Source organism: Ceratotherium simum, chromosome 20, assembly GCF_057802395.1.
Source record: "Ceratotherium simum simum isolate JZ-2026a chromosome 20, ASM5780239v1, whole genome shotgun sequence".
Taxonomy (NCBI): Eukaryota; Metazoa; Chordata; class Mammalia; order Perissodactyla; family Rhinocerotidae; genus Ceratotherium; species Ceratotherium simum.
Genome location: NC_141919.1, coordinates 22,749,561 through 22,821,649, shown reverse-complemented (window position 1 = coordinate 22,821,649; position 72,089 = coordinate 22,749,561). Strand labels below are relative to the sequence as shown.

The following is a 72,089-nucleotide window of genomic DNA, read 5'->3' as shown; positions in this document are numbered from 1 at the left end:
GTGCAGAGAAGGGGGATGGAGAAGTGGAGTCAAGTCCTCAGCGGCCTCGCCCTGCACATCCCGGACTCTGCAAAGTTCTGATCGGTCCTCGGCGGTCCCGGGCGCTTCACCTAGCTGAGGCTGCTTTCGGCTTCGTCTGACCCAACCTGGGCGGGAAAGATCGCCGCGGCCTGACTCAGAGCTCAGCGTCCCGGGGCCGGCGGGTGCACAGCTGCGTGTGGCGCAGCGCCCCTCTCCGCAGTCGCCAGCCTCGGCTCCCTTTCCTAGTATTATCCGCTCGGGCTCCCGAGCTCCGCGCCCGCTGATTGGCCAGTTGTCAGGCGGTGTGCACGCTGATTGGCCGAGGCGCGCCGGCCCGGCGCTCTCCGCCTCCTCCGTCCCGCGGGGCACCTCCCCACCGCGCTCCGCCAGAACCCTCCCGCGCGGCCTTCGGTGCAGCCGGGTCCCCTGTCCCGACGCTAAAACCGAGGTGTAACGGGGCCTGCGGAGGTGAAGTCGCCATTTATCTCGTGGACTAGGAAACAAGCAGAGACACTCTTACGAATCGCGTTGTCCACAAGAGAAGGTAATGCACGACAAGGCAGAGATCAGAAAGGCTAGTATTGGTCTCTATGTTATCAGCATCACCAGTATTTCTGCGACTCAATCATTAACCCAGACGTGGGCGCGGAATGAGGCCTCTCTAATCCGATGCGCGGCAGCGTCCTACTTTCTCCTGCAAGACTAAATAAATAGTTACCATGCACCCAGCGGACAAATGACCTGTAGATAAATTCGTGGCTAGCGCCGCTCATCCTCGAAGTGCAGAGTAGTTCTTCGTTAACCTTCACCATGCCCCGTGAGGCTGGCAGGCCGCCAAATCACCTATGTCCTTACATTTTTCTGCTATGTCAATTACTATTACAATTGATTTGAGGGAGAACGGAAATACATACCATTAAGAGATTTAGGTACCATATATTCACTCTAAGCATGTTTTTAAACGAAGCTCTTTTTTAAAAAAGATGACTTTTTTTACTGTGCATAAAGTATAAAGAAAAAAAGACTTTCTACTGTCTCCCTCAAAAATCCTTACATAAATGTTTATAAAGACTTAAATTTCCAACATATTGAAAGAAGGAATTAGTCCCCTAATTCAATGCTGCATTCTATTTCTTGAACTAAATTTAAAATCACTTAGATGCTTTTCTAATTACACCTTTAAATAATCAATGCCTCTCAGGATCGGTTTAGGAGACATTAAGAAACTGAGTGCCACTGCACTGAACACATAGTAGGTCCGCAGTAAATATTTGTTAAAGGAAGTAAATTCTAACGTTGCTTTTCTCGGAGCCCGTCAGAAAGAAGTTAATCAAGCTCAGAGGTGGGAAAAGGCAGTTTAGGAATTACTGTGTGACTAACGCGATCGGCTGGATGCGCAGATATTCTCGAACTTTTGGCGATGTTTGAAGTTCTTCTCTGCTGACCAGGCACTGAGATTTCTCCTTTGGGCGGGTGCTTCTCCCCAGAGCCTCTGGCGATGCCCAGTGAAGGAAGTAGAGAAAAATCCTTATTCCTGCAGGCTGCTCAGTCGCTCTGGATCTCGGAGGGTGACAGGGGATCTGTGTGCGCTCAGACATGGGACAAAGAGTGCTGCACAAACGCAGAACGTTTGTGCCTCTCGCTTAGCACCACCTAATAACACCAGTGAGTTTTACCTTTTGCATATTTTCTTATACTCATCAAAGCGCATTTTTTCTCCTACGTTAGAGCGTTTGGCTTCTCGACCGCAGCAGAAATGCGTTCTTTTCCCTCATTTTTCCAATGACGGAACCGAGGGGAGGGCAATGGACTGGTGAGCACCTTGGTCCTAGGTCGGTCTCTGCTCTGAAGTCGCAGAAACAGTGGAGCCCTTCCCTCCCAGCCAGAAAGACTCATACTGGGTTCGCGTTTTTTATTTTATTCCCCCTCACCCCTTCTAATTTTAGTACCTGGCGTTACCAAGCAGCCCTCCTGTAACAGGACACGGCAGGTTTTTATCAACTCATTCTGGGTTTTTCTTCGTCTCCCCCTGCTAGCTACCTTTCTGCCTTTGCAAACAGTCTCCGCGACGTGCAAGCAATCTACAAACCCTCACCACCGTAACCTGTGTGCACGCGGTTGGCAGGCTGGGCTATTTTATTTTATTTATTGCTTTTGGAGGGGGTGGGGGGGTGGGGGAGGACATGAAATCAGTAGTCCTTCACCAGTTATTTTGAATATTAAGAAACAAAATCAAGAAAGTAGGTTTGCTAATTTGGGGTAGCCAGATTGGGAGGAAGGGAGACCGGAAGGGAACAGGAGGGAAAAGAGAAGTGAGCAGCTGTTTCCTAAACAGAAAATAATCCAGATGGGCAGCCCTGGAACTTGTTCGAGTTGTAAAAGCTGCTGTATAAAGAGGAAACAAGTGAGATTTGTGTACAGTAAGCCCTGCAGGCTGAAGCCAGGTCGGAAGAGAGGGGTGGGGTGGGAGGGAGCACACGAGGACGGTGGGGCCGGCTCCCGGCAGCAGGGCCCTCAGAACGGGGGTCAGAGCCCGGTGGGCCTTCTCCGATGCAGCATTTGGCACAGTGTGGAGAAAGCAGCGTCCGAGGGCTGCCGGGAGGGACTGGGCCCTCGGTTCCGGGTGGGTGGGCTGGGAACCGTTCCCTCCCCGGCATTCTCCCCCCACTCCTAGCAAACACCTACACAACAGCCCCACTGCTTCCTCCAGACTTCCCTGCCCATCTTCACGTGCTCCTCCTTCCCGCCTGTCCTACCCTCCCTGCACCCCATCTGCCGCACTTGGAGGCTGCAGCTGTAATCGTGATCCAGTTGAATTACACTCCATTCCCCGGCCCTGAACGCCCCCAGAGAAGCACGATCCCACCAACTGCTGCGAGGTGAGGTGGTGTGGGAAGGGGGTGGGGGAAGGAAGGTTTTTATCACAAGATGAGCTTCAGGAAGTCTGAGGAACTCCGATATTAAATGCGAAATTATCTGCATTTTTCTGGGAAAATAAAAAAGGAATCTAAGGTTGCACAAACTGGTCAGTAAATTAAGTATTCTGAGGCAACAGGAGTCAGAGAGCCTGGGCTCGAGGCTGGTTGTTGCCCTGACTCCCTGACCTTGGTCAATTATTTTTCTGCGCCTCAGTTGCCTCATCTGTAAAATGGGAAGGGTGGCCTTCCTTGGCCCGGTCCTTGTGAAGACTCAGTGATAATGCGGATAGAGAGTCTTCACACCGTAGGAGCTCAATGAACGTTCGTTAATTCCGGAGGCGGCAGCGCGCGCAGTTCCGGGAAGGCCCGGCGGCCGCGTGCCTCACCAGCTGGACTGAAAGGCGAGGGCGCAGAGAATCCGGCTCCTTTCTCCTGTCCCTCTCCTAGAAGGGGTCAGGCCGTGACTGAGGGCCTATTAGGTGAGGCTTGTAAACCGACGCCAAATTACAAAGTGCAATTCCGAGTCCCTCTTGTAAATTACAAAGCAGCGGGGCCGCCGCGGACTCTGCGGGTCCCGTGGTGGGGGCGGCCCGCGGGGTATGCTTGTCTCCCAGCTGGTCCGCGCTGGGCCTCCCAGAGGCCCCCTTCTCCCTCTGCTTCCCTCTCGCTTTCCCAAAGTCTCTCTCCCGCACCCCTTCTGGTCGCCGCGCGGCTCCGACTCGCCCAGTGCGAAGCCCCCCTTTAGCGAATCAAGCAAGGGAACCTGAACAAAAAAAAAAAAAAACAGAGAAGGGCGGGGAGTTGTTTTTTTTCTTTTATTTTTCTTGATGAGGGTTACTTTCTTTTTTTCTCCAAAAAAAAAAAGGTGGGGGGAGAGTGTCTCAAATTGGCTCGCGCTCACGCATCCACTTCCTTGCTGCGAATCCCAGCGGGTCCGCGGGCGCTGCTCCCTTCCGCGCGGACCACGCCGTCGGGGGTTCGGTGGGAGGGCGCTCGGCTTCTGCAGGCTGGCCGGCCGCCGCTCGCCGCGTTCACTGAGGCCCCGGCCGCTGGAGTTGAGCGGCGCCTGGGCCGCTTTCCAGGCCCCGCTCCACGCGGGCAATCCGGCTTGCGGCCGAGCGCCCGGGTTTCGGCGCTGACAGAGGAGGTTAACGCGTCGGATCTGCGGCTCCTTGGTTGGGGGAGAGCGAGGAGGGTCCTTAACCTCCCGCTGCACCTCACTTTTCTCAGTTGCAAAGTGGAGTTAACCTTAAGAGAGATGACGCCTGTAGACCCCCTGGCACGGTGACCCTCCCATACTGAACAATCAATATTTGGGAGTTGTTATTTGCATTAGTGTTGTTATCATTTTAACTCAGCGAACTGGTCTGCAGAGAGCCTGAGGCCGGGGGAAATTCGAGGCCCGAGTTCCTCCCGACCCCGCCCGACTTTCCAGCTTGAGACGAGTCTGGGGCCGCTCGAACTCCCCTCTCCACCACCAGCCTGAGCCGCGCGGCTAAATCAACCTGCCGAGAGCGCCTGGGGTGGCGAATGATGTTTGGGAACGCCTGGGCATGGCAGTAGGAGTGCTTCGCTGCGGCCGGTTATGGCTCTGGCTTCTCCAGAGATGACCTCGAATCCACTTCCTCTCGCGGAAGGCCGCTCAACATTGTATCGTCTCACAACTTTGACCGGCTGTGGACGCGGCGAAATAAATAATCCCAGATGGGACCGCGGAGATACGATTTCCCAATTTGCTTTGCGCAATCACATATACGACCCGTCACAGGCAACGGTGGGGTGCGGGCCGCTCGTGGGAGACGGCTGTTCCCCGCCAGGCTGTTAGAATTCGCCCCTTCCCTGCGCTGCTTGTCCAAAAATTTGCGGAATCAAAAGGACAATGCGTGTGCAACTACGCCATACAACTATCTACTGGGGCTGTGGGGGGAAAGGAGGAGGACTGGCAATAGATGTTAGCTCAGAGCCGCTCTTCCTCAGCAAAGAGAGGATTAGCATGGATGTTAGCTCAGGGCTGATCTTCCTCACAAAAACAAAAAAAGGGCAATGCGATCTGGGCTCTCATCCCTCCTCCGTGGGAAGCAGGGTTTAAATCACAGGCATTTGAAGACGGAAACGGACGCGCTTAGTCCACGCCCTTCGTGTTACGAATAGAGATGAAAATTGAGGCTTAGAGAAGTTCAAGGGACTTGCTAGGGAGACTCACAGCTACAGAGTGGCTGCGTGGGACCAAAGGGACCACAGTAACTCCCCCTCCAACTCGATTCCTTCATACAATTAAAAAAAAAAGAAATGTGCCGTTTGCAGCGGGATATGGAGTCAGACGCCCGACGGTGAAGCAATCGTGCTGCGCGAGTTTATCGAAGGATCTGCCAGCCCGCCCGCCCCACCCCTAGGCAGCTTCCATCCTCCACGCTGGGAAACGGGGCTGAATTCACTTGGGGGTCATGTAGAGGGGAGATGAGGCAACTACAGACCTCTTGACTTTTCAGTACCCATTCCAACTGGTCGGCAGGGGAGGTAGACACTCAGGGTATAGTGGGGTCTGGGTTCCGCCCCAGAGCGGTGTCCTTGCTACGGAAGGCAGCCATCAGAGGGCATGTGGCTTGTTGCCACATCAGGAGGCTGGGCACACACACTGGGCTCCTGCTTTGGGCCTCCCTGCAGCCCCAGGGGGCCTCATGACTAACTGAAACAGTAAACCTTAACCCTGAGACCTGTCCACCCTACTCCCATCCCACATTGGGATTTAACATTTCTAGGGGGCAGATTTTATCCACACTCAAATCACTCTCCATATTTTCCCAACAGTCCAACTACCAGGTAGGGAGGACTCAAGAGAGGGAGAGGAGAAGCCAAATGTTGGTGAGGCAGGCACGATGGTGAAAATTTAATTCATGCATGTGTAGGAGCCATCGGGCAAATCTGTTCACCTTTCTGGGCCTCAGGTTCCTGGACTATAAAGTGAGGAGTAAAATTCTGTGATTTCCAGGTTCTATCTCCAACATGAAAAGCTATAACAAAATTGAACTCCTGTTTGATGGACTCATGGCTCAGGTAACAAGATCAAGAGCATGAAGACATTCCAAGAATAACAAGAGGAGGTGGGGAGAGGGAAAAGAATTAGAAACAAATTTTGGTGTTGATTTTGACATCTTGGTGACATTTTCTCCTCCTCCATACTTCTGTGATTGATCCTGTCTAGTCAAAATCCTAGTCAATAATGTGAAAACAAAATCAAAAACTCTGTCAGCTAGTGAAAGATGGGGACACGGCATAATTTCACCAAAGATGCAGTTCCCTAGAGCCCAGACGCAGAGAGGATTCACTCAGGTAGCAAAGAGGGTTCTCCCAAGTCACAAAGGTTCCATGATCCTGTGGCTTCTAGATTAGGCCCATCCTGGCAAGATTTTAAGCCAAAAATTACCAGGCCACTTAAATAGGCCTCCCTAGTCCTGTCCTGTGTGATACGCTCCCTCTGGGGTCTGAGTTTTGGCTTGGAGAGGGCCAAATATTTCCTTTGCTGTCAGCCCCAGGAAGTCTCTCTGAAAAGTGTCCTTACTGGCAGGAAGGATTCCTCCCAATTTCTACCAGAAGCATCCCTATGCTCGGGCTTTACCCCAACCTGGGGGAAGACTGCAAGGAGTGACTTGCACAGCACAGATGCTCCATAGCCGCTGTCCTGATGGACTGGGGGTGGGGAGGGAGTGGATAGGAAGAGAGGATCAAACTCTACTGGCTGTGTCTTTGCTTCCATATGGATAGCAAACTACTGTCCATATATCCAGGCGACTGAAGTGTGAGCTGGTGTGTCTGGCAGCCAATTGGCAAAAACACAGACACCTCTACAAAGCACTTGACCTGCCTAAGACTGAGTTCTGGGCTTCTTTCCGTCTACGGAATAAGTAGTGAAAAAAAGGAATAAGAGTCTCTAGGAGGTCTCCTGTTCCATTCCTGGTTTTGCCAACTAAAGTAACCCTTCACCTTGGGCCACTTTACTCCATCACTCCTTTAGGCTTGGATTGGCTACTCCGCAAAATGAAAGAGTTGAAGTCGAATCAAATCACCTCTAAAGTCCTTTCCCATATTTTTTTAATACTTCTAGGTGGGGTGAGAAAATGGGAAAGGCTTGCGTGAAGGTTTCTCCACGGAGGTGTGTGGGGAGGAGAGAGGACAGGGAGACACGAAAGCCCAGAGTGAGGGCCCGCCCCTTATAACAAAGTGCTCAGAAACTTAAGAGCCAGGAGGAAATATTCTCTTTGAAAACGCTGACCCCAGGGAGCTGGCGGGTGTTCTAAAGGAGGAGGATGAGCAGTTCGAAGGGGGCAGGCAAGGGGGAGATGTCACGTGCTTCACACTGATTTAACGTGGCGGGAGCGCACGTGCAAGAAACTCCTGTCCCCTCCTCTGGGCCACCAGGCCCCCCTTAGCCCTCCACCCCTGCCCCTTCTTTCGCAGAAAATTTATTGGCGAGGTGAGTCCGGGCTAACAAAACTGCAACCCTGACAGCTTCGGGGCCCACAAGAATGCTTTGATCCTCCTCCAGAGTCTAGCGGTCCCCAGCCAATAGCATTGCCGAATGCCAGGGACCCCCGGGCGGGATCGCTGCTGGAGGACCCAGTTTCCCCGAAGCCAGTAGCGGGTGCGTCCTCCTTGCTGCAAGAGGCCGCGCGGGGGCGCTGTGGGGCGGGCGCGCCGACCGCGTTCAGCCAGGCCTGAGACCCCGTGGACTCAGAATGCGAGCAACACCCGCGCACCCGCCGCGTTAAATCCGCGCCCCCTCCCCCCCTCTTTTCCAGGAGGGGTCGGCGGTGGGTAGCGAACATGGATCGATTTGGAAGTTTGGCAGGTCATCGGGGGCGGAAGGAGCGATTGTGGAGGTCATTTGCTTCTCTGGGGGGCTGTGATTCCAGCTCCTTCTAGCCTTTAAGCGTCTATGCGGAAGAATGGAGAAAGGCCCTTCTTGGGTTGATTCTTGGAATGATTTTGCCAGAAAGGAAAGAAGGAATCACAGTTATTGATACTGACTCTTCACAGGTCTTCATTTTACAGTTAAAGAAGTAGGTTCCGCGAGGCTGTCCTGTTCAGGGTACAGGGCTAGGACAACAGAACCCAGATCTGAATTTGAAGCCATCCCATTCCAGCACGCTTCCCACCAGAAGTTAGGTAGAGCAGCCCTGACGAAAAGCAGTTCCTGCTTCGGCAGGTTTTTCTTCCAGAAGAAGCCAGCCTGATCTCCCTGAATACAAATTCAGCAGAACTGCCCCATCCCATCCCATCTGTTTGTTCTCACTCCTTTTCCTCACCCATACTCTCCACTCCTGCCGCAACTTTGCAAATCTCTCCAGGTAGAAATTGCCCTGAGGAGCAGAGGGCATTTTCAGTGAGGAACAAATTTTCAGAATTTCACTCTGTTGCCAGTGAGGAAGACTAAAGTTTGGTGGTAGGGAATGACCCAGAGACAAATGCACACAATGCAAAGATCACAAGGAGCTGTGTAGACCAGCCTGGGCTCTGAAAGCATATGGAAGATTCCAAATCATTTCTGGGGCCTCTGAGAAGCCTCAGCCGCTCTTTTGTAAAATGGGGATAATAAATATTTTTCCTTACCTATATCAAGGGTTTCCTAAGTTCAAAATGAAAAAAAGAAAAATTGGAATTCTTTGAAAATCATAAAGCATTTTGAGCATGAGTTATTAATAAGGTCCACCTTATCTTACTTGATTCACTTTCAAATAAGAAACATCACACCTTGGGTAGTAAGTTGATAAGATCCAAATAAGATGATGTCTGTGAAAGGCCACAGAGGGAAATGCAGGTGCTGTGTTATTAATGATTATTCAAGCAATGCCCTCCTCTCAAATGAAGCTGCCATTATGTTCCTTCTTCAGCCAAATAAGAAGTCCAGTGCCTTATCTCCCTTCTGGGCAACAGGGAACAAAACTTTGGAATGTCTATCTAGATTTCTTTATCCCTGAGAAAGCTTTGAGAAGGAAATATTATTCTCACTTTGAAAAGCAGGAGGGATGCTGAAAGGTAATAAAAACCTTTCTAAATAAATAGGTTGATCCAAATGCTTTTCATTTCTCTGCCAAAGCAACTGTGTTATTGTGTGGGAAAGAATGGGTTCATCTTGAATTCTCTTGTCTCAGTCTGCCAAGATCAGTTTCCAGCTGGAACTAAAAGCTGAGCTGTTTTCTTTCCCTTTCTTTTACTTATACTTTTAATAATGGAAATGTTTAACAATATACAAAAGTAGGCCGAATAGTATAATATCCATTATTATAATCCAATAGTATAATATCCATGCTATCCATATATCCATGTGGATATATAATATCTATATATCCATTAGCCAGATTCAACAGTTGTCATGGGCCATTCTTTCTGCCCCTCTCTGCTCAGAAGGATGCTTCAGAAAGTCCACTGCTTTTCTATCAATCAAAGCTGCAGCCCCATTGACTGAGTTGGTAAGATTTAATTATACCAACTGGATGGAATTTCTTTGGCCTCATATCTGATACTTTCTAGAATTCACAATCTTGCGACAAATCATTTCAGCAAAATATTCATTATTTGAGCACCTGGCTTGATGCCAGTGGACTGGGGAACAGAGACACAGGTGGCAGAAGGGAATCATGGCTCTGGATTCTAGAGTCTAGAAACTGAATTCCATGTTGCTTGCTTTTCTAACCAACTTGGAAGACTTCCTTTAAAACATACCAGTAATTAATGACTCCAGGGTTGTTACACTGTAAGGGCCTGGAATTGGTTCCTTTAGCAGAGAGCTGACCTCAGCCCTGGTTTAGAACTATAAACCTGTTGGACTCTGCCCCACTCAGAGAATTCTACTCCTTGTCCAGGAGTGAAAAGACGTCTTGAGCCCAGCCTAAGACCTCTTCCTCTGCCTCACATTTATACTAACAGACAACCTCCCAGGAGCTCAAAGAACAGGGTTTTTGTTGATGTTTTGTTTTGTTTTTACAGTTTGTCTTCATCCCAGTTTGCACAGTGCATGCAGACATCTGTACACTTAACTTTCATCTACTTAAGAGTTACAGAGTCAGTAGACTTGGCTTATCTTTTCCAAAAGAACTAGATCTGGCCTCAGTACACAGTCCAATATATGAAAGCACATAATGGAGTTCCAGTTTTAGCCTTCTCCATAGTATTCCCAGATGCCCCGCATCATTTGGCAAATCTATAATGTAATAAATATTGATGGTTTCCTTACATGTGGTGTTAAGATCTGCTTGGCCAAATTTTTTTTTTTGGTACTCTCCTTTAAAAATATGTCACTAGAGTTGTTGTCCCGAAATTTGTTTGTACTCTGGCAGCTTTATTTAAATGTTAACCAGATGCAGAGTTTCGTCGTAATGTTTTCTTTTTTTTTTTTAATTTGTCCCTGTGGATTGTTGGTGTTTTAAAACATTGTTTTAAAAAGTCTTTCTAAGATGTCTGTTCCTGACTGAAGATAAAACATTTCAAAAACCAATGAACTTCCTCACTTAAAACAAGTTTCAATTTTCCTTTCTGGCTATAGGACCATGATTCCTGAAATTCAAACTTTTTTAAGACACAAGTAAAAGTAGCTGCCTAATTGAGCGTAGCTTTAATGTTACTGTAATGGTGACTTTTGCACCACAGAAGGGGTCTGTCAATAACAGCCTTTTCACCCTCCACTTACAGTTACACACACACTTCCATTCAAAGCCCTGTTTTCACTCCTTTCCAAAAATATTATCCTTCTGGGGTGAAATTTTTCACGCATAAACTCAGCTCCACCAGCAACGTTTTTTTAAAGAAGGTTTGAGAAAAATCAATTCTGAGTTATTTGAGGAAGGTAACATATACAGTGGTTTTTTTAAACCCAGATTTGAGCATGTTTAAAAGTAAAAATTGAAACAGGAGAAGAATCCAAGCATTTAGCCTGCGATGAGAAAGACTCCAATCTTTTGGAAGTTACCAAATACTTAGCAGTGAAAGCAAAAGTGGTTTAAAAATCATGTTAGATTAAAACCTCTACAACATCAGCAAATATTCAGGATGGCAGGATTATTTCCATTTTATAAAGGTCCATAATTATAAGCATTCCTTGCTACAGGGGTATACATATTTGGTAGGGTCAGATAAATAACTGCAATTTTGTTACCTGCTACAGGAAAAGTTTTTTTGGTTCTTTTTTCCTAACAACTCCTCTATTAAAAAAAAAACCAGAGGGAAATAAAAGAAACTGATTATTCTGTATTGCACAGAGATAAACAAAATAAGAATCAGGAAATTTTAGAAGAGTCACTTAAAAATTCACATTGTGCATAAACGATACTTTCTGGGAAGATATTAATTCTTACACATGGATTTTATCTAGACATTTTGATAAATTTACATCATTTGCTTTTGTCTATATGTTCGTAAAGCATTCAAGTTTTATTAAGCAAATTTCTCATACATGATACAAATCAGAAATAGAATTTAAAAGCTTTTTACTTTTTTTGTTTGTTTGTTTGAGGAAGATTTTCCCTGAGCTATCTGTTGCCAATCTTCCTCTTTTTTTCCTTTTTTCTCCCCAAAGCCCCAGTAGATAGCTGTATGTCGTAGTTGCACATCCGTCTAGTTGCTGTCTGTGGGACGCCCCCTCAGCACGGCTTGATGAGCAGTGGGTGTGTCTGCGCCCAGGATCCGAACCGGTGAACCCCGGGCCGCCAAAGTGGAGAGGGCGAAACCAATCGCTATGCCACCAGGCCAGCCCCTAAAAACTTTTTAAAAGTACAATTCGCTTTTGCTTTGTTGTAAAAATTAGTTTCCCCAAAAAGTATAATGCTAATTAAGTTGCCATGAAAAATACTAAGTCTGTGGTGCCTGGTTTGGGGAGGGAGACTTATCTCAGTGGTGCCGACCATTTTGTTTCGATTTCTTATTAATTGCTTGCAAAATTTTAAATGAAAACAGCCAAAACGGGCTACTTTTAAATTAGTCAATATTTAGAATATTCTAACAAAAGAACTTGGGAGTGCAATTTATCACGTGCACTGGAGTTACTCAGGAGTGACGGGCAAGGGATTTTTTCATGCAGTTCCGCTTGCTTTGTGCTACTGTGTTATTTGATAACCACCCTCAGGGACCAGGGTCCCAGTCCTACCTTCATTCTGAATCTCATCCAACCGAGAGGTAATTAATCTCAATCCATGTCAGCCCTACTAAGCTTCAGTAGAGTCATGTTAAAATCTGGGGCACCTGCTTCTAGAAAAACCAGAGAGGGGGGAAAGCTGCACATCATACTCGACCATTCATTGTGTCTATGAAAGCAGATCTGAATGGCCTTTAAAAGGCATTTCTAGGAATGCATTTTTGTCACTCTTACTGGTGTTCTTGTCATCTCAATCTACTTAATAAAGAAAAACATTAAAGGAGTGTCCTTCCTTTGTATTCAATGAGGTTTTTTTTTAATTCAACTGTCAATGAAATTATAAGAAGAATTTTAAGTCCACATTTGATGGCTCTGCAAGATTCCAGGTCATAACTAGATCATCCTAATGTGTCTGAGAAATTAAATTCACATCCATCACACAGGCTGTTAGCAAAGGAGCACCCCGAAGACAGTTGAGCAAACATGTTAAGTAACTCAGAGACTGAAACTGCTCTGGCTCTATCTCTCGGGTTGGGGGACTGGGGCAGCAGGCCATGTCTCCAAACAGATATGATCGGATCATCCTTACAGGCATAGGGAGTAGTCATTGACATGATAGGGCCTCAGAGACCAGCAAAACATTTGTTTAACTCCATTGTTACACCTTGTCAGTGGAGCAGTTTCTAAGCAGAACACACTTGTGAGCACTGCAGTCAGACAGCGGTTCACAGGAGGGAACCCTCGTCTCCATCTCTGCACACTCGGGACTGGCGATGGGCAGGTCTGTGAACTAACCTTGCTAAATGTTAATATGAGAAAGATAAAGGGTGACATTAGGCCTAGATTCCCAAACTCTCTAACCAGCTTCTGTGTAATCAAGAGTTTATTTTCAAGGCCAGCCTTCCGTTCTGGTGTGTGGCTCCATCTCCCGTGCCCTCCGCCTGGCCTGTCTCCATAGCGTTCCTGGTTGGCAAGTCTCCCCAAACTCAGTTCTCCTGCATGCATCAGCAGATGCATCATCTGAAGACATCGCTGTGGTCCACCCTCCAACGCCATCACTCCCTCCTCAGTGCCCCAGTCCGGGCCACCAGCCCTAACTCTTGTCCAGCTTGCAAAGCCATCCACAACCTCAAGTCCCACTTTTGCCTCGAAGAATCCACCCACACTGGGCTACCCAATGCCCTCTAACATCCCTGCAGGTCTTCATTGTCACCTCCTCTTTATCTTTCCCCTGCTGCCAGCCCCTTCGTTCTCCGCTGCTCACAATCTACCACCTCTGAAGGATCTGTTCAGACACCGCATTTTGTGAAAAACCTTCTCTACCGCGCCGCATCCAAGAAATACCTTTCTCCTTTGACCTCTGATTTATCTCACTGTCTATGCTGTTTATAATCCACCACCTTGTATTTTTAGTTATTTTTATAGTTTTATTTAGGTTTTTATCATTTTGGCATAAGTCATTTTTCCAAATCTAGACTGTAAGCTCCTTCAGAGTAGAGACCGTGTCTTAAAACTCTTCATGTTCCCAATAGCAACTAGAACAATACCTTAAAGAAAATATGTGGTCAATGGATATTTGTTGATTAAGTCATTAATTTGTGAGTGGCAAATAAAGGTCTTTCACTCATTAATTTAACAGACATTTATTGAGTACTTACTATGTGTTAAGCCCAGTTCTAAGCTCTGGGGACACAGCAGTGAGGAAAACAGACAATATCCCCGGCCTTATAGAGAGAAGACAGACACTAACAAATAAATAAGAAAGTAGATAATAGGGCCGGCCCCGTGGCTTGGTGGTTGGGTGAGCGCGCTCCGCTGCTGGCGACCCGGGTTCGGATCCCGGGCTTGCACCGACGCGCTGCTTCTCCGGCCATGCTGAGGCCGCGTCCCACATACAGCAACTAGAAGGATGTGCAGCTATGACACACAGCTATCTACTGGGGCTTTGGGGGGAAAAAATAAATAAATAAAATCTTTAAAAAAAAAAAAAAAAAGTAGATAATATATCAGATGGTGATAAGTGCCATGAAAAAAAAAACCTGAGTAAGAAGAATAAGGAGTGGCTGTAGGGGGTACTATTTTATATAGAGTGGCCTCACTGATAAGGGACATATGAGCACAGACCTAAAGGAGGTATTGATATCAGATGGTAGAACATTCCAGCCAGAGAAAACAAGTGCAAAGGCCCTGAAGTAAGAATGTGCTTAGCATGGTTAATGAACAAGAAGTGGCAAATGCAGCCGTATCAGAGGGAGTAAGGGAGGCAGAGGTGGTGAATAAGCATTTGAGAGGTGGGGAGGGTCAGATCATACAGACCCTACAAGACCTGGGCCTTCACTCTGAGGGAGACGGGAACCTAAATAAACAGAAGTGTAAAAGATTAACACAGTTTGAATCATTCAGCACGAACGCCAGTGTCTAAGATCAGACCAACACTCGAGCTATTTGTGTAAAATAATAACACTACTACATTTATAGAGCACACACCTAGGCCAGATGCATAAATAGATTATCTAGGTCATTTCTCAGAACAATGCTCCAAGTCAAGCATTGTGTCCATTTTTTAGACTTAAAGAGTTTAAGAAACTTGCCCAAGGTCACATATCTGATCAGTAGTGATGGGCCTGGAATTCAAAGCGAGGTAGATTGAACCCCAGAGCCCATTCCCTTAACCACTGCCCATAGAAATGGCAGAAATCTCGTTCATTACATTTGAGAACATACAGTCGAGCACAGATGACTTGTGTACAAAACAGTGGCATCTGTATGAGTGTCCCCTCTCACCATCCCTAACATTTGAGAATCTGGATATAGATTGTTGGCAAGTGGCACTACGTAGAGAAGTGATAAGTTAACGCATTAAAATGCATTATTAGCAATTCTTCATGGAACAAAGTTGCATGGAGGCCTGAGAGCTGGAGTCCTGTCGTAGAGCTCCTCAGCACCCAGGCCCCAGCATCCCACTCTCCACTAGCCTGGACAACTCCCCAGGGGCAAATACTGCCCTCATCCCCAATGGCAGAGGTTCTCAACTTCTGGAACAGATGGAAACCACCTGTGAAATTTTGGCTTTTCCTTCCCACCCAAAAAAGTGCCCAGGCCAGCACCTCGGCAGGTACTGAATCAGCAGATCAGAAGTGGGAATGGGATTAAGAATTATTGAGCTAGCAGCTTAAACAGTCTGTTCGAGCCGTCATATCCAGGGAATCTGGCCAGCCCTGACTTAGTAATTGAAAGGCTTACTTGGCGAATATCTATCCAACAAATTCTTTTTTTTTCTTTTTCATTTCAGCATCATAAAACATTGTGTCGGTCAGATGAACTTCTAGACTCAGTGTTCGGATCTGAATATGTCAAAGGAGGAGCAATGGACGGGGACTCTAATAAGCAAAAAGTGAGTAGGAAGTGTTGTCACTGCAAAGAGAGGGACCCACTGGCCAACTGGATCCTTGAATCAGAAAGCAGTGATGGTCAGAGGCAGGATGGGAAATGGGTTTAGGTTCCAGTACCAGCTCAGGTTGCTGGTTTGTGGCTGCCAGGAGCGCTACACAGTGAAAAGGACTCAGGCTGGGCACGAAAGAGTAGAGTGATGGATTAGCGACCTCACCCATGGATGTGCAGATCAAACAGCATGCTTTATATGAGAGCTGAGTGGGAGAAGAGCATGTGAGAGAAAGGCATCCTACCTGATCCAAAAAAGAAATGAAATTGCAAGAAACATCAACATTGTGAGGCCAGCCCCGTGGCCTAGTGGTTAAGTTCAGTGTGCTCTGCTTCAGTGGCCCTGGGTCTGTTCCCAGGGGCGAACATACACCACTCATCGGCGGCCATGCTGTGTCAACAACCCAAGTACAAAATAGAGGAAGATTGGCAACAGATGTTAGCTCAGGGTAAATCTTCCTCAGCAAAAAAATAAAAAACATTAAAAATAAAAAGAGGGGCCAGCCCAGTAGTGTATTGGTTAAGTTCGCACACTCTGCTTCAGTGGCCTGGGGTTTGCGGGTTTGGATCCCGGTCGCAGACCCACGCACCACTTGCAAGCCGTGCTATGGCATCGTCCCACGTAAAAAATAGAGGAAGATGGGCACAGATGTTAGCTCAGGGCCAATCTTCCTCAACAAAAAAAAAAAAAAGAAAGAAAGAAACATCAACTGATGCTTAGCAGGTAAAAATCCACCTATCTTCTACTTAACCATAGCAGTACCCAGACTGAGATCTTAACAGAAAGCCCAGTCTTTAATATTATTTATTAACTTACCTAATAATGCTAATATTTAAGAAGGAGGATAAAATTAATTATCAAGTGGTTTATCAAACAGATCATGGTTAATGAAGCTATATTTTAGTGTAATCCCACAGCTAGATCAAAGCCATCAACAATTAGCTAATTATCAAATTGTCAACGTGCTGACACTGCTATTCTTTTTTTTTTTTTTTTTTTTTTTTTTGTGAGGAAGGTCAGCCCTGTGCTAACATCTGCCAATCCTCCTCTTTTTGCTGAGGAAGACTGGCCCTGGGCTAACATCCATGCCCATCTTCCACCACTTTATATGGGACGCCGCCACAGCATAGCTTGACAAGCGGTGCGTTGGTGCGCACCCAGGATCCGAACCGGCGAACCCCGGGCCACCGCAGCGGAGTGCGCGCACTTAACTGCTTGCGCCACCGGGCCGGCCCCGACACTGCTATTCTTAATCTAATGATTTTGTTTATTTAACTGGTGGCTACTGTCTCCATTATGAGCTTTTAGCTTCTTCCTCCGATGTTTTTTGAGCCTGACAGTGTGACACTGTTTGTTTGTTTATTTTTGTCTTTTTTCCCAAGGTTTATTGTTGGTTTGTTTTAATATTCTCTTGATGTGCCTACTTGTTGGACAGTTAAATAAACAAAACCCTAGGCTGAAATATGTGAAAAAGAAGCCATCATCTATCCACAACCTGACCTTTAAAAATATTTAGGCAGGGTGGGACACAAACAAACCATTTTTAGCTCATCTTTCTTTCTCCATTCGATACAATCCTTAAAACTATTTTTAATTTTTCTCCTATTTTTATGAAACTGTCCCTCCATAATTTTTTAAATATTATAATATTCTGGATTATGCATAGCTATTATTTTCTACCTCACGTAACTATTAAGTATATGTGGTTTTTAAAAAAGTATTGCAATTTCTTACATCATGCATAACTATTATTTTTTCTACATTACGTGTTAGGCATACTTCAACATGAAAAGATTTGCTGATTCCAGAAAGATAATAAAGAACATCTCACATGGGATGTGTACTCATGCAAACATCTCCTAATTATGCTATCAAATGATAGATACATTAAATTGAGAACTAGGAGAGACCTTAGGGATCATTTACTCAAGTGATTTTCAAACATATTTTAGCTTAAGAACTCTTCCTACAAAAGAAAGCATCCTAGAAGGCCTCAGTGGGAAACGGTTAAATTCTGAGCCACCCTGATTGAATCAGAAGAGGGGACGCTGTGCTTCTCAGCTTCTCCATGTCCCCCAGCCCAGCACAGCTTGGTGGTCCCTAAATCATGGAAACTGAGGAAAGGCAAGCTTAGTTGGCTGCTATATTATACAGAATTTGTTTGCTGAGCATTTCAACACCAGCCTACCAATGCTTTCTCATGTTTCCCTTGGATAGCCCCTTTATGAGAGGCCACTAAAGCAGGAAATTTTTTGTGTGTGTGAGGAAGATTGGCCCTGAGCTAACATCTGTGCCAATCTTCCTCTATTTCGTATGTGCGACACCACGACAGCATGGCTTGATGAGCAGTGTGTAAGTCCATGCCTGGGATCAGAACCCACGAACCCTGGGCTGCCGAAGCAGAGTATTCGAACTTAACCACTACGCCACTGGACCAGCCTCGTGGAATTTTTCATATTTTATATACCAAACACTGCTAGAACATGAGACTCCCCCATGAATGGGCTTTGAACATGCCCTTCCTTTTTTTTTTTTTTGAATAATTTATTTTATAAGTTTACATCCATAATCATTCAAATTAATGAGACTAATGTCACTAGAGAATAATGACCACAAGATTTGACATACAAAGTTATGGGTGCCCATTGTCATATTAACCTCAGCATCTATTTCTCTCTCTTGTTTTGACTAGAAAGACATTCAGAAACTCCTGGTGCATTCAAATAGGTAGCTGCAAAGGGTAATTTTTAAAACATTTTCATTGAGCGAGAATTTATATACAGTGAAATGCAAAGATATTAAGTGTACAATTCAATGATTTCTGATAAACGTGTATACCAATGTAACAACACCCCAATCAAGATATAGATGCATCTCTGTTGGGCTGACTTTGGGGTGAGGGATAAATGCTCTTTGCAGTGTGCAGGTAAACCAGCTCTCAGACAGAAAGTCTTTCAGAGAGGCTCACTTAAGACTGTGATGCAGGCAGAGCTCAAAATCCCAGTGTGAACGGTAGCCCAGGGTGTTAGAGAAATAATCCAGTCAGAGCGCTGGGGAGCCCCACCCCACCACTCTCTGAACCCAGGCACTGTCCCTGAAGCCAAAACACCAAGTGGATGGTGGCACCATGGTTATGATGATGGACAGCGGGATTCTTTATTTGGTGGGGCAGGTCCAGCCAGGGAGAAGGGGCTGGAGCTCCTTTTCCCAACGTGTGCTCTCACTGGGTCAATAGCGAGATTGTTATGAGAGCGTAACTTGAGCCGGGTAATGTGTGCAGGATCTGTGGCTTTATTGTGTCCCTGCTATGTTAATTAGTATTAGGAGCATGATGGATTGGCAACACGTGTGCACTCTGAGTCTTAAACCAGCCCTGAGAGTTTAGCACTCCATTAGTTACACATCACAGAAACCCAGGGGATGTTTACTCAAAAAGAGGATCACTTACAAGAGGGAAACATGCTAATTCGTTCCTGATACCGTCTGGGGAGAGGGACACCCCATCGGCCCGTGAGTGGTGTAAGCCGTCATCTAAGACAGAGATGGAATGAGAGGCTGGTGGGAAACTACAGAAGGCCGCGGCCCCCCTGGCCTGGGAACCCTGAAATCTCAAATCCTCAGTTGTTCCTATACAATCCCTCTGAGACAGAAGCTCAGAGAAGGCTCTGGGTTGATATTTCAATTCACTGCCCTGTTCCAGAAGCAGGGAACCCTCAACCCCATCTCTCCCGCACCCTTGCCAGGCCACAGAGAAGGGAATTCCCACTCTGCCCTCCTTCTCAGCAAGTTTTCTACCAGCTGCTGCCTCTCAGGCCTGGCCCAGCTGTATCTACCCCCACCTCAGCCCAACGGGTACCAGAAGGGCCCAGAAAGGATGTCTGAAATCCTGGCGCTCCTCCAAGGAAAGTGATTATTACTGGCCTTTTTTTCTTTTCTTAACTCAGAGGACTTTGAGAAAATAAACTCCAAGTTCCCTTCTCACTCTAAGGTTCTGGAGTTTTAATGTCGTCAAAACAATTTTGTAGACATGAGAAAATAGAGGTATGGCTAAAATAATGAATCCATGAATGGTGCTTGCTTTAAATTAGCCTATATAATTGGTATGTAATATGTACTAAGAATATATAATGTATATATACATTTGGGCAGTGGTGTGCTGATAAATGTTTAACAACTGGCTGAGGGTGGGGAGGAAGCCCTGATTTGCCGGGCCCGATAGTTTCTATGGTGTAAATATTCCCACCATGGCCATTTCAAGCCACCAACCTACCATCACTGAACTTAGAGTTTGGAAAGAGAAAATTTTCACAACTGGTTCTTGCAAGCAGTAGGAACAGGCTTCAGCACACCATTACAAGCCGGATAACTACATTTGAATGAAAATCATCCCTGCTCCTTATTATATGTACAGTTTGTCTGTATCCTTTCTCCCGTTATTGTCCACAGGTCTCAGTGTAGTGGTTAAGATCTTGGGCCCTAAGTCAGCATATCTGGTTCAAATCCCAGCTCTGCTGCTGTGAAACTTTGGGTATATTCCTTTCTCTCTTTCCTCATCTACAAAATTGAGACTTTTTAAAATAGGTTCTACTCCGTAGGGATGCTGTGGGGATTAAATAGCTTACTTAGCACACTCTAGAACAGTGATGCTCAAACTTCAGTGTGCATGAGGATCACCTAGACGGCTTGCTAAAACAGACATGGCTGGGCCTCACCCCCAAAACGGCCAATTCAGTAGGTCTTGGTTGGGGCCTGAGAATGTACATTTCTAACAAGTTTCCATGTGGGGCCTGAGTTTGCATTTCTAGCAAATTCCCAGGTGATGATGATATGGTTGGTCCAGAACCCACACTTGGAGAACCACTACCCTAAAGGTTTCAGTATGGTCCCTAGAATCCATATCATATTCTGGGTGTTATATTGTCAACTCTAAGAGGTCAGAGCTGTTGCCTCTAAATAAAGACAATTCCACAAAGACCCCAGGCCCTTCCTAAATCAACATGCTATCCCAGAAGAGCTCCTGAGGATCTAAGAGAAACCTCAGCTGCCGCCAAGCAAGGAATAGCAGGGGGATCACCCATTCATTCTTCCCTTGCTGTTCCATCCATCTGTCAGTCAACAAACCAACACCACTTGAGCATCTACTGTGGGCCAGCTCCAAGAGATGAAGATCAAACGGGGCTCAAATGTACATATGTTAAAGAGACAGGAATCAAAAACAGATCACTTCCTGAGGTCATCACCAGGCATTCAAGTCTGCCTGTTTGCTTGTTTTTCCGTAGCTGATCATATAAACCTCTGCACAGCACTAACATTTATTGGTGACAACAGGGGCTGATACAAGGTCACTCTTAGCATCAGACACAACTGAATCTTGAGTGAGGCACAGAATTCATTTTGTGTGTCACTAATCCTTCATAAATCTCCCATTTTGACTTTCACACTACACTTAAACAGCTCAAAATTATGTAACTTCTTATATTCACCTCATTACAATTACTAATTCACTGCATATCTAGGACGGGAGGTACTAATGGTTAAAACTTAATGGGTTTTTTAGGTCAATTAAGCTAGTATATCAAGTAACTATTTTTTGCTAAAATATGTCACACAGGCCACATGCTGCGGTCAGGCCACTGGGCAATGGTAGCTTAATGCTTAAAATAACACAAGGGAAAGTAAGACACACCAGCTGAGAAAGAGGATGTCGATGGGCCCCTCATTCCCATGTGAACGGCCTGCACAGTAGTTCCCGGCACTGGGGAGAGGGCACACACACTCGGTTGATTATGTAACAACTAGCACCACCCCTACCCTGCACACAATGACCACGGGAAACACAGCAGATAGTGAAAACCCAGATGGGAAACCCTGGGGTAGCGGACTCTTCAGATCTTCCACGGACCTGGCCTGTTGGAGCCTCAATATTCTGATTTTTGGATATCCCCAAAAGAGGCCTGGCCTAGCACTTCCATCGTATTTAATGGCTAATTGTTTTCCCTTTCATGTCATGCAGTTGCACACTGGTGCCAGCACAAACATTCCCACTGTACCCAGACCCCCTAACTCAACCCTAAAAGCCAGCTTTGTCCAAGCCAAGAAACACTGACTCTATCCATCCTCTTTTCCACACTTTTCATGTAGACGGTAGTTGGTTCCTCCAAATGAATTTGACTACAATAATACTCTTCCTTCCTCCCACACTCAGGCTGGCTGCCCTTCTCCTCTCCTGCCATCTTGAGTCTCCACAAAGGCAGTGAGGAGGGACGAAGAAGAAGAGTGAGCCAGGACGAAGAAGAAGAGTGAGCCCTCTGTCTGTTTGTTCCTAAATCCCACAGAACAAAGGCACAATGCCAAAAGTGTGGGAACCACCATACCCTTCACACTGTGAACTAATCATATGACTGAAAAATTCCTAAAGGAAATATGGAGTGAGGTGTAAACTAGCCAGCAATATGAAGCTAGAGAAATTTTCCCACCTCGTGTTCTAGGTACCTGTATTTTCCCTCTGTTACTAGTATTCACATTCTTATGGCTTATAAACAAAGTCAAAGGAAAAGATCAACAGATTTGACTACCTGAACATTAATACGGTAGAAGAAAAAAGGAAGGAAGGAAGGAAGGAGGGAGGGAGGGAAGGAAGGGAAAAGAAAGAGGAAAGGAAAAAAGACTAGAGAAAACATTTGCAGCAAACAGGATAAAGGGTTAATACTGAATTAGATAAAAGTGTTGTTTAATTGATAACCGAAAAGACGAATGAAGAGAATTCACAAAATAATAAATACAACTAGTAATCAAATACAGAAAAATAGCCTCACTGGAAACCACAGAAATGCAAAATTAAAATATCGAGATACCATTATTCACCTAATAAAGTAGCAAAAAAGAATTTTATGCTAACACCCAAAGCCAGTAAGGGTAGTGTGAAACTTGCACCCAAACACTGCTGGGAGCACTAGAAATTGGTACAATCCTTGGGCAAAGAAGTTTAGAAATACATATCAAATGCCATAAAATTGTTCATAGCCTTTGACCCAGAAATCCCACTTCTAAAAGAGGAAATAACACAGAAAGAAAGAAAAAGCTATACACACAAATATATTCAAGGTAACATTATTTATAATTTTTAAAAATGGAAGCAACCTAAAAGCCCAACAATAGGGAACAGTGAAGTAAAGTATAGTGTGTTCATCCATTCATTTATTCAACATACATTTATTAATCACCCTCCATGTGCTGGTCACTCCTTCCCCACTGTCGAATTCCAAGGGTAATCAATAACAGATAAGTGAGACAGAATATATATTTAGATTTTTTTCCCTTTAAATCAAGATATGTCAGCCTTCAGTGGCATGTATATCACTCCCAAATTATCAGGGAATAAAATGCCCGGTATACTGTTAGAATGGCTGTCATCAAAAAGATAAGAGATAATAAGTGATGTGGAGAAAAGAGAACCCTTATGCACTGTTGGTAGGAACATAAATTGGTACAGCCATTATGGAAAACAGTATGGAGGTGCCTCAAGAAATTAAAAATAGAACTATCATATGATCCAGCAATTCCACTTCTGAGTATATATCCAAAGGAAATGAAAACAGGATCTTGAAGAAATATCTGCATTCCCATGTTCATTGCAGCATTGTTCACAATAGCCAAAATATGGAAACAACCTAAGTGTCCACTGACAGATGAATGAATAAAGAAGATGTGGTATATATATACACACACACAATGGAATATTATTCAGCCATGAGAAAGAAGGAAATTCTGCCATTTGCAACAACATGCATGAACCCTGAGGGCATTATGCTAGGTGAGATAAATCAGACAGAGAAAGACAAATACTATATGATATCACCTCTATGTGGAATCTAAAAAAGCCAAAGTCATAGTAAGAGAGAGTAGAGTGGTGGTTACTAGGGGCTGGAAGGGGGAAATGGAGAGATGTTGGTCAAAGGGAACAAACTTCCAGTTATAAGATGAATAAGTTCTGGGTATCTAATGTACAGCATGGTGATTACAGTTCATAATACTGTATTTTATACTTGACAGTTGCTAAGACAGTAGATCTTCAGTATTCTCACCACAAAAGAAGTAAGGTAATTATGTGACATGATGGAGGTGTTAGCTAATCCTGTGGTGGTAATCATTTTGCAATATGTGTGTATCAAATCAACATGTTGTATACCCTAAACTTACACAATGTTGTATGTCAATTATATCTCAAGAAAGCTTGAAAAAAATAAAAATAAAATAAAATTTTTAAAAAATAAAATGCCCGGGGGCCGGCCCCATGGCTTAGCGGTTAAGTGCGCACGCTCCGCTGCTGGCAGCCCGCGTTCGGATCCCGGGCACGCACCGACGCACCGCTTCTCTGGCCATGCTGAGGCCGCGTCCCACATACAGCAACTAGAAGGATGTGCAACTATGACATACAACTATCTACTGGGGCTTTGGGGAAATAAATAAATAAAATTATAAAAAATAAAATAAAATGTCCAGCGTAAATATCAAGGAAATTGATGGCAATTGTCCTTGAGGCCCACTTAACTATTTAAGGCCTCTGGATGTGAGCCTGGGAAAATCCTGGGAGACAGCTATGTCAAGGGCTCCCAGTAGCCCAGAATTCACAGTCCACTGCTTTAAGGACTCGAACTTAAATGTACGGAGCCCCCGGGCCTGAGCCACCACTTGCCTTCAAAGAGCCCTACAAATGTTTCCGTAACACTTAGGTCCTGGGGGCAGCAGAGGGGACAGGCAGAAGCAGATGATGAAACGGCTTCGTTCCCAAATGGGGCTCCTTTCTCAAACACATTCACTTAGCCCTTATCGTGTGCCTGGCACTGCATCCCCAGTTCTCTGGAGGCCCCACTCATGGTCCAGAAGAGAGTCAAGGAACCTGGGCATGGTAGGAGTTCAGCAGGCTTGTAGTCAAGGAAGCTGACCTGCCATCAGCCCCTGGCTGCTTGGGTTCGCCTGGCCAAAGAGAGATCTTCTCACCTCTGAGAGCTGCACCCATCTCCTGGCAGAGAGGGCTGCCCCTGGCAATGACGTCGGACACCTGCCTCCAGGTATCAGCTAAGATGCCTCCTCTAAAGAAGCCACTTTTCCACTTCTCCCTAAAACCTAAGATGTTTTTGCAATGAGGGCTAACCCTTCATTTCACAATTAGAGATAAGGCTTAAAACTGATACCCCCAGCAGAGATAATAATAATAACAAATTAACTACTAAGTATAATATTTGCTATGTGCCAGATATTATTCTAAGAGTTTTACAAATAGTAATTCATTTAATTCTCACAACAAACCTGTGAGGAAAGTACTATTATTTTCAGTTTCACTTTACACATGAGGAAATTTAAGTGTGGAGTTATCAAGTGACATGCCAAGTTCACTCACCAGCAGGGTGCCTTTTGACCCAGAGATTGCACTTCTGGGAATAGATTAACCCACTAGAATGAAAATCTCTATATACGAACGTATTTGTGGTGGCATCATGTAACACAGGAAAAAGTGGGAAGCAATCGTAGAGACTAGCTCAGTAAATGCATTCCTTTATTACGGGATTTGGACTCAGGCAGGCTGGCTCTAGTTCATCAACTACTGCTCCACTGTACCTCCTTTGAAAGAGACTAACTACCACAATTTATACCACGGGTAAACGGCTGGTGTACTGAGCCCTTCCTGAAAGCAGTTTGGAGATGAGGAGAAACCAGTGCCTGAAAGATGGGGGATGTGAGGGTGGCAACGAGGCTCAGGGCTCAGGCAACACATTTTGCTGACCTCGTGATTTTACCTATACTGGGTCCGGGTGTCCCGTTCCTTCCCAGAATCAAGCTCCTTACTTCTTCCTCCTCTTCTTCAAAATCAAAAATAAGCAGGTGCTAATCTAGGTGCTGACCTATTTTTTTTTTTAAAGATTTGCCCTGAGCTAACATCTGTTGACAATCTTCCTCTTTTTTTCCTCCCCGAAGTCCCAGTGCATGGTTGTATGTTCTAGTTGTACTTCCTTCTAGTTCTTCTGTGTGAGCCACCACCACAGCATGGCCACTGACAGACAAGTGCCGTGGTTCCAAGCCCAGGGAGCAAACCCGGGCCACCGAAGCAGAGTGCGCTTAACTTTAACCACTAGGCCACCAGGGCTGGCTCCATTGTTTTTGTTTTTTAAAGAAATAATTGTGCTTTTATTCTCCCCAAAAGCCTTAGAACCACTAAGCTAATCTAAACCAAAACAACACATCCATCCACTGCTTTGTGTTGGTAAAGGACCCTGTTAGCAGCTTTTGGTGTGGGCATCCATCAAAAGCCCCAAGCCGAGCTACCCGAGAGCCTAGCAGAGTCCCAGGATTCCAGGCTACTGAGCAAGCAGTACTCTTGAGGGGGGCTTCCTCCTGTTTAACCTCGTCAGTCACACCAGGGGCCGGGCCAGGGCGCAGAGCACAGATAGGACTGATTTGCCGTCTGCGGTGGCCCCACACACATACACACACCACCTCCTCCCACTGCTCATGGCTATGCACAAGCACACTCCACCTCCCACCCACCAGGCACGCTCATGCGGGGACCTGTATGCACACACACATGCACTCTTTCTCCGTTTGTCTCCCTCTTGCTTCCTCCATGATTTTCACAGCTGAAAAGCACACCTTCCCCTGAGGTTCTGCTGAGAGGTGTCTAGGAACCCAGGTAAGGCCTTCCTGAGCCTCTGCTCCCATAGGACCTTGCGTATGTCCCCTCTTACTTTTGAAAAGACTTTTCCTAATTCCTTCTTTAATCTAATATCCTGGGATGTGGACTATGTCATTTGGCATAGAAATCAAGGGCTCTCTTGGAGTAAGCAATGTGGACTCTGGGCATTCCCAGTTTTAACATTCATGGTTCCAACTCTGTAAGCAATCTTGAAGATGTGGACATTTGTGATTTTTCTGGGGCACAAACTTGAATCAGACTCACTGCACGGCTGGTGGAGTGAGCCCCTTAAGCGTAGTGAGTGAGCCTAGCTGAGTGCCCAGTGTGTGCATCTCAGCCCTGCTGTGTGGCTCTCTTCTCAAAATCTAGAACGTATTTTATGGAAGAAGGAAGGATATTGATAGGTATGGGGCTCTCATGAAGGTCTTGGAATGTATCTGCAGAATGTTAAGGGGCAGCCTTCTCTCTCTTTCACTTTCATAAAGAAACCAGGAAATCCATCCTCAGCATGGGTGGGGATAGGGGATTTGGTTCAGTGAGCTGTGTTCACAGCACAGTCTGCATGGATCAGTCAGTAAGTCAGCGTGTCGATGACGGAGAGGCCTCCCCAAATCAGGAATTCTGTCCTAGGCAAAAGAATCAGAAAAGCAGTGGGCTCCAGTCCTTCCTCTGGGAACTTCTGAGATCAGCAAAGAACAGGCACCGGAAAGAAAAAAGTGTAAGCTATCAACAAAGACTAACTCCTTGTCTGTGAGGGGGACAAGGTTATTGTTATACAATCTGCCATTATTGGTTATACGAAACTCCCCTCTCCTCAGTTTCTCTATCTGAAGTGGGGATGATAAAAGTGCTTTCCTTGTTGGATCTCATGAAGATTCACTGGGAAGGTCTGTGTGAACCACTCGGCTCAGTGCCTGCCAACTAGTAAGTACTCGACTGACATTAGATGGTATTTTTATGATTTCACTATCTGTTAGAGAATGATGGAAGTTAGAAGTTTCCTGACTGTCTAAACCACCACTTTCTCCTTCAGTTGCTTTGGTTTAGAAGTTTATTCTCCCTGTCTGATAAATGCCTCTTGGGTCCTCCTCTTGTGAGGCCGGAGTGGCCTCCAGCGTCCATCCTCTAAGCCTGCAGGAAGGGACAGGACCACCTTGCGGGTCTTGGACAACTTCACTCTTTGCTGGAAGAGCATCAAAGAGGCCAGGGATGGCCCATCTGGTCAGACTGCTCGCTAATAAAAGCCAGGACGCTGCAGAAGAAAGAGACAACTTTTCAGAAATGTGATAGACCCCCTCCTGTGATGGACAAAACATCTGTTTGTTTCATCTTGCAGATTTGGGAATGCTGGGTCTGAGAGCTGTTTTTTCTGACAGCATTAGATGGAATGCTGTTTCTATGCTCACACAGGGTGTCTTTTCAACTCCAAATGTAAACATTTAGCTCCAAGAATGGAAGAAATACCAGGTTACGGGGCAAGCAATTACTGGGTGTTTCTTTAAGGGATCCATGGTTTGGGACTACTTGAGGGTAAGTTAACTTTTGATCAATACCCACTATAACTTGGAAAGAGTGAAGGTTTTAAAAATGAGCTTCGAAGAAAATAATCATAATACATATATTTGGCAAAGGACTTGTAACTAGAATATATAAAGAACCCTTGCAATTCAATAATAAAAAGGCAAGTAATCCAATTTAAAAGAAAATGGGTAAAAGATTTTAACACTTCACCAAAGAAGATATACAAGTTCCTAACAAGCACATGAAAAGATGCTTGACGTGATTAGTCGTCAGTGAAATGCAAATTAAAGGAAGCACTATACACCTATTAGAATAGCTAATATTTTTTTAACTTGACAATGCCAAGTGTTGGTGATGTGGAGCAACTGGAACTCTCATACACTGCTAGTGAGAATGAAAAACAGTACCACTACTTTGGAAAACATTTTGGAAGTTACTTATAAAGTAAATCATACACTGGCCATATGACACAGCAAACCCGTTCGTGGGTGTTTACTCAAGAGAAATGAAAACATGTGTCTACATAAGGACTTCTCCATGGATGCTCCTAACAACCTTATGCATAATAGCCCAAACAGAAAACAAAACATATGTCCATCAACAGATGAAAGGATAAACAAATTGTGATATGGACACGTCCCTGCTATGGAAGACCACCCAGCAGTAAAAAGAAATGAACAGATATATACAACAACAGTGTCGAATCTGAAAAACATTCCACCGAGCAAATTAAGTCATGCACAAAACCTACCTACATATGCTTCTATTTAGATGATATTCTAGAAAGGACAAATCTCATATTCAGTGACGTAAAGCAGGACAACGGTTGTATGAGGCTGGGGTTGGGGTGATTGACTGGGAAGGGACTTGAAGTCAGTGATTCTTGATATATCTCTATAGCTGTAGGAATATATACCAATATTTCTTATCAAAATGTTTCCTACCAAGTAAGAAATAGAAAAAGTTACTAATGAGAATTTAGTCTAAGAATAGATTTTTCCTGTTATCCAAAGTGAAATAATAATAGAGAAAACTAGTATGATATTTATTCTGTGCCAGGGCCCTTTCTAGACACTTCAGGTATTGAATCCTCTCAGGAGCATATGAGGTACATACCAGTATTATCATCATAGTGGAGGAAACTGAGATACAGAGAGGATGCCTCAGGTAGTAAGTGTCTCAGCGGGTAAGTGGCAGAACTAGGATTTGGATGCAGGCCGTGTGGTTCCAGGAATCTGCTTCCTTAACCACTTTGCTACACTGCCTATCAGAGCAGATAATATTTTGGTCCCAGAGACTTCAAATTCCCAGAATTAAAGAGGGTCTCCTAGGAACAGAAGCAACACCAAGAATACCTCTAGATGGGGGGGGGGGGGGGTTTCCAACAGAGATAAATAGGTTTCCCTGCTGAGAAGATTTTGTTTTTGTTTTTGTTTTTTAACTTTTTACTTTTTATTTATTTTTTTGTGAGGAAGATCAGCCCTGAGCTAACATCCATGCTAATCCTCCTCTTTTTGCTGAGGAAGACCAGCTCTGAGCTAACATCTATTGCCAATCCTCCTCCTTTTTTTTTCTTCCCCCAAAGCCCCAGGAGACAGTTGTATGTCATAGTTGCACATCCTTCTAGTTGCTGTATGTGGGACGTGGCCTCAGCATGGCCGGAGAAGCGGTGCGTCGGTGCGCCCCCGGGATCCGAACCCGGGCTGCCAGTAGCGGAGCGCGCGCACTTAACCGCTAAGCCACAGGGCCGGCCCCCCTGCTGAGAAGATTTTGAAAGGGAATGGGCAACTCTGAGCACAGGCCATTTTTTCTGGAAGCAGGAGAATGGATACAAATGACATCTGAGCCCCTTGCCATCCCTTGCCTCCACTGGAGGGTGTAAGAAAATGTATTTGTGTGCTGGGGAAAGGAGACACATACCTGGGCCAACATGAGTCTCAAGCTAGTTAATCCAAGAAGGGGCATGAAAAAGCTCTTGAAAGGGCCGGCCCCGTGGCTTAGTGGTTAAGTGCGCCTGCTCCGCTACTGGCAGCCCAGGTTCGGATCCCGGGCACGCACCAACGCACCACTTCTCTGGCCATGCTGAGGCCGCACCCCACATACAGCAACTAGAAGGATGTGCAGCTATGACATACAACTATCTACTGGGGCTTTGGGGAAAAAAAGGAGGAGGATTGGCAACAGATGTTAGCTCAGAGCCAGTCTTCCTCAGCAAAAAGAGGAGGATTAGCATGGATGTTAGCTCAGGGCTGATCTCACGAAAAAAAAAAAGGCTCTTGAGAAAAAAACAGCGAGAAAGGAAGGGCCCACCAGGATGAAGGAAACAGCCCATGTGAGAGACATGGCATTTGGCGAATCCTTCCTGTGCAGAGAGGACTAAGCAGGAAGACAAGAAAACGTACCATCAATGCCCACGTTTGCAGGAGCACACAAGGCTTCTCTTTGGCTAACCCCTAAGAGCAGGATCAAGGGAGGTGAGTCTCGGTGCCAGGCATCCTTACTGATATCCAGAAAAATCGCCTGACTGCGGAAATCTTCCTAAACAAGCTGTGCACAAGGATGAATCAGCGCCCTTCCCAAAGCAAACTAAAGAGTAGGAGGACCTCCTGGGAACCCCTAGGATCTGAAAGTCTTCAGTCACAACTGCCTGGTCACCCTTAACAGCCTCTTCCTCCAGCCTGAGGTGGTGCCCTGGCTCAGAACAACTTTTTACACTCTTGGGGCATTTTTCAGATTCTATCTTGCACACATTGTGTACTTTTTATTTCCCACTAGAATGAAAACTCCAAGAAGGCAGGGATCCTGCTTAAACTTCTGTGTATCCACCTCCGCATCTTCTATGCATTAGTAATGGAACATATTTGATGGATGCAAATAAGGAAGGGAGGGAGGGAAGCGGAAAAGAGGGAGAGAGAAAATGAGTGAATAAATAAATGAATCCATATTTTCTTAAAATACTAATGACAGGAACCAGAAATGATACTAAGCAGCAAACTTGCCCAGCCTGCTAAGGCCTCAGGCTTCATGATGTTCAAACATCCCTGATGGCTTTACATCTTCCAGAGGCCCTGTTGCTTCGAAACCAAATGATGACTTCTGTTCCTGCATTGTTAGTCTGCCATCCCAGCCCTGGCTGATAGATAACTCTTCGGATTGTCATCAGTGAATAATATTTTCCAGGTGCTGAATGTTGGATAAATACATTCATCTTACTAGAAAGCTCAGAAGGTTTTTTTTTTAATGGGAAACTATAAAAGTCCAAATGGATTTGCTTCTGCTGGGTCCATCCCCCTCTACCATGCTCATCCCGGTTTGAGTAACAAGGTCCAGATGAACGGTAACGTTAGTTAATTTCTCTCTGGGCCCCGATTTCCTATGAGAAAGGAAGGTGAATGACATTTCAAAAGAGCTTTCTGAGATTTATGTCTTTATATCCGTGGAGGTCTTTCAAGAGCCGGGCATTTTCTCTCATAACCTGTGGAAGCTCCTTTTGTCTGCCTTTGAACCTATTTATTAGCTGGACAATTTTTTTAGGCGAATTGAAAAAAAGAAAAAGTCTTCAACTAGAAATAGAGAGCGGTTAGGAAAAGTAATAAATCTCTTATGGATTTCCAGTGGTAAGAAATGGTCTCACTTGAAAAAAATTATACACGTATACACATACATATATATGCGTGATTGTGTATATACAGATGTACGTATATGTGTGTAAATATAAAGGAAGAGCAAGGCATTTATCCTTTTAGTACACTAAAATAATCCTAGTTTTCCCATACTGTGTTACAGGGAACACAGATATTCCATTTTTATCTAGTGCAACCAAACCCACCTTTGAACCTAAAGCTAAATGAATCTCTACATGAATCACCCACACAACACACCCTGCCAGGCCCCTGTGGTGCACACAGCACAATGCTGGCTCTGTGAAGTATGTAAAGAAACATACCACCCCAGTCCTGCTTTAAAGAGTTTACTGTCCTCGTGGAGACACTCAAGACATGCATACAATATCTGATCATATCGTTCCCCTACTGAAAACCCTAGAATGCCTTCCCACTGCACTTAGGATAGAAAGTCAAAACATTTAGCACACCCCACTAAGCCTTTTAGTCTCATCTCATGCTCTCTGCATGTTCACCCAGGCACACAGGCTTCTTCAGTTCCTCAAATGCATCAAGTTCATTCTAACCCCAGGCCCTTTGCACCTGCTGTTGCCTCTTCCTAGAACCTTCTTCTCCCCAATATTCTCCCTTCAAGTCTGTCACACACTCAGTGTATTAATCAGAGTTATCCAGAGAAACAGAACCAGTAGGGTACATATAGTTATATAGAAGAGGAGATTTATTATAGGAATTAGCTCATGGGATTATGGAGGCAGAGAAGTCCCATGATCTGCAAACTGGCGAACCAGGAAGGCCGGGAGTATAATGCAGTCTCAATCTGAAGGCCTGAGATTGGGGGCTGATGGTGTAAGCCTGAGTCCAAAGCCCCTGTCCAAGGGCAGAAGGTGGATGTCTCAGCTCCAGCAGAAAGAGCTTGAATTCAGCCTTCCTCTGCCTTTTCCTTCTAGTCAGGCCCTCAAGGGATTGGATGATGCCCACCCACACTGGGGAGGGCCATCTGCTGTACTCAATTCACCAATTCAAATGCTAATCTCTTCCAGCAACACCCTCACAGACTCACCCAGAAATAAGGTTTTACCCGCTCTCTGGGCATCCCTTAGCCCAGTCAAGTTGACACATAATATTAACCATCACACTCAGAAAATTCTTCCCCCAATTAATCAGGCTCCTTGCTATCATGTCTTATTGGACCCTTTAATTTTTTTCTTCATAATAATTATCAGTTTATAGTTTATCTTGATCTGTATTTATATTTATTTCCAGATTTATATGTTTCCAGATCTCCCCACTGGCCTATAAGCTCCATGGCAGCTGACTCTTTTGTTCCTTGCTATCTCAGTCACCATACCTGGCACATAGTAGGTGCACAATAAATATCTATTGATTGAATCAATAACTGAATGAATACGATACCTCACTGGCAGTTCAAGATAAGGAAAGGTGCTAGATACAGAATAATTCAGTGAAAGGAGCAGTTCATCTGCATTTTCTCAACTTGTTACACGACTTACCTAAATTTCTTGTTATTTTTCCTTTTGTATTCTTCAGAGACACAGCAACATGGGATATAGGCCCCATTGCTCAGCTCACACGCCTGCTGCAGCTCTGAGCCCTCAGAATATCAAAGACCCTTGCCCAGAAAGGCTTCCCTCTGGTGGCTAAACACCCCCTCCTAGTGCTAGTTCCGCTTCCTGCTTTTTTAATGCAGGGAGAGTGTAGTACGAAGGTGGACGAAGTCTTTCCCAACCGTCAAGAATTTTTGTGAATCTTCCAGAGGAAAAGCCATTTACAACTGTAAGTGATTGTTGAACACGGGGCCAGGAAAGAAACTGCAGGAACACAGTTCTTCATATTCATCAGGCTATCATCCAGGTATTTCTGTACACTTCACAAACAGTGTCCAGATTCAAGGATTCTATCTCAAATTTCAGGAGGGTGGTGGTATTTCTATCTTTATGCTTAAAGACAGAGACCACAAACCCCCACTTTCCAGAAGGAGAAATAGAAATGGCATGCTCAAAGGTACGTGGAAACTTCTAAAGGGTATTAAAAAGCAGGCCTCGTGGTGGATGGGCACTGGACACCCAGGAAATCTTCAGGCATTTGGTTGTTCATGATGTTCCCTTTGGGGAAAGAAAAAGTCATTTTACTTTAATGACCACAGTGGCAAAGTCAGCACCGTATCAGATCCCAGAGAGAGGGATGGGCTTGGATGCCAGGGCCTCAGGAGAAAGCAATGCTGCAGGTGTTGGAGCGGAGCGGTCTCTGACTGCTGGGCCATGTGTTTTCTTCCATGGGAGAAAACTGGGGGCCCTGTGGGAGGGGTCTCTTTTGCAATGTAACAGCCTGACCACTACCCACCCCAGCCTTCCATGAAATTACATATATTCCACACCAAACTCTTACACTGGTTACTCTGTACTAAGTCATGAAGATAGCAAGGCCACAAGTCTTGAGTGAAGTAACCTCTAACCTACTCCTGGTGCCGGGGAAGAAATGGGTAAGAATCATTTGCACCATGAGGGAAAAGTCCCAGGAATCAGCAGCCCTTGGGCAAGCATGAGGCCAGATAGGATTGAGGGTCCTGGGGTCAATGAGGAGAACGTGATGAAGGGACTATTTAAAAGATGTGGGACAAACAGTCCTTGGACAACTGGACATCCACATCGGCAAAAGAATGAAGGGGGGCCCCTTCCTTACACCATACACAAAAATTAACTCAAAACGGATCAGAGACCTAAATGTAGAGCTAAAACTATAAGACTCTTAGGAGAAAACACAGGAGTAAACATTTGTGACCTTGCATTAGGCAAAGCCTTCTTAGATACAACACCAAAAGCATAAGCAACAAATGGAAAAATAAATAAATTAGACTTCATCAAAAATTAAAAACTTTTGTGCTGCAAATAATAGCATCAAGAAAGTGAAAAGACAGCCCACAGAATGGAGAAGATATTTGCAAATTGTACATCTGATAAGAGACTAGTATCCAGAATATATAAAGAACCCTTACAACTCAATAATAAAAAGACAAATAACACAATTTTTAAATAGACAAAGGATCTGAATAGACATTTCTCCAAAGAAGATACACAAATGGACAGCAAGCACGTGAAAATATGCTCGATGTCAGTAGCCATTAAATAAATGAAAACCAAAGTCACAATCAGATACCACGTCACATCCACTAAGATGGCTGTAATCTTAAAAATAATAACGGAAAGGAAGTGGGGATTTCTGGAGCCAAGATCCCAGAAAGAAGAGAGGCGTGGAGAGATGAATCTGACACTTAGGTCTATTTTTCCCCTCAGGCATTTTCTAATACATAATTGGTGACCAAGAGGCTGAGAAGCTAAGTGGAGTTTTTGGAGCTGGGAGACAAAATTGGGGTTTAGGAGGAGAGGCCTGTGAAACACCCCAGGTTTTCTGTTAAGACCCCTGAAAGCCTCCACTCTAGGATTAAGGACAATGGAAATAAGCCACCTCTCACAAATAACAGAAATCGAGCTTCTAATTAGCTCAAATCCAGATTGGATAAAGTAATTCACTCCTAGTCCATCTGCCTCCCAGAAGTAGATGACATGACTGTGGAAAGAAAAACAAACACAAAAGAATCAACAGATAAATTATTAGAATTAATAACTAAATTTAGCAAGGTACCTGAATAAAAGGCCAAGGTACAAAAACTAACTGTATTTCTACATATCAGTAAGAAAATATTTTTACACAAAATATTTATTACTGTACCATTTACAATAGCATCAAAAAACCAAATGTCTGGGAATAAACCCAACCAAGATATGCAAGACCTCTATACAGAAAACTACCAAGTACTATCGAGTGTAATTAGAAAAGACTTAAATAAATGGAGGGATACATCCTGAGTTGGAAGATTCAATATTGTAAAGATATCAGTTCCCCCAATTTGATCTATAGATTCAATTTATTCCCAGTAAAAACCCCAGCCGGCTTTTTTTTTCCCTGAAGAAGTTGACAATCTAAATCTAAAATTTATATGGAAATGCAAATGGCCAAGAAAAATCAATAAAATTTTAAGGAACAAAACTAAAGAACTTATATGGCAAGCTATCAAGACTGATTATAAAGCTATAGTAATTAAGATGATGTAATATTGGCAGAGGGATAGACAGATTGACCAATGAACCTAAAAATAGTCCTGAAACAAAACTTCATATACTCACTTGATTTATGATGGAATTGCAATGCAGTGGAGGAAAGACAGTCTTTTCAGTAAATGGTGCTGAGTTAACTGGAAATCTACATGGGGAAAAAAAGTTAATCTTGACCCCTACCTCACCCCATACACAAAAATCAATTCCAGATGGATTGCAAATCTAAATATGAAATATAAAACAATAAAGCTCCTAGACAAAAACATAGGAGAATACCTTCATAACCTTGGACTTCATTAAAATTAAGAACTTCTGTTATTAATACATCCAATAATAGACTTGAATTCACAATATATAAAAACTTCTACAAATCAATGAGAAAAAGACATATAAACTAATTTTTAATGGGAAAAATGTGAATAGACACTACATAAAAGAGAATACCCAAATGGTTAATAGATATATGCAAGTTAAGCTAAGAGTAGATCTTAAAAGTTTTCATCACAAGAAAAAACGTTTGTAACTATGTGTGGTGATGGATGTTAACTAGACATATTGTGGTGATCATTTCAGAACATAAATGTATATCAAATCATTATGTTGTACACCTGAAACTAATATAATTTTATGCGTCAATTATATCTCAATAAAAATAAATAAAAAAAATTTTAAATAAAATGAAAACATATGAGGGGCTGTCCTGGTGGTGTAGTGGTTAAATTCACACACTCCACTTTGACAGGCCAGGGTTCACAGGTTCAGATCCCAGGTGCGGACCTATGCACCGCTCATCAAGCCATACTGTGAGGGCATGCCATATACAAAGTAGAGGAAACGGATGTTAGCCCAGGGCCAGTCTTCCTCAGCAAAAAGAGGAGGATTGGCAACAGATGTTAACTCAGGGCTAATCTTCCTCACCAAAAAAATAAAAATAAAAGCGTATGAAAAAGTGCTCAACATCATTAGTTGCCAGGAAAATGCACATTAAATTGCAGTGAGATAATCACTGAACACCCACCAGGATGGCTAAAATTAAAAAGACTGACAGTACCAACTGCTGGCAAAGATAGGGAACATCTGCAACTTGCACGCACCGCTGGTGGCGGTATAAATTGCTACAAGCCCTTTGGATAACTGTTTGGCACCATCTTCTTAAACTGAACATATGTATACTCTGCCTGAGCAACTCCACTTCTATGAATACACATAACAGACATACGGACCTATATTCTCCAAAAGACGTGTAAGAATGCTCAAAGAAGCACTATTAGTAGTAGCCAAAACCCAGAAATAGCTCTAATGTCCATTATTGGTAGAACAGATAAACTATGATATACGAATACAACAGAATACTACACAAAACTGAAAATAAACTCCAACCACGTGCAAGGATATGGATGAACGTCACAGAGGTAACGTTGAGTGAAAGGAGTCAATCACAAAAGAGGGCAAACTGTATGATTCCATTTTTATAAAGTTCAAAAAATGAAAATCGAATCTAGTATTAGAAATTAGATTTGGGGTTACCTTTGTTGGGGGAGCTGAATTTTACTGCTGTTGTTTGTATTTACTTAATATAAGAACTATGAGGATATGAAGATAATATCTAGTCATATTAATACATATTTAAATTATAACAAAAATAATTTAAGATGTGGGGGGAAGTATTAATATCTTAGAATCATTTTTCCACAACTTGCTTGAATTTTAGATATTGCTAACTGATGCCAGGTAAAAAATTCAGGAATTAACCTTCCGGGGCCAGCCCCGTGGCTTAGCGGTTAAGTGCGCGCTCCGCTACTGGCAGCCCAGGGTTCAGATCCAGGCGCGCACAAACGCACAGCTTCTCCGGCCATGCTGAGGCCACATCCCACATACAGCAACTAGAAGGATGTGCAGCTATGACATACAACTATCTACTGGGGCTTTGGGGGGGGAAAAAAAAAAGGAGGAGGATTGGTAACAGATGTTAGCTCAGAGCCGGTCTTCCTCAGCAAAAAGAGGAGGATTAGCATGGATGTTAGCTCAGGGCGGATCTTCCTCACAAAATAAATTAATTAATTAAATTAAATTAAAAATAAAAATTAAAAAACTTAAACTTCCTTCCACCTTGCTCCCCCAATCTTCCATTTTAGTTGCTGTTGCTATTTTTATTCTATGTCATCTTTAACTTTTACATCCCATTCAACAATCACAACCTCCTGGTTGTTTTATCTTTAGTTCTGGTTTGTATTATTCACTTCTCACCACCAATCTCTTTATTTTACTTCAACTTTTCCGTTCCCAAATTTGTCAAAGGATGGGGACCACCGTTCAATACCCTAAATAAAAACACAAACCTGGGCCGGCCCCGTGGCTTAGCGGTTAAGTGCGTGCTCTCCGCTGCCGGCGGCCCGGGTTCGGATCCCGGGTGCGCACCGAGGCACCGCTCCTCCGGCCATGCTGAGGCCGCGTCCCACATACAGCAACTGGAAGGATGTGCAGCTATGGCAGACAACTATGTACTGGGGCTTTGGGGGAAAAATAAATAAAATCTTAAAAAAAAAAAAAAAAAAAAACAAAAAAAAACACAAACCTGACCTCATTGCTTTATCACGGCCTCTCCCAACAGAGCCAACTCGGCCTCATATAGGCTTTGGGGGTAGGTGGAACTTGGGGAGGGGGGAAGTGGATGACGTCACCAAATGATACTGTTGTTGATTGGTTGGAGGCGTGGTCACTGGAGTGAACCCCTCCTTGATTGGCTGACTGTCAGAAGGGGGCGCTAGCACTGATTGGTTGGCTTGTAAAAGCGCGTTCACTGAATTCGAGTTGTTGATCCGTTGACAGCGTCTAAAACCAGGGCTATGTCTCAAGTTCTTTAATTTGTAATGGCTCCATTTTCTTATCTCATTTTTGAATTATCTTTTGAGTATTTCTTCCTTCTAGACTGGGTTATTCATCTGTCTTTGCGTACTCTGCCTCTCTCGTTCCTTTTCTTTTCTGCAGTGTTTTATACATTTGCCATATCATTTCTTTTTATCTTTTTCAGGCTTAACGGGAGCAGACATTCCATCCAGACGTTCTACATCAAACTTGCACCTCGTGAAACAAACGTGAATCTTGTTTGGTCCATAGGGTATTTTCTACAAAATGCAAATTTGTGACTAACATTTAAAAATTGGGAGGTTCCACATAAAATTCCAGAATTACAGCTTCTCTTGAAAAATAATCAGAAGACATGACAACATTGCACCTACATTCTTAGAAATAATCAGCTACAGGCTTTTTACATGGGCAGTTCTTAAACTTTAGTGAGCTTCAGGACCATCTGGAGGGCTTGTTAAAACAGTTTTTCCTAGGCTCCACGCCCACCCCACCCCACCCCAAGAATTTCTTTAAGAGATTTGCATTTCTAACAAGTTCCCAGGTGATACTAATAGTGCTGATCTGAGGACGACAGTTTAAGAACCACTGCTGGAGACGAAGCTTTTGCTCTCTGCTTACCACGGACCACACCACTCCCTATTGTCTCATACCTAACCAGCATCACTTATTTACAGCACCTGCCTGGCCCCTGTAGGCAATGGTGTTTATAACACTTGTGATCTATTTGATCTGAATTTTCCTTGACAACCTGACACCTGGTCGTGCACAATCCAAGCTGCTATTAGAAGACTGCAGAGTGTGTATTACCCACTTTTCCCAGCCTAAAGGCATGAAGAGCTCTGCTGGGGCTGTGTAGGTCCTTGCTGAAGGTCCTGGGCTCACCTGTCAACAAGAGGTTTTATTCATGTCTTGTACAGGGAGATGAATCTCATTCCCACAAGAGAGTACTCTCAGGGGACGTTCACCCGGTTCTTATGGATCAGTGGAAAACAGCCAGATCTGTTGGTTTTCTCGCCTCTGCTGGGTCTCAAGAACTAACAATAACCTCAACTTCTCCTTTAGGCTCCCTATTTACTCTCTAGGTTTGTTTGTTTTGTTTTGTTTTGTTTTTTCCTTTATACTGGTGGATAATAGTGATAATTCTCAGAATTTTGTCACAAGCCTTCTTAAAACAACTTCCTGTGGGCAGATTAGGGTAGGTAGGTACCTCTCTGTTCCACACCGGAACCTTCTATTTATTTTCTTGGCCACCACATTTTAAAGTTTTTAGCAAGAATTTGTACCTTTTTCTCAGTTCGTTTGCTACTGGAGCATGTTTGCTGGGTTTTGACACTGTTTTTCTTCCTTTGGTGAGGTCTTCAGGGAGGAAGGGTCTGTGGTCCAGCTTCCCTGAACCATCACTATGGTGAAGTCCAGCTCCGGGTAATTGAATGGCCTTGTTCTAAATGGTCCAACTCTAAATGTATGTGCCACCCCCAGCGATTCCAATGAAATCATTCTGGGCATCAAGATCTTTAAAAGCTCCCTGGGTTATTCTATGTGCAGGGAAAGTTGAGAACCACTTCTATAGCTCAGTGCTTTTCAAATTCTACCAATCACTGAGAATCTAGTTAAAATTCAGATTCTGAATCAGAAGGTCCAGAGTGTGGATCAAGAGTCTGCATTTCTAACCAGTTCCCAATGATGCTGCTGCTTTTGCTGGTCGGTAGACCACAATTGTAGCAAGGTTCTAGAATTAACTTGGCTAATAATCTTGCCTGGATATTCTTGGTCCCTCATATCCTCAGATCGCTGCAGTGGCCCAGCACCATCCCCTCAGTGTGGTGGACGCCCTGTCTGAAGCAGGATACAGTCATGTATGTAGACTGTGCTTTTGGGAAAGTCCCAAAGCTTTTGTGCTTGGGACTTGTGTGGCTGGGAGCTCTGATTACTGAGACTGGAAATTCCCAAATTCTTAGGGTTCAAAGAAGGACACGTAAAAGATAAACGTATCCCCTTAAATCCTAAAAATCGACTTAAATTGTTTTTACCCGAGTACCTGGCATTTGTCCTCACTTCTGCCAAGCATAAATAGGGCCACACAAATAGAAATGGCATTGTGCCTGTGCCACCAGCGCACGTGATGAGAGGCACGGGAGTGAGGCGGAGCCAGAAAGAGAGGAACAGTGAGCGATGTTGCCATCATCTCCGGAGCTGATGGAGCCCAGGCACCTGACTGCACTTTCTCTATTAAGTGTGAAGGACAAGAAGATGTCACAAAAACAGAGATGCTTGGGAACGCTCATGGTAAATCGGAGAGTGGATGCAAATCCTGGGACCAGTGCCAAACTGTGTTGGCGCAATACTACCACTAGATGGCGCCATTGCCTCGAGGAACATAAAGTGTTGCTTGGTGCGTGTGGATTTCCTTTCAGCCTTGCTTTATGGGACTAATCAGTCCGTAGAGGAACAATCAGTCCTTAGACAGGTGGAATGAAAATGATAAGAGTGAAAAATCAGGGCTGCTAGAAGCTGCTTTTGACCAGACAAGGAACCTCTGACTTTTGGAACAATCTAGCAATGTCTAGGGGCATCCAGCTGTTGGGAGCTGACCAAGTCACTCTTGTTACGTGGCAGAAGGATCCCACAGGGCACGGGAGGCTTTGTGTGCCCACCAGATTAGTGAAAATGGAATCCTTTTCTATAAACACTAGTAGAATCCTTCTGTAAAGCGAAAAAACTCTAACGTTTTTTGTTTTTAAATTCTTTTTCAAAGTTACTATGTATTGAGGGCTTGTGTGAATGGAAATGTGTTTACTGCTTTAAATGCATTTTTCATTTAATCTTCATAACAGCCCGGTGGTCTTATTATTATCCCTATTTTACAGGTGGGGAAACTCAAGGCCAATGAGATTAAAGCAGCTCGCCCAAATGAAGCCGGGACTTGAACCCAGTTTGATCTGTCCCCAAATCCTGTGAACTTAACCACTTATTACCTCCCAAACAATATTCATTTACAAATGCACATGTCCTTACACTGGTCTTTCTTAGTCTGGTATTTTGTGACTTGCAGCAAAAACATCTTACATGATACAGTGTGATAGGGAAGAATGAGTGCTGTAGGTGCCCGTAACAGGGGCACCCAACCCATTCTTGAGTAGCAAGACTCCTTCCAGTCCAGATCAGGACTTCCTTCCTAGTACTTCTTTATAGCATGAAATGCCCTCAGCTGCCTCTACTAACCCAAAACTCAGCCTTCTCACAACCACCTAGGCAGTGCCCTGCACATAGTAACTAAACTCCCTCTGTTCACTGCTTCCTTCCCAGTCCTGTTTCTTCCCTCCAACTCCCAAATAAATTTATTTTTCCTCAGTAAACTAACCTGTGAAATGGAAAGCAAGCTGGTTACATTAATTCTCACTAAAGTGTACATGACTGATAGTCACTGCAATGTTATCTAAACAAGAGATGTTTGGCTTGAGATCTAGAAGAATATTCAGTGATGATATTTCAGTCTACGTGTTTGCTTATGTCTCAACACTTTGCTTATTCAAGGAGAGAATGCCTGAGGAGAAGACAAAAGGCAGAGAGAAAGGATAAGACCAGCAGTTAAAAAGAACCAATTAGTAATTATGAAATTACACACACACTTGGTGCTGAACATTCAATAATAATGAGTTAAGCTAAGGAGAAAGCTCTCTCCTAGGCTGGTTCCAGGGTCTGAACATGATATGGTCCTCTTTTATTATTTTTTTGTTTTGTTTTTCTCAACTGGAAAAGGATAGACTAACTAAGAAGCAAAGAAACCTGAGGAAATCATTGGCCATTTTAAGAATGGTATAAACTATTCCAGGGTGACTAAATAGCCCTGTTTTTCTTTATATTAAAAAAAAAATAGCGAATAAATGTGAAAGGAATGATAGACTAGAAGATCTCCATTTTTCAACCCCTAATGAAATAACTGACTCAGGCAACACCGTGGGTAGAGGAAACCATTCTGTGATCAGTTGCTGGAGAAGGACTGAGGGGAAATTTGCAATGGGGGGTCTGGCTGACATCGCTTGACCCCGCTGATCTTGCACAGTGTGTGCCTTCCGAATTGATGCGGTAGGAGGTGCCCAGTATGTCCTGTGAACTCTCACCCAAATATTTGGACCCATAACAATAAGCTTTTAGAATTAGCTTCCACTCTGCAGGAAATATATGGGGTACAGGAACAAATTAAATGACTCCACAAGGAAACAAATATGCAAATTAAGAATGGATGGGATTCTGCCGAATAGATGGCAGTAGACTCAGTTTCCTCACAAAGAGGAGAGGGTCTGCTCTGAAACAGAGGATCCTTAAGAAACATAGAACCAAATGCAGTGTGTGGACCCCGAATCAAACAAACCAACGGTAAAGGGAGAGAGTCTTGAGACAATTGGGCAATTTTTACAAGGACTAGGTATTTGAGGATACCAAGGAATTACTGTCAATTTTGTCACATATGATCATGGCATTCCAGTTATGTATGAATACATCCACTCTTTAGAGATGTTTACTGTACATAAGGGCAAAATGACATTATTTGCCTTAAAATCTGAATCAAAAAGAAAGAAGAAATGGGATCTATGAATCAAATGTGGCATAATCTTTATAACGGCTTAGTCTTGGTGATATGAATATTGGGGCTCACTCTACTATTCTCTCTACGTGAGTTTTTTGTTTCATAATAAAAAGGGTTTTTTGTAATAACCAAAAAGTAAAAAGGAATGCCTAATTCCATGATATTCAGTGGGACAAAAGAAAATTCAGTAGGTCAATGAGATCATTTTCACCCTCGATGGAACACACAGCCGATACTAGAGCTCCATCAGCGTTAAGTCAGGACCCAAATGTCCCCCTGATCAACTGCATGGCATTCTGCTTATCCATCTCAGAAGGACAGATGGCGCCATCAGCCTAGTCAGGCCTGGATTCGGTGCCTGCCAGCACTTCCAGTGGAATGCGCTACCAACAACTTTCTCCCCAGGACAGTCACCTATGCGTCTCCGTGACTGGCTGCAGTGGGCTCTGCCAGCTTTGAGCTTAGGCCAGGGACCTGTTCAAAGCCAAGTGTTCTTCCAGAACTCCAAGAAAGAAATGTTCATTGATGCAGATGGCTCTAAAACATATGAAAGATGCTCACCCTCATTCATAATAGGAGAATGCAAATTAAAACATACTGAGATCTTCAGGTGGTGAAAAATCTGAACAATTGAAAACACACCACTGAAGACGTAGCTAAATGGGTATTCTCGTTCTTTATTAGTAGGAGTGTAAACTGGGACAATACCTATGGCGGACAATTTGGCAGCATCTAGCATCTGTGCCCTCTGGCCCAGGAATTCCTCTTGTATGAATTTATCCAACTGATACTTGCTCCCACCTCAAACCACATTTGTCTAAGGTTATTCATTGCCATGTTGCTTGTAATAGTAGAAGATTTGAAAACTTAAATATCTATCAGAAGGAGACTTCCAAATAAATTGTGGAACAGCCACACACAATGGAATACTGTCACTTTCTTTTTTTTTTTTTGGTAAGGAAGATCAGCCCTGAGCTAACATCCATGCCAATCCTCCTCTTTTTTTGCTGAGGAAGACTGGCCCTGAGCTAACATCCGTGCCCATGTTCCTCCACTTTATATGGGACGCTGCCACAGCGTGGCCTGACAAGCGGTGCGTTGGTGTGCCCCGGGGATCCGAACCCCGGGCCGCCAGCAGCGGAGTGCATGCACTTAACCGCTAAGCCACGGGGCGGCGCCCTACGTCACTTTTTTTAAATGGAGAAATCATTTCTTATAATTATATCAGACTTATAATTATATCAGATATCAATTATATCTCCAAGATATATTAAGTGAGAGAAAAAAAGCAAGACAAAGCAACTGTGTATACAGTATACAATCATTTGTATAGAAAAGGAAAAAAGAATATCTCTGCTTGTGTATGCATAAAATATTTCTGGAAAGCTGCCCAACACGTTGATAACATTGGCTGCCTTCAGGTAGCTGGCGGGAGGGAGATTTTTCTCTTGACTTTTGAACTCTGTAAATGTATGATCTGTTCTAAGAGTATAGACAAAAATAATTTCCTAACAACAAAAAACGAAAAGGAGGCAGTTGACTTTCAAACTGAGTTTAAAGGGAAACAGTTGTTATTTGGAGTCAGGGCTGGGTTGGGGCAGAGAGCCAGAAAATGTGCCTGGGGAATGTGGCCCACCCTGCAGCAAAAAGAACAAAACACAGTTCAAGCGCCCTATAGGGGCAAAATATAATCCGTTTTAAATCAAGTTAAAGCCAAGTCACTATAGCTGGTCAAACTAATGCTGTTTCTTCTTACATGCAGGCTGCAGGTTCCAGATGAGGTGGTCTCTGAAATCCCAAGGAGGGGACTCTGGAAGCCTGTGAGACCTGTCAAAGCCCCAAAGCCCAGTGATCCTAGAGTCAGCAATGGCAAAGCCACCAAAGGCCGGGCTCTGTGACGCCACCCTCAGGGAGGGAACTCCAGTCCTACCAACCAGCTGGGCGACCCTGCTGGGCACAGGCATATGTAAAGAATGAGTCGCTGAGGGGCCGGCCTGGTGGTGTAGTGGTTAAGTCCATGCACTCTGCTTAGGCCGTCCGGGGTTTCGATCCTGGGTGCGGACCTACACACTGATCCTCAAGCCAGCTGTGGTGGCATCCCACATACAAAGTGGAGGAAAATGGGCGCAGATGTTAGCTCTGGAACAATTTTCCTCAAGCAAAAAGATGAGGATTGGCAATGGATGTTAGCTCAGGGCCAATCTTTCTAACAAAAAAAAAAGAATGAATCACTGAAACAGTATGCAGTGGAGTCGAGTTCATTTTTCAAATATGTAAGTTCAAATACAGACAGTGCCTGTTTTTTTAAATCTATAAAACATGTACCTAGGGGCCGGCCAGGTGGCATAGTGGTTAAGTTCCCGTGCTCCACTTCGGCAGCCCAGGGTTCACGGGTTTGGATCCCAGGTGTGGACCTTACACACCACCCATCAAGCCATGCTGTGGCAGCATCCCACATACGAAATAGAGGAGGACTGGCACAGATGACAGCACAGGGCCAATCTTCCTCGACAACAATAACAAAAAATCTATTTAAAAAAACCAGAAAACATGTACCTGTAAAAAAATAAACTAGTTATCAGGAAAAAATAGTATCTACCTGGTAGGCTGTTGTGAAGATCAATCAGTCAATGCACACACCTAGTGCGAGTTAAAATAAAGGGGAGCTCCCAATTCCCGGAAGAAAAGATGGGACCTGGAAATGCTGACAGATCAGAATCTCCGTAGCATCTGTTCTGCTTGATGCTCTGAGTCCTCACAAAGGGGGAGCCGGTGTATCGACAAACCGCACCGTCTGACCACCCTGAAGAAGGACAGATCCAGGAACTGAGAGGGGCCCCAGAGGCTGTTCGGTGCCCGTGGGGTAGCCCCCTTAGTGCTCATAGACGCATTTCTCTGCTCCTTTCAGGGCACACAGAAAACTGTAATTCCCAGCCCTTGCCCTTAACCGAGGCCGTGAGACTGGATCCAGCCAGTGAAATGTGAGCAGAGGAGGGGCTGTAAAAAGCCCTTCAGCAATCTGTCCCCTGCCCCAAAAGTCACAGGTAGAGATGGCAGAGCCACGGGAGAGAAGGACACTGGATCCTTAGGTGACTACCTACAGGGCTGCCAGATCCATTGCACGTTTTGCATGGGCTTCAACTTTTCTGTGTTAAGCCACTGAAATTCTGGAGTCCGTTTGTTACCACAGCACAGCCTAGACCAACCCGACTGATATGGCCCCCAACCCCTAGCGGCTCTAAAGGCGGCCAGGGGGGGAACTGAATGTGTTTTCAGGAAGGTTACATGAGCTTACAAAACGTTTTTGCTTTTAGAGGGAATTTGATGGATGAGGTGTGGTGACACCAGTGAGCTTTCAGGCTGGCCAGAATTCACAGGCTGTTTGTAGTATGTGTCATTTCCTCGGGTAAACAAGATCTTTCAAAACATTGGGTTCACAGCGGCATGAGGTTGATAAAACAGAATTTTTGGTGCAAAAAGAAATGTTGAGAAACATGGATTAGCCTCACTCTCATTTTAGAGATGAAAATAGAGACCCAAAGGGAGGGGTCAGGGACTTGTCCCATGTCACACCTAGGTCCTTCTGAGGAGCAAGTTACCAGGTCGAAAGTGGGGGGTGAGAAAGAAAGCGCCCCCACACCTTAGATCAGCCTGATCAGGATCAACAGTCACTCTGAGCTTTCAGGACCAAAGAAAAGTCCTCCCTGCTCTAGGGCAAGAGTTAGGAATTTCGGTCCCAAATTCAGCTACAGGAACCAGGCACAAATGAGTGAGACACGACAGGCACCAACTAATTTGTTTCCACGCAATATTGCCAGGTCCCTCACTTTTTCTGGAAAAGTCCAAACACCCGGTGTATTTGTGAGAGCTCCCAATTTTTAAGTGAAAATAAAAATTCCAAACTGGTCAAACAAAATGCATCTCAGGGCTAGATGAGGCCTTCAGCCCATCTGGTTAGGACCTCGGCTCTCCTGTTTCCTTGACTGGAGGGACACGACCTCGGCCATGGCCACTGTCAGGCCACAAAAGCACTGTTCTCCTGGGAGGGTTGCCAGATTTAGCAAATGAAAACAGAGGACACCCAGTTAAACTGGACTTCAGATAAACAATGAGTAATTTTTTAGTATAAGCATGTACAGTCATTCACCATACAACAATGTTTCGGTCAACAATGGACCGCATTTACAACAGTGGTCCTGTAAAGTTAGTACCATACGGCCCAGGTGTGTAGTAGGCTATACCATCTAGGTTTGTGTAAGTACACTCGATGGTGTTTGCACAATGACAAAATCTCCTAACAATGCATTTCTCAGAACGTAGCCCAGTGGTTAAGCGACACATGACTGTATAGGCAATACTTAGATTGTAGAATATGCGTGAGCAATACTTAGATATTGCCTAGGACAAACTTACAGTCTACAAATTCTTAGCATACATACATATATTTACATAGATACTGGTACAGATATTGCCTGGGACATACTTACACTAAAAAATTATCCACTGTTTATCTGAAACTCAAGTTTAACTGGTATATTGTATCTGGCTTCTGATCCAGGCAGCTCATTAGTGAGCTCTTCTTTCTTTGGCCTCGACTGGCCAGGAAATCTGGAAAACAAAGGTGTTTGGGGCCAACTAGGCTCAGAGCAAGTCACTAAATCTCTAGTGTGAATGACCGCCTGGGTCAGTGCGGGAAGGAGTGAACTTAACCCCACCCACAGAGAGAGACACTCGTGGGCAACTGGGGCCCTGGACCACTGGAACTGGGTGTCTACTCAGGCCCCCAAACAAGCTGGCTTCCCTCCAGGTGGAAGGCCTTCAGGCCACAGTGGGAATACGTGCTACTCTCCCCAACCCCTCGATCCACTGGGGGCCAGGCCCACTGCCCATGGGTTGATGCTCCACAGGCTGCACTGGCTTCCACAGTGCCCGTTACTATCTCTGCCATGAGCACTACAGCTAGATGTTCAGAATCCCAGAGCACAGGTTTGCTCACCTCCACTGCCCTCTAAACACTCCTCATGCCCATAGGTTCTGGTGGGGGCTGGTGGCCCTATGGAGCTCTGCTGGTGTTGCTCCAGGTCTCCCCTCCCCACCCCATGAGAGAGGGAGGCCAGCTCAGAAACCACAATCCTCCTTCCTTACTGTGCACTTCACTGTCTGACATTGTCCACTGTCGAGAAGGAAAATCTTTTCCTCTACTCTCTTATGTTATGTGACTGGGGACCTGCAAATTAAACTAACAAAAGACAGATTAATAGGAGAAAAGGCACACCATTTTTATTAATATTTACATGCATGTGGGTTCACAGAAAAGAAGTGAAACTTGAAGAAGTGGTCAGACTTGGGGGCTTATGTACCTTTTTAACAAAGAAAATAAGTTTTGAGTTTCAAAAGGTGATAAATTGTGGGGAAGTGACTAGAAAACATAAGGAAAGATAGGGGCTACTTTAGTAAGGCCTGTTTATGCAAACTCATCTTGGTGTTGACTCCCCACCTTCAATGAGAAGAGTGGCTCTTCTCTCCCTGGTACAGGGCAGGCACCTTCTTCAAAGGGAAATTTATGCCCTGCTTTTAGGCAGATATGGGGGGGTGGGGGGCAGAGAACTCTTCCTGCATCTGTTGATTCTCAATTGCCTTCAGCTCAAAATAATCCTCATTCCAGAGTAGCATATTTTGGGGTGGCTATTCTGATCCTCTTCACCACCTGCTCCTGGAGCTGAGCTGGATATTCTTGTCAGCCAGTAAGCTGAGCAGAGGTCCCAGGTGCTACCACCACCACCCCCCCAAACTCTTGCACAGACCGTGGACCTCCCATGCCGAGCAGGGTCTGAACTGCACAACTAAACGTGGTGGAAGCCTGCTCCGCCCGGGAGGCGATCTCCATCCTCACTGCCTCCTTCCCCTCTTCTTCCTCCCGCCTCACAAGCAGCCGCCTGTAAGGCCACTGGGTCCTCCACCTACGTTTCAAAACCATTACCGACTGAGTCTGACTCCAAGTTTAGGGGGAAAAAAATCTCCTGGAGTAATTTTTCTTATAATTGATCAAACCAATCTGTAACTAGGAAGGGTAAATAGTTGTCCTCTCACCCCTAGCCCTGTGGGGGTGATTTACTTGATGTTACTGGTTACTTCTGAACACTGGTGTTAACGCCAAACCTCCCAGGAGCCCCATTACAGTGATTCAGACAAATTCATACGTGCCTTTACCCTGAGAGAGTATTTTATTCACCTGGGTGGGTAATTTAAAGATGAGCAACCTATCCTCAAATATTATGACTAGGAGATTTGCCTTTTCCTCCCTCTTTGGAGGGCTAGATTGGACTCTGGAAGGCTGTTGTCCGGACAGGAGTGGGTTTCAGTGGTTCTCATTGCCATTGTGGATCCCGCTGGGGGGAATCCCCCCGGAATTGCTCCCAGAGGTTCCGACTGAGAAGGTTTGGGGGAAATCCGGGATGTACACTGTTAACAGACATCTCAGGGCATGCCAAATGCAGGGATTCCTAGACAACACTTTGAGAAACGTTGGATTAAATGACCTTCCTGATTTTAAATTATTTGTCGAGCAGGTTTAATAACGTTGTGACTTAAAATTTCCTGGTTGCTTTAGAGATTCATATTTGAGTTTAATCATGAGTCCTTCTACCGTCAGCTCACTGGAGATCCGTTCTTCGGAAATCTCTGGGCTCAACAGGCCAACTATCAGCGAGAGAGAAAATCGCTCGCGGGTGAGTTCAGTCGTCAACAGGCTGGGGCTTCCCAGGAATCCCCTGCAGGTCTAGTGTCGCGGGGCTGGGATGTGCGAATGCTTGGCCCGTAATCACAGCCGTCCTGGAAGAGAGATCCTAGAACTTGAGTGAAATAGAACATAGCAAATATGCCTTTGAAATAGCCTCACACCTTTCTTGTTTGACCAAGGGATTCATAATGACCAAGGAGCAAAGGGAAAATGCTCGTTTCATCCATTATACCCTCGCTGACCTCCAGGGGGCAGCAGAGCCAGGAAGGACATTCATTAATATAGGCGGCAGGTCATCATTACGGTCGTCCGTCCAGCTGTACTTGGCTGGCTCACTGATGGAAAGGGAGGACGGGCAGGTTCTGGTTGCTTGAACGCCCAGCATTCTGCAGCCACAGCCGCATTTCCCACCTCTGAGAGAGGCATCTCTGGACCCAAGAGAAAACCAGCGGGCTGGGCAAAGAAAGGCACAGGAGCTCTAAAAATCCCTGTGCACTCTGAGCCCACAGGATGGATCCAAACTGCTGAGACTGAAACCCATAGCCCCCACTTCCTTTGGGCAGGTTACTACCTCACCTGTCAAAGGGAAATAGTAATACTACCGACCTCCTGTGGTTCTTGAGAGATGAAATGAATTCACAGATGTGAATCACTTACAACAATGGCTAGCACGGAGTAAGCGCTTTATAAATGACTGCTCGTGAGTCACACATACCCCCAAACCACTTTTGGAAAATGCCGGATTCTGGGTAGCATTGGTTTTAATAAATTAATTTGCATTTGGATTGGACCTAGACAGATATTTTTAAATAATAACATTTAACAGGTGGTTTGAATTGCTAATTTCAATAAATCAGTGTTGGATTAACAAGATTTTCTCTGTGGGTATAAACATGGACATATAGAACATGTTTCTGACAGATACATACAGAGTACTCTGGCAAATCAATATTCCATTTAATCGGGAGTTATGTACGCATCATGCCCAATTGCCAATTTTCAAAACTCTATGTAATAAAATATCTTTAATACTAAACCACAATAGACATAATGTTTCTTGAAGATTCGGGGTCTGCAGTGAATCCCGGATATTCTTTACTGGGGATGTGTAGACGACCTGGTCCAGAGCTCTCTTGGAGATAGGAAACTGCAGGCATCAATGTTGGCTGCTGGCATATTCACTCATCCATCAACTTTGTTTTCCATACACTGTGTCTACTCAGGCAGCCCCAAATGATGTCTGTCTGGCTGGTTGCTGGTGGCCTGAGCTGGTTTTAGAGCAGAGGCAATCCTGAGAGACATACGGAGGTCAGAATGGGGCCTGAGATAGCAAATGCAAGCAGAAGGTGCTCGGTAAAGGCGAGTCCTCCCACCTCCCTGTCCTGCGTCTCCCTGCATTTCTAATCTCAACTCCGGTGAGTGAGATTTTTTGAAACTCTGAGCTGAAACCACTTCCTATTTTCTCAAAGGGAACAGCCAAGGGAGATGGGCTGGCAAAGACTGATCAATAGCTTTCATTGCTAATTCCTTTAATGCTCAAGCTGTTCTCTTGCAACTCATTCACTCTTTTTCCTTCTCCCTGTCTTTCCCCGGGGTCCCTGCTACACTTTACTATACCTTTGTGCAAAGTAGAAGGCGGCATCTCCCAAAATGCACCGTTTCCGGTCTGGCAAATTAGAAAAGGGCACGCATTCTGGATCTGAGCCCCACCTGCCCTCTTGGCTGAGCCCCTTGGTGCAATACACAAAATGCACAGCCACCCATGGCAGCCGATGTCACCCAGGGCCCCCCCCAGGAGGTAGAAGCCGATGAGGAGGGCCAGGGCCGGCACGGAGAGCCAGGATCTGCTGGTGAAAACACAGCCCACTTGTGTTGCCAGAGCAGCCCTCAGTCTGAAAAAGAGCTGGATCCCAAGTGAAACTCACCTGCCCTCCCTCCATATGAGCCGTCGCACACCTGGTTCCACTACGTTTGGCTGGGAGACAGAGATTCCTTCTTTCTCCCAAAGAACCTTCCACAGACCTTTGGCATCTTTCACTTAAATCACAGTGTAAGTGTGAGTTTGTGGTCTAAAACCACCAAGCAGGGCCTCAAGTCTTCTGGAGGGATGATTTTTCCGAACAACTGCTGAGTCTACTTTTGGTGAAGTCCAGTGGCTTCGCCCTTGGGCTACGGGAAACTCTTGACACCCTAATCCCAGAAACTCTCAGAATCCAATTAGTAAATAAGCTCCATTGTAATTGAAGGAAAAACCCTATCCTTGCTATTTACCCTTCACACTGAAATAGTAAATGATACTGTGGGAACACTGAAGCATATCACTGAATAGACCATCAGCAAAGGCAAGATTGCCTCTCCCGAGACTCCTCTGCCCTCTAAGATTGGAATTTGGGGAGGATGCATTCAGAAATGATTTTTTTTCCCAGTAATGACAACGTTCAGTACCACAAAAGAAATGAAATTGAAGCATTGATCTTATTCTTCAAATATAGGATAGCTTCAATATTAAAATTAACATATAAATTTAGCATCCATCTTATTTTCGACTCACTTCTGCTGAGTAAATGCACATATAAAGAATGAATCACTGAAACAGTATGCAGTGAAATCAAGTTCATTTTTCAAATATGTCAGTTCAAATGCAGTCAGTGCCTGTTTTCTGGGCACCCAACAAATGTTCCCAAGATGCCCCCCCTCCCATCACCTCCCACCCATCTTAGCCATAGGGCAACCTGGGGACCTTGGAAGATGAGTCCCTGAAGAGCAAACTCCATAATATGTGATTGCTACACTGCATGCCCCTTCCTCTGCTCCGAATTCTTTTTATAAATTTTAAATGTTCTAGGCTCTTAGAAGCCCATCAATTAACCCTAACAGCCTGGACCACAGGTCCAGCATCACTGCCCCTTTTCCCTGGCACCTGTTGCCTCTCCAGGTTGCTCTCTTATTAATTTCAACCACAGCCGTGTACCTGGCTAACAATGCCTTGTTTCTCAATACATCTGTGAAACTACTTTTGTTTTTCCCATCATCAAGAGTGTTGCTATTTCACAATGAGGTATCACCTCACACCTGTTAGAATGGCTATTATCAAAAAGACAAGAGATAAGTGTTGGCGAGGATGTGGAGAAAAGGGAGCCCTTGTGCACTGCTGGTAGGAATGTAAACTGGTGCAGCCACTATGAAAAACAGTACGGAGTTTCCTCAAGAAATTAAAAAATAGAACTATCATGTGATCCAGCAATCCCACTTCTGGGTACCTACCCAAAGAAAATGAAATCACTCTCTCAAGGAGATATCTGCACTCCCATGTCTATTGCAGCATAATTCACAGTAGCCAAGACGTGGAAACAACTAAGTGTCCATTGATGGATGAGTAGATAAAGAAAATGTTATATACTAAATGAAATAAGCCAGTCACAAAAAGACAAATACTGTATGATGTCACTTATATGTGGAATCTAAAAAAGCCAAACTCACAGAAACAGAGAGTAGAATGGTGGTTGCCAGAGGCTGGCGTGGGGGGAGGGGGATGGGGGAGATGTTGGTCAAAGGGAACAAACTTTCAGTTATAAGATACATAAGTTCTGGATATCTAATGTACAGCATGGTGACTCTAGTAACAATATTGTATTGTACGCTTGAAAGCTGCTAAGAGAGCGGATCTCAAATGTCCTCATCACAAACACACCAAAAGGTAACTATGTGACATGATGAATGTAACTAACCTTATTGTGATCATAATTTCACAATACATATGTATACAAATCATCATATTGTACATCTTAAATTTACACAATGTTATATGTCAATTATATCTCAACAAAGCTGAGGGGGAAAAAAGATTGTTGATATTTCTTAAAACTCAAAGCTCCAGGGCAAAACCTATTTCCAGGTGTCACTGGTAAACTGGGAAACCTGGAATAACTGAAGGATCAGCAGCACTGAAAAACCCGAGGAGCTTTACGTGCACAACCCTTAGGGGAAAGGGTAGCACATTTATGCTAATATCTGGTCCTTTCCCAATGAGAAGTTTCCAGAAACAGGCATTTCTGATCCAAAATGTGTACTCAATCTAATCATTGATGCCAAAGTTATGTGAACTAGATCTAGGGCATGTACTAAGACTGCTTACATGTTGAGGTTTACTCTTGCCATAGAAAAGTAGATGTGAGTGGAGGAAGGATTTAGAAATCTCCAGCATGAGGTTTTATCCTTCAGCTCTTTTACTTGGCATAGATCTAAGAAGAAAACCCAAGGATGTGATGCAGAGTGAGGTGGTTCTCAAATCTCAGTGAGTTTAAGAATGACCTGGAGAGGATGAGAAAAATGTAGGTGCTTAGACTACGGGACTCTGAACTTGACAGAAACTAAGCACTGGGGTGCCTGGACCACCCTTTGAGACAAACTGCTATAGAACAACGTGACTAACCCACCCACACTCACGTGAACGAAGCATTTCCTCTAAGACTAGTAGCCGGCAGGGCCTCACTAGAAGGGCAGGGAGGCACAGTGGTGTAATGGGAATTTACTTTCTACAAGGCTGGCTTGACTCAACTGCAGTCGTACGGCCAAGCACCCAGATATTTTGTCTGTGTGACAGATGGGCTTTAACTAGAAGGAGTTGGTTGATTTTGCTTTTCTCTTTTCATCCAGATGTTCGGTTTCACGTGAAAGAGGAACTGAGCGCCCACGGGCAGACAGATGCCCTTAAATTCCACATGCCATTGCAGGCTGGTCTTTGAGAGCTGTGCTACAATCTAAGAGGTTTTGCCACTTCAACTAGAGGGGGTTCAGCCATCAAGACTGCAGAGGAAGCAAAACTGACCGCTGGAAGCAGGACACAGGATCTTAACAACAATTTCTCCCTTCTAACCCCTGACCACGCTCACCTCCCAAAGAAGACATTTCTTGCTTCAGAAGATGATATTGAGAATCAAACATACCTGCACTAGCCAACGAATAAGCTGTCTTACAGATAATTCCATTTTGCTGGCCACTGTAAAAAGAAGTCAACAACTTTGATGATCTGTGGGCAAAAATCAAGCTGTAAGAACACCGGATCTTAATTCGAGTTTTGCTCCATCCAGGTCATTCGACTCGAAGAAGTAACAGCTGAAGACAGACTTCATAACACCATCGGCTCACATCGTATGTTATCACTGTCGCTTGTTAAATAAATGTAGGTAAACTTTTGAGATTTGATACCTTTGAAAATACATTTGTCATAGGTAGGCCCCGATGTGAGCCCATCACTACCACATAAAATGTCCTGGACACGTGTCTTTAGAATCAGGGTCAAACTATTCTCCTCTCCCCTCCTTTCTTCGTTTATGTACACTCTAATGTTTAAATATAATCCTAACAAATTGTATTTGCTTTTAAACACTCTGGTATGTAACTATGTCAATTAAATACACAGTAGTCCAACTAATATAAGGAATTTTTTCCCCTCAAAGATTTCTCATTCCAAACGTGCCTGATAGAAATAAAAATGAGATGGTTCTTTTGTTTTAAATCTCTCTTTTTCTCCTGGGACCCATTCAAGCATGGGCAGTCTGATGTCAGTGCCTGTCCCCCAGTTGAGGGAACATCTCAGGCCAGGAGTACCTGCCCTTCTCCCTCCCAGACTGAAGAGCCTTCAAGGCTTATCCTTGCACTGCATCCTTGTCATGCAGAGGCTTTTATTTGCTTATTTACTTTCCCTTCTACATTCATAACTGTATTGTCTAACCTAAGCAGTCATATTTCCTTTCAAGCACTTGGAAGAATGGAAACAGTAAGAGAACTGGTTGGTGTGGGCACCACTGAATATTGTTTGAAAACTCACTTTTAAAAATGTCTGAGCAACAAGTTTGCCATATACAGCACCTCCAAAAATGCTTTTAAAATGAAGGGGGAAAGCCCTGGTTTTCAATGTTTTGTTGTGGTCAACTAGAATGGCATCTTCTCCAAGTGAGAATGGGGGAATTCACTTCCACATCCTGAATGCAAAGCTATGAACTTAAAAGCAGGAGTAATAGCTCTCATTTATTGAGTGCTTTCTCTGTGTCAGGTACTGTGCTAAGTACTTTACTTACTTCCCCCCACAGTAGACTGTTTCATTTTTACTTTGTTGTTGATGGGATTCTCCAATATAGTCACTGGTTATCTTGGATTCTTAGGCAGGTAACTTGGACAATAATATACAAATGGCATTCTCTTATACATAGTAGGCACTCAATAAGAATCTGATGAAGAATGAATGGATGGAGGGACTGAATTAACTCTATTGTCGAACAATAAATTCTCTGTCTCTCTGAATGCAGCCCCAAAACTTTGCCATTCACATTTCTCAATGAATGTCTCATTTCACTATACCTTGATTCCTGATCCACCTACTAGTAAGTAGTTTCTACATCCAGTTTCTATTTTTAGAGATCCTCTATCCACAAGTAGAAATGACATAAACCAAGATCATCTCCTTAGTTTATTTTTTTTCTAGAGTCCTTAGCATGCTACATTAACCTGACAAAGCTTAATCTCATGTTCATTTCACAATACATTTCATGCAGTTGACAGCTGTGATTGGTTTTACATTGACATTACACATGTTTCGATTCAGCCATGTGAAAAGAATAATTCTTAATGGAGTTTGTCTCTGAAAACTGTCCAAGCTTAAATAAGCATGTGAGCAGTTCACTCTATTCTGAAGTGCAGTCTCTCTTTAAAATGCAAGAAGACTTTTAGCCTAAGAATATAATGTCCCTGTTTATGGTCCATTTGCAACCAAACCACTTCCTTTAGGTTTTACATATCCTGAGGAATCCTCTGAAAAATTGCATTCAAGTATACTATTTTATTGAACATTCCAAGTTGAGTTTAGGAGCAAGGCTGACCTTCAGCTTTACATCCCCAAATAAATCTTCCGTGGACCCAGCTTTCCCAAGACTATTCTTAGCATGAGACTCTCTTGTACAATAAAACATTCAGCACTAAAGCCACAGAGCAGAGTTATTTGGCATTTTCCAGTGAAGTGCAAGAAATTAAATAAGTTATGTTTTTATTGCTAAGGTATAGAATCAAGCACAGTCACTTTGTCAAACAGAGGAAAGGGTATACACAGGATGTGGCCTCTCCTCCAGGGGGCCGCAGGGTTCAAACGCACAGAAAATGTCACCTGGTCGCCAGCCACCCAGTACCACTTTAAGATGATGTGTTGAGTATTCTAGAGTCCGAGGAGTCGGACCTCTCGTCATAGTCATCCTCGGTGTAAATGGACTGCTTTGACACAATCGGACACCCATCGTCAGGGATGGAGATCCGAGGGTCTTCAGGGGCGCGCGTGGGGAGCACAGGCGAGCTTCTGAAAACGTTGGGCGAGTTCCCGGGGAAAGGGCTGACGTACTGGGACCTCAGCTGGTACTGCTGCTGCAGCGTCATGGTGTTCCACAGGGTGACGTCGTTGGGCAGAAAGGGGCTCGACTGGTTTCTCGCCAAAGTATTCCTCAGCATCAGAGGGTACCGGGGTGGCTGGGGGAAAGGATGCTGCAGGGGCACGGCCAAGGGGTTGGGGACAACGTTACTAGAGTCTGCGGAAAACCTCAGTGTGTCTGGGACTCTGAAGGCCGATCCCACGGACCACTTGGAAGAGGAGATGGGGTAGGAGCTCAAGGTGTGTTCAAAGATGTGCCCGTTGGAGGGCAACATGAGGCTCTCGGGCTCCGCAGAAGTTCGGTCGGCGGCCGAGACCGAGGAGCGGCTGGAGAGCAGGACCTCCACGGCGCTGACCAGGTCGCCCCCACAGCCCTTCAGGATGAGCTCCAGCACCGTGGGCTTCTGCGTGGGGAATATTTTCTTTAACACTTCCAGAGGCGGTCTGTTGGCTTTCAAGCTGAAGGGCAGAGAAACGGTCCCCGAGGGGCCCTCGATCAGGAGGTGACTCTGTTCCGCGTGGTACTTGGGACTGTCGGGGCGGCTCTCGGAGTTGCCTCCGTTTTTCTGGACAGCATACCCCCCTTCATCCACAGACACGACTTCTGGACTCTCGGGGGTGAAGCAGCCCTTACTTTTCACCACATCTGGGGAGCTCCTCTGGTCCGTGTCTTTGTCGCTGAAGGTCTCGGTGTTGTCTGCCGTGCTGCCGTCCCCAAGTCGTTCCTCAGTCAGATCTGAAAAGCAGAGAACAGCTGGGTTAATCCTTTCCTGGTGTGCATAAACAGGAACAGATGTGCTCAGGAGAGAGCCCTACACAGGCATCTTGGAAGGGGAAATGCATCTCAGTGGGTTATAACATACCACAAGCCTTAAAAAAAACCCAAAGGATGTCATTGGCAAATGACAAAAACAAAAAACAAAAAAAAAACCCTGTAAATAAAGATCTAGAAATCAGTGATTTCTCAGAATGATGTGTGCAGGAAAGCTTGCCTCAAACAGAACAGCAACACGATACCTCTAACCATACAAGATGAGGCTGTCTAGCAGTGACAATCTAAATAAGGACCCTCTGTGGGGCTGGGGATAAACACAGCCCAGGAAAGAACAGGAAAATGAGCTCAGGCTTGTCTTCTGGCTCCTCTTCTGTAAATGAGGTGACCAGCGCAATCTAAGGACATCATCGGCTGGTACATGACCCATATACCCACGGGGAATTTTAATATTTTAAATCCGTTTTCTCATAGGCTGATTTTGTGTTTAATATGTCTTGTGAAGTAGTCATCAGTATGTTTCATCAGGTTACCACGTACAAGAACTATAGTCGATATAATTGCCAGAGTGAAAGAAAGAAGCCTCTATACATTGAAACCTTTCTTAAAAAGCCACTCGAGGGACTGACAGCCTGGGTTGCCTGTAACTTGCACGAGAGGGCAAGCAAAACCAGCTGTGAATTCTGGATGATGGGACAGGTTGCAGGAGAGAAGAAGGAAACGGTGGAGAGAGTTTATGAAAGGTGCACAGGGAGCATGCCCCATCAGTGAAACAATGCATCCATAACTCCAGGGCCGCAAGAGATAGGTACATTTTCATGAACTGTTTTATTAGTAAAGTTCGTGGAAACGACTTAAGGATACCTTCTGAATTATATTACACGAAGAGAGGGGAAAAAAAGCTTCCCAAATAAAGAAGAGATTTGCTGTGAAGTAAACCAGTTGCAAATTTAACATTTTGACCTAAGACATTACCCCCACAAGGGCTAGTATCACAGTGCTAAGCAGGCAGAAAGGAGTGGGTAAGACCAGTTTGCTTGCAGAAGTAAATTCCAACAGACCTTTATAATAAAGGAACATATTCTTTATTAACAAGCTATATGCAATTGGATTTTTATCCTTTTTAAAACATGTACTAGCTGTGTCTACTCAATGCCAGTGTAACTGATCTAAAGATGAAAATTATTAATGACCCACTTGTCTAGTTGTAAACAATTGGTTGCCCTGTGTTTTCTGCTGCTCTGCCTGAATAGCCTCACTGTCTCCTTCTCTGTAGGCACACCTGATTATGTATAGATAGCCAGCTGGTGAAATTTCATCAAAGCAGCTTCTAAAATCCACCTGGTCCTATTTGTTGTTGTTTATTTTAAAAGCCTTAAACAATGGCCCAATTATGAACATTTTTCTAATACGGGCTATATCTTAACTACGATTGAAAAACAAAACTTTGATTCTTTGCAAAGCAATAAATATGTGCCGAGCATAAATAAATACTTTTAAAAATATTCTTAAACTATATCAGTGCAACTTTCAATCCTAAATCTGATATGAACTCATACTTATCCCAAATTTCCATTTTAAGTAAACTGCTTCTTTTTCCAGTACAAAATACAAGGTTTCCATGTGAGGATCATTTGCAGCCCACTCATATTAAGCCATCTTTGCTTTCTTTAACAACTCTGAGATGTGCAAAAGACCTATTTTGCAAAAGAAATTTGACATATTCTCTCCTGCAACTTCCTGGTGGACCCAGCTTTCCTCTCCTGAGTTAATCTGGTATTTGTCCTTGCTCCCAAAGAGGAAAAAAAGCAACAGAAAAGCTTTTACAGATTCACATTCAAATCAGCTAGACCTATCTAAATTTTCCTGTCTCATAACCCCATGCATGCATCTTGGCTGTGACTCTATTATCAAACACTTGAAAATGAGTGGACAATGACAGTGCATTAACTCAGGGCTGAACTAAACACAGTTGGATTCTGGCCTCTGCTCAGTGGAGCTTGGGAAAACAAGTCAAATACTCTCCCTGGGCAAATACGGACACTAAACAATGCTTTAAATACTATGCATCTCTAAACAATCTTCTTATTTCTTTAATTTTAGCTTTCATTATCTATTATTATCAGTATCAAGTATTTGTATCTCTGTAATATGCAAGATACTGAGGGAAAGAGAAATAATGGTGGAAAAGACCAGGAAGTGTAAGACCTGCTCCTAACTTGTTCAACTTACTATCGAGTTGGCAAGAGAAGAGGCATGTGCAGGGGTAAAAGCAAACCTAGCCAGGCGGAATTTGCTAAGCATCAAATATAACACACATTGTACACAAATGTTCACAGCAGCATTATCCACAATAGCCAACAGGCGGAAGCAACCCAAGTGTCCATCAAAGAATGAACGGACAGACAAAATGTGGTGTATACATAGAATGGGATATTAGCCTCAAAAAGGAATAAAATTCTGATACATGCTACAATACGGAGGAACCTTGAAAACACACTAAAGTGAAATAAGCCAGTCACAAAAGGACAAATATTCTTTGATTCCACTTATATGAAGTACCTAGAATAGAAAAATTCATAGAGTCAGAAAGCAGAATGGTGGAGCTAAGGAAGAAGAAATGGGGACTTACTGTTTCATGGGTACAAAGTTTCAGTTTGGGATGATGAAAAAGTTCTGGAAATGGATAGTGGTGATGGTTGTACAACATCGTGAATGTTCTTAATGCCACTACACTGTACCTCTAAAAATGGTTAAAACAGTAAATTTTATGTAATGTCTATTTTACCACAATAAAAAAAAGAGAAATATGACACAGTATCACAGGGGATGGTGAGATAGGAAATAAAGGGTGTATAAGTACAGCTAAAAAGCTCAAATCTTAGCTATTTTTAAAAGAAATGTGTGAACCTAAAAACAGCTTCCTATTTTAAAAGGTAAATTTTTCCCCACCCTGGATGAGTTTCACATTTGAGGAAAATGTCTTGAGGTCTGTCAACCAAATTCCCTCTTCCACAGAACACTTCAGGCTCCAGAAGAAAGTGATTCAAAGAGGAGAAGTTTAGTCAAAGGGGAAGTAGGGAATGATATTCTGGCTAATCTGACATATCTACCATTATAAAAATGCAGTATTTTTTTTCAAGGTGGTAAAGGATACACTGTCCCAATCAACCAGATAAGGGATGGCAGGATTATAAATCCGACAATACAAAATTCCACTTTTGTACCAATTTTTCTGTTCTGCAGAACAGGCCACAGTGGAATCTTATATGGGTGCCAACTTGTTTGCCAATTGTGAACCCCTAGACTGCAAAAGCCTCTTATTTCCTTGTGCTACCCTCTGCCCCTGCAACTATGACATGCCCCGTGCAGCATGCGCTTCTGGTTACTTCTCACGGAGTGGTGGCAGATTGTGATGATACATCCACACTCTTTCCACAGGTTTCTGGGCCGATCAGCCTCTCCAAATGGGAGTCCAGGTTATGTCAAAAAGTGAGAAAAGCTAACAAGATGTCACAGGAATCAAATCTACAAATTCAAAACATTCCAACCGAGTTCAGTACTGTTTATACTGCGTTCAAAGGGAAGACAGAAGACGATGAAAGAAGCAACGAGTGGGACACATCTGTGGCGTCATACACCTGAGCAGCACATAAAGTCCTGCTAAGGGGGGTGTTGGGTGAACAGAATCCCAATCCACACCCAAGGCTATTGGGGTTTCAAAACTGGGAAGGGAAGACTAGCCTCTCACCTTGCACCAAGACTAACTTCTCACCCAACGGTAATTTCTGAAGGGCAGAATATACAGTCCCTGCAGTTTTGTGTCTAGTATTGGTTGTATTGTTGTACCTAAACTAGCTGTATTGTAAATTATTCTATTATATAAATACAGACTTTCACAAGTAATTATAGAGGGTGAGTTTCGAGCCCAGTGATAAAGTGTAATTTAATAACAGGTGTTTCTTTACATCTCTAAATTTTTTTCCTAAATGAATTTTATAAATTGTTCATGTTGGTTTAAAACACAAAGGCCTTTCTAGATGTAGAAATATGAAACTGCCAACTAACGAAACAAAAAGGGAAATACTCCCCAAGTGCTTTTCCCTCTTTCTTCTTGAAACTGACACCCTAATTCCTAGAACATACAGAGTAAGAGTATATTTCAACTCATAATATTTTTACCCCTAGTATACGGGTGCAGAAAGCCAAAACTACTAGACAAAAAGTAGAAGGAAATCAATTTCATCTGATATTACAAACCACCTATTAAAAGTGATACAATCTGTTGTTTCTAATGCTTAACATCTAGATATTTTAAAAATCTCAGTAAATGTTTACTCTTCAATTTCATATTTTTCATGATGTAGAAACACTCAAAGCCACTCCTGAAATAAACTCTTCACTGGGGTAAAGGTTTTTAAAAGGAGTAGATACTCAACTAAGAAGGAAATTTTTTCTATGGATAATAATACAACTAACTTCAAAATATATGTATGCCATAAGATAGCTACAAGATTTTAACTAAGGAGAGAAAATGAACACTCACACAAAAATGACTTCCAATCTAAAATTACAGTTTGCAAAATCTAACTTACTTTAGAGGATTTTTTCATAGGAAAATTCAGTTAAATAAAAAAAATTCTAGGTATTCATTTCAAATATTTTGAGAAAGCCTGTCACATATGTGAACCAAACATTCTGCTCAAGACACACAAAAATGGAAAATCTTTCTGATTTAAATGTGATGGGTTTTATCCATTCTATCCAATTATCAAAAACAATATATCTTACATCCAGAATGAAAACACAAAAACATTGGCATAGAGAGTAATGTCTCCTATCACAAAAGTCACTGGATTTTTCTTTAAATTTTGAATCATGTCACACATTTTGAAACATGGATTGTCATGTCCTCATCTGTTCACTTGAGGTTTGGGGACACACCTCTGAATAACTCTTCCCTGATGGGTCGTTTTGAAAGCACACAAAACCTACAGCAATAGTAGGGAGGGAGCCCTCGCAGGACGAAGAGACCACTACGAAGTCAGAATTCTAACAGGAGACATGCTTTTACCATTTCTGTTATCTTTATCTCGCACTAGAAGTACCAATTCATAAAAAACTGAATGGTTGAAAACCTAAAGTAGAGCAGGGAATGAATGTTGGTCTAAAATCTTTCTTTTTCTTCCTGAGGGGGAAGAAAACTTGTGAAAAGTCAAAATAAACAGTCATGCTTTGCTTTTAAAAAATCGTTAACAACGCTGGCTTAATAATGTATGGAGGTATCAAGATGGTTCCTTGGGACCAATATTTTTGGGTGACACCAGTGAGGAAGCGGCTGAACTTAAGGAAGTTTGGCTTGCAACCGCGCACTTCCTAAGTCTTTCAAAAATTTAGTTTCGACCTCTTTCTTGACGTAGAAAGTAACATTTTTCAAAAAGCAGGAGGGAAATTACCTATAAATCTAATCCACAGATTTCTTTCCTACCTATAAAAATGCAGCTGGCTACTCATTCATCCATCTATTTAACAAATATCCTTAAATCCCTCTCAGTGTGCCCAGGCATTGTGCTAGGTAAGATTACACAGAGATGTCAAAGCATTGCCTCTCAGCATGGAGAGGCTTACAGTGGACTAGTTAATCTTTTGCAAAATTTCCAAGTTATCTGTGCAGTTGGTCATATTTTACATTGAAACACAACACATAACTCACATGACCAAAGGCTGGGCAGACCATGGCGTATTCATGGGAGGGAACTTTATTGTAAACATTCTCATATAAAGACTATGGGTGCAACAGATATTCATACTGAACTAAACAAAGTAATAATCAGTGGGAGGAAAAAGTAGAACACTGATCCTAGCTCTGTAAATTTATGCCTGCTTAGTGATTGGAATCAAGAGAGATTAGAGATTCAGTAAAGAACTGATGTTCTGAATGTTTTCTGTAATATTGTCATTCAGTATTTGATTGTGCTTATTTTTTATAGCTATTTATACAATAAAACACGGGGGAAAAAACCCGTCTAGTTATGTTTTAGTTTCTTCTGAGAACAGTAATCTGCAGTGCTGAGACAAGGGGATGACTCACTAAAGCCATGTGGACTCTTGGGAGTGACATGACATAATCCCTAGGAGAGGAAGCTGTGATGACCAGCTGTTCTACCACTCAGGCCTCAACCTTCGCCATGAGCACCCATGAATACCCCAGTTCAAGACCCGCTGTGCACTAGACATGGGGGTCCAGGGAACTGAGTGGCTGATGGCCGAGGGGTGGCAACAGGTTAAAACGGAATGAAACGAGGAAAGCAAGTGGAAGGGAAGAGGGGGAGAGAGGGAAAGGGGAGGCAGGCAGGCAAACAGATTTTTGCTGGGCTCTGTCCTCCTCTTGGTCAGGAAGAAGTGCAACATTTCCAGAAAGGGGCTCCAAGTCCTCCAGGGAAGTTGATTTATGAAGATTTACTCCCTCTCTCTCTGTAAAGCTGTTAGCAGAAAGTGCTGACGGGCTGCAGCAAAGAATTTCTCATCAATGCTCTTTGATTGTATTTTGCAAACAAAATGCCTGTTGCTTGGTAACATTTCACTTGAGCCTGACCTTCCCCGAAAGTTATTGCTATCGGATTCGATTTACACTGTCCTCCTGTGATTACTGTAATCTTTTAAACCCGGGAGTTCATCCATCAGGGAAAAGAAAAGTTGGTTGTGCAAGTCGAGAGCATGGCTATCCGCCAGATTTATAACCCGAAGGAGTGTGTTGTGGAGAGAGATTTTTCGCCACCAGTGGAACTCCGGCTCCTAGACGTGGAAAACGCTCTCGTTTTTGCTTTCAACCCTGTCTTCAGATCCACAAGACCTCAGCGCCTCTCCGACGCCTGCCCGCCTGCCCCGGGCAGCTCGGGCTCCACAGAGAGAAAGAAACTGGGAGACCGCACCAGTGACCCCCACCCCGAGGGGCGCCCTGCAGGGCGGCTGGGGCTTGCTGGGGACCGCCTCGGCCTAGGGTTGCCAGATGAAACAGCAGGATCCTCACATATGAACTTCAGATAAATACCGAAGAATTTTTTAGTATAGGTATGCCCCATGCAGTATTTGGCATCCTGGGTTTTTGTTTGTTTGCATGTTTTTTGCTAAATCTGGCAACCCACCGAGGCTCGGGAGGCAGCAGAGAGGGAGGGCGGCCCGAGGCGGGAGCGGGACAGGCGCGGCTCCCGGGCGCTCCCCGAGTGGCCGGGAGCGAGCGGGGAGGGGCCCGGCCCGCAGCGGCGTGCGGGAAGCGGCGGGGCAGTCCTGGAGCCGGCGGCCAGCCCGCCCGAGCGCGGGCTCCCCGCGACTGCCCGCAAGGGGACAGCGGTCGGGTGCGGCCGCCGCCACCGCCCGCGCCCTTCCCGGGGTTCGCGTCCCTCCGCTCCGGGAGAGCAGAGCCCCTGCGCCGCGGGCCGCCGGGTCCCCGGCCCGGGCCAGCCGGCCCCGCACACCGCCCGGCGCTCGCCCAGCTCTGCCGCGCGCGGGGGCCCAGGAGCCTGGCGCGCAGATCGCCCGGCGCCCGCGGGACAGGCCAGAGGCTGCGAACATCCCGGCCGTCCCACCCCCAAAAGCCCGCCCTGGGGAAGGTTTGGAGGAGACCAGTAGTCCGGTATCGCTTATTCCTTTTCATTCGGGCAGTTTTGTGTTTTAAAGCGCAACTCCGAGTCAGGCCCCTCGCCCCAAATTAAGCCATCTTAAAACCAGACCCCGTTTTTAAATTTATAGGTCCACCTCATGAATGACTTTGAAGTCTGTCCCACTTTTTGTTTACTTCTAGCCTATAGTCACAGAGGGTTTCCCATCCCGGCCTGGACCGATGACACCGTAACACTCACTGTACTTGCCGGTGCGTCTCTCTTTAAAGTTAAAATTAAAAATAAGAAAGCAGACTGGACAAGACCAAAACCGGCGCCGAAAGGCCCAGAGCAAGCATAGAGATGCTAGGAGGTGCGGGGGAGGCAAAATAAAATAAACGCAGTTTTCCAAAATCTCTTAACTTGTCTCCCTATAGTTCTCTCGTTCCCTCCCTTCCAGGACAAATAAACAGGAAAGGAGATCCTGCTCTCCTGTTTGACCCTGCTCTCCTATTTCTAACCAAATATGATGTTTTCGATTTCTTTTACCTTTAAGAACGTTTTAAACAACTTGTGTACGTGTTTATTTTGATGGCAGATGTAGACCCAGAAGTATATAGAGCCACAGATCTTTCACCTCACAGCCCAAGGAGACCCAGGACACTCCTGGAGGAAAAGCTGGGGGCAGGGGAAGGGAGTTGAACACAGGAATGTAACTTTAGCTTCTCACCTTGGTCGTGACCCTTAACTTTCCTCAGCTCTTGAGCCCAAGTCCTGAAAGGCTGGCTCGGCTGGTTGGGGCTGCTGTCTCAGATACACTAAGAGCTGAAAGATGTTCACGCTTCCCATGTTTTCATGGGGGGGAGGGGAAGGGGTTTGAGGAGGATGAAGAGGGAATTCAGGAGAAGAATAAGTGAATCAATAGTATATATATATAAAGAAGCTTAAACTAGATGATCAAAGAGCATGGGAAATCTCCACCCCAAAAGAAAAAAAATGCTTCAATCTGTAGCTAGAAGTAACAACCATTATACTCTCCTTAAAACCACCACCACATTGAAAGGGATGTTCAACACACTACACCATTAGATAAAATAATCTCCGTTCCATTCAAGAATCTGAAGCTGAGTTTAGAAAAGAGATTTCTTCCAGCTACAAAACTGAGTTTTGGTGCTAATATGTCACTCCCTGAACACAGTGTTTTTTTCCTCCAGTGGTGCCCAGCAAACATACCCTTCTTTAGGGCATGTGCTTTTTTCTCAAGGATTTCTGGAGAGGGAAATCCTTGAGAAATCCTTTGTGCACCAGCATTTATTTGCATCCAACAAAAAAAGCATATGTCTCCACAGCTATGTACTAAAGAGGCCCTTTGCAAAAGAACCAGCCACGTTTTGGACAGAGAGATCACAAAGAAACAGAGCTCCATGATTTGCCAGCAGATGTTTAGAGATTCCTAATAGTCTGTGAACTTACTGTACATGTGGACCTACTATTTGAATAGAGCTTCACTTAGTTCTCTACCTGTAGCGAGCTACTTATCCAGGAGTTTCTGGTATACTTCTAAATATGCATGGTATGTTACATACAAATACATTATAAGAACAACTGCAAAAAAAGGTCTAATACCTACAGCAACAGGTAGTCTCACCCAGGCACTTTTCTCTAACTTAAACCCCAAATGGGCTTTCTTACAAAGCATTGCACAGAAATGATCCACTTGTGTGCTTGCCTTCCTAGTGGAAAACAATTATCTTCTTTTCTCGACCTCCTCATCAGACTGATGATTGGCTGCCTTTTTTTTTTTTAAAGAACGGGATTATGGGGTCAAACCAATTTAAAAAAGAAAACGAAAGTTATAAATGAATGTGCAAGGTATGCAGCATGACCAGGTGGAAACTGAGCCGCTGGCCCCTGATGGCTCAATCTCCCTGAGACATCGCTCTGACCCCTCCCTGTGATAAATCCTAGTCTCCTTTGCAATCACTTGTTTTCAGTTTGGAGGGCTCAGGCTATCCCTGAATACTTGGTGCGAGTGAGAGAGAGCACCAGGTCTGGTTTGTCCAGTTGAAATCAGTCTCCCTCTTTTATTTTCCCAAACTAGGTATCCTGCTGCTGCTGCAGCTGCTACTGGGTTTTTCTTCCTGCCCTCAGAAGTCGCCTCCCAGGGTTGTTGTTGGTTTTGTGGCTCTTTAGAAACCACGAACGTGGCTATCCCAGAGAATGGTTTGAAGAGCATAGGATGGGAGAGGATTCCCCTCTTGGACAAGGACCCCAGAACCCAATGCCCTATTACAGGGGTGCTGCTGGGCAGGTGGCCAGTGCAAAATGCTACCACTGACATGAACTCAGACTCCTGCCCCGGTGCTGGGAGAAATGGAGACAGGGAAACTGGAAACAGAAAGGTTGGGAAGTTATTGGCACAGATCAACTTCCAGAACTGAGACACTTTCCCAGTTACTTGTTCTAACCTAAAAGAGAAAAACAAAAAATGCTACTCTCCATTCCTCTGTGGCAAATCTACAAATAAGAAGTGATCAGACTGAAGACACAATGGGGGGGGGTATTACTCAGAAAAATGCTTATACCCTACCTTGGATTAAATAGCCACAAAATCCATGCTCAGCAAACTCTCTTCTGTCCTTAAAATACCCAGTTGTGCTCTTCACGTATAAGATGTTCTCAGAGCTTCAGGCTTAGAGAGCATAACTGAGCAACAGGGCAGCACAACTATGCCTGCCAGGCTGCCTATCAACTCCCTCCCCAACCAATAAGCCTGCACTTCCCCAGATCCACACAGCAGCTCAGTGCTCCTGGAAGCCTCTCTCCAGAAGCTAGAGGTACTGTCCTTTTGGAGGGTGGAGGGGTAGGCAGAAGCTCTACCACAGTTCCACCTACACAGGGCTCTGGGCCTTCCAGGCCTTCCCTCTGCGAATTGCAGCATATCCTCTAATCCCCTCCCCAAGAGGACTGCCTCTTTTCCTTTGTACATTTGCCCCAGTGAAGGGGAAACACTAAACACATGTCCATTGAATTCCAAGATCCTAAAATCAAAGGAGCACTTGGGCTGGGCAGGACAGCAAGCCTGAGATTCCCCAGGAGGAGAGAGACTCAACTGCTAGCCTGCAGGCTCAGGAGGCCTGGAGGAGGGAAGGGGATGGAAGCACGGGGGTGGGGGAATCTGTCCACCTCTAGGGCTCAGGGGAAACTCTCTCTAAAGCACAGCAGAGGAGATGAGAGGGGAAGAGAGGAAGAGGACTCAGAGATCCTTTGCTCGAAACTGGCAGCTTAGCAGATCTCCCCGCCTAGAACGGGGAAAGGGCTTGCCAGAGGGGGCCTTCCTCACTGTCGGTTAAGTTTTGTTTTATTTCTTTAAACCACAGAAACAGATGAGGGTAGCCTGAGGAACAGTGTTAAAAGACCTGAGCGGTTCTGCAAAAGGAGTTGACTCTGGGCGCGCCAGATTCTGGGTCCTCGCTATCCGTTCAGGCGCCTTTCTGGCCCTTTATTTACTATTGCTTCTCAATGGGGCTTCTTTCAGCTATTGCAAGAGAGTGGAAACCACAGAGCGCTACTAGAAAGGCTTCAGGTTCGCTCTAGTTCCCCCGGGCCGAGAAGCACGCCCAACTCAAAGTCAGACAAGCCTTGGGCCTTGCCTCCTTCCCTGCACCTACCCGTCCCTACCTCCAAATGCAAGGCCCTCTAAGGACCGCAGTCAGAAAAGCCCAGCCGCGCGGTGGTATGTGTGCCCGCTTGGATTTTAACCGGGTCCGGTCTCGATCTCTTTACCGCTGAAACGGACACGTTCACCTTTAACCTGGGCAAGGCACTTGGCGATCCCGACGCAGAATCCAGCCATTTGGCTCGCCCGCGGGCGCCTGGATGCTACCCGCGCGGTAGGCAGACTGAAGGCCGGCTTCTGCCCAGATAGTAAGAACTGGCTTGGCGGGGATTGTGGGGGAAGGCCCGCCCAGGCCAACTTGCCAAAATCTTGTCTCCAGGCCTCCCAGGCAGAGCCTCAGCAGGAGCTCGGAAGTTTTTGCCCACGCGCCTGGCCGGGCTCCCGCCCCGCAGACGCTCTTACCTGGCTTGGCGAGCTGCGCCTGCAGCGCCCCGGGCGCGGGCTCGGCAGCCCAGCGCAGCGCGGCGGCCGCAGCCAACTCGGCAGCTGGACGAGGCGGCGGCTGAGACGGCTGCGAGTTCGGCGGCGGCTGCGGGGCGACGGCGGCGTCCCCCGGCGGCGGGGGTCCGGGCAGAGCGCGCAGCGAGTCGGGAATGAGGCTCTCGAGGCTCTCGTTAGCCTGCTGCCGGCGCAGCGCCACCTGCGCCGCCATGACCCGCTGCCGCTCGATGATGAGGATGCACTTCTCGCAGGTGCAGTCCTTGAAGCGGCAGTAGCGCTTGTGGCCCTTGAGCCAGGACAGCACCCCGTGGTTGCGGCAGCGCGCGCACTTGGGCGTGCGCTGCAAGGGCGCCCGCGGCGGCTGCGACACCGGGCCGCCCATGTACAGGTAGGGGGAGCCGTAGCCGTTCATGCCCCGAGCTCCCGGAAGAGCTGGCGGGCTGGCGGCGGGAGCAGGCCAGGGGGCGCTGGATGGCGGGGTCCTTGGTCCCGCAGCCCCGGCGGCCGCGTGCGCTCCGGGATAGCCGGAGGTGCGGCAGCCGTCTTTACGGCTCCCGCGGCGCTCGCGGCCTCAGTGTCCCGCTGGTACTCCGCCAATCCCACGCCGGTCGCGTCTCCGCCAGCTGCTGCTTTGGCCCGCACGTCCTCCCTCGCCGCGGCACTGCGGCGGCTGCAAAGAGCCGGCGACAGCTCGGGTTAAGGTCTGAGCCAGCTCTTCTGCAACTCCCGCGCGCGCAGGCCGGGCCCAGCACCTCCTCCACCGCCCTCCCCCAACTCCTCCGCCCTCCCACCGCCACCCCCACCCCCGGGGTCCTGGTCTCCTTGCACTCCCCACCCTACTCCACGCCTTCCTCCTTCCTCGCGCCCCTCGAGTCCCTGCACTTCACCTTCCTTGCCACCTGCAGCCAGGCCACTCTCGCGGCGGCGCTCACGGCCCCCTCCTCCTAGCGCTCTGCGTTTCCCCTGCCCGCGACGGGAGGGACTGCAGCGCGCCGGGACGCGGCGGTGCGCACGGGGCGGGGAGGGGGAGGACTGGCGGGGGTGAGGGTGGGGTGCCTGTAGGCGAGTGAGGCGGCCGCTCCCCTACCCTCTCTTTTTCTCCCTCCAGGCCTAATTTGGCGGCACCGAGCCCGAGGCCGCTTTTATCCCAACGTCTGGCCGAAGAAACTCGGCTCGCGAGAGCCAGGGCCTACTGGAGCGTTGCGGGTGCTCTCGGGACCCGGCATGAGCCGAGAGGGTCTTAATTTGGGGCGAGCCTGGCCCCACGCACGGCCACTGGTTGTAGGGCACTGGTTCGGGAAATTTCGGCTCGCTCTTGATTTCCTTTTGCAACACATATTTTATCTTGTTGCTGTAGAAGAAAGTGTTGAAAACCTGCTGGCCCAAGGATGACAACCCATTTTGCAGGCTATTTCAAAGGGAAAAACAGCCCTCCTTCTCTGGCGCGGAGTTTCTCTACCCTCCTCCCCACGTTTTGATAAAAACAAGTCTCTGTCCTGAAATCCTCTGTCTGCTCGTGTGGAGGATTTGCATAAGTGCTGCGTCTAAACTTTCAGCGTGGACGAAGGAGCCACGTTAGCGTCCCCAAAGTTACCGGATATGATCTCCCCTCGCCCCAGTAGCAGCTGAACCATCAAACGGAGGCCTCTCGTCACCCATTTCAAATCCCCACGGACTCAGTGATTTAGTTATGGGTAAAGGATGGGGCCACTTCCTCCCCCACTCCTCCCAGCGTCTTTGGATAGCATAAAACTTTGTTTAAACTGTTATTTGCGTGTTTTTAATCTCCTACCAGTACCGGTTTGGCCTAATGCAGACTGCCGCTACACATGCACAGGGACCCCCAAATCAAAAAACGAAAACTAAAAACAGGTGGATACAGCGGCGCAGGGTAGCACAATGCCTCAGTGCGAAGCCGGGGAGATGGCAATCCCGGAGCCGTCGGTCCGCAGGCTTCTGAGAGCAGAAACTGAGCTCATCTCTTGACGGTCTGAGCGAATCGAATGCGAGATGAGAGCATAGATGAGTCCACTGCAGTGGCCAACCGTTAGGCTGCACCTCGCCCCTTGTACCCTCGCAGAGGCCACTTTTCTCTGCACTGCCTGGAAACAAGCAATCCGAAAATGTCTCTGTGCTGTGAATTCGAGTAAAAGCACAGCCAGGCGTTCTTCTAGCCAACCCTCCGCCTGGAAGAGGGATTGTGAGAGGGGAAGAGGTTTAAAAAGGGAACCCGGTTGTGTGTGTTTCCTTTGAAGCCCTTAGCCGTCCCCAGTTTCAGACCTGTCCGGGAGTTGGGGATCGCTGGAGGCTGACCTGGTGGGGCGTGGGCAGGAAACTCTTGCACGAGAGCGATAACCCTGGGAGGCCTCCTCTGGAAGCTGCGTCGGGCAGGGACCCCTGGGGTCTTGCCCCTTAAACCCCCCACCCCACCACCGCTTCAATATCTGCTCTCTTCCTAACTTTCGCTAGGAAAAAAAGCCCTAAAACACTACAACGAGAAGGAACTTGATAACCTCTC

The 72,089-nt window shown here is 45.2% G+C and overlaps 1 protein-coding gene across 1 annotated transcript; it reads right to left on the bottom strand.

Annotated features, from left to right (window-relative positions):
• Positions 1-56,638: 56,638 nt before the first annotated feature.
• DMRT3 (doublesex and mab-3 related transcription factor 3) lies at positions 56,639-69,983 on the bottom strand. Its single transcript, XM_004440651.2, has 2 exons — positions 69,533-69,983; positions 56,639-57,817 (listed from the first exon to the last, which is right to left on the bottom strand). Exons 1-2 carry the CDS (start codon positions 69,981-69,983, stop codon positions 56,853-56,855), a joined length of 1,416 nt encoding a protein of 471 aa, XP_004440708.1. The 3' UTR covers positions 56,639-56,852.
• Between the last annotated feature and the right edge of the window lie 2,106 nt (positions 69,984-72,089).

Excerpts from the sequence above, each read along its gene's own strand:
- DMRT3 (XM_004440651.2), bottom strand. The coding sequence starts at position 69,983 with ATGAACGGCTACGGCTCCCCCTACCTGTACATGGGCGGCCCGGTGTCG. Across the intron at positions 57,818-69,532 it reads GGCGCAGCTCGCCAAGCCAG|ATCTGACTGAGGAACGACTT; the intron begins GTAAGAGCGTCT and ends TCTGCTTTTCAG.